Source organism: Carex rostrata, chromosome 6 (genome assembly GCF_964058835.1).
Source record: "Carex rostrata chromosome 6, lpCarRost1.2, whole genome shotgun sequence".
NCBI lineage: Eukaryota > Viridiplantae > Streptophyta > Magnoliopsida > Poales > Cyperaceae > Carex > Carex rostrata.
In genome coordinates this window covers 4093399-4165487 of record NC_135923.1, presented here as the reverse complement: position 1 = coordinate 4165487, position 72089 = coordinate 4093399, and the positions used below count along the sequence as shown (strand labels likewise).

Below are 72089 nucleotides of genomic sequence, written 5' to 3'. Positions count from 1 at the left end.
TTAAGAGCACTCAAGACACTGTCATTAAGCCGCTTAACCCTAGCTACTGACAGCAACACATTCACCATGAAATGGTTCAGAGCACCAGCATCTGACCGCACTGTTGCCACTATCTCCTGCCCAAGCAACAGATCCTGCTTAACTGCAAAATTTACATGCATCAAGACTGTTCCTTCAACCTGTCTGACAATCGATCCCGGCCCTCTTACATGGCCCCCAAAGAATTGCAAAATGCCACTAATCACAGCCCTCCTACAAACCCCCTTGGAAGCCAGAAGCAACAGCTGGTACACGAGAGATGGTAGATCCTGTATGTCAACCGAACTCATCCCAGTGAAGATTTTATTGAGAAAATCTGGTACAGACGGTGCAATATCTGGTGGCAACTCACGTAAAATTGAAGAGAATTTCAGAAGGAAGGAATTTGACCAATCAGAGGAGAGAATTGTATCCAGAAAGGGTGAGATGGTGGGGAAACCGTAATTGGAGATGGATAGCGATAGAAGAGGCGGGAGGAGGTCGAGAAGAGAAGATGTGTTTGGATCAGAGATGCAAGAGAGGTTGGAGGTAAGAAGGTCGAGTGAAGTAGGGAGGAGAGAGGGATCAAGGCGATGGAGGAGAGGAAGGAAGAGAGCAGTGACTTGTGGCAAGTGCGTAGAGGGGAAGGTAGGAGAGAGTAAGTAGAGGAGGGATGGTTGGATGAGAGAGGAGGGGAAGGGAGGAGGGGAACGGGCGAGGAGGGAGAGGAGGGAGGAGAGGAGAAGAGGAGAAGGGGAGGTTGAGAGGAGAGAAAGGAGGGGCGAGATAGGCAAAGGAGAGGGGAGAGTAGACAAGGGGTCTCGCGCGAGCGAGACGATTTCGTCGGCGGTGATGGTGGCGAGCATGGTGGTGGTTCGCCGGAGCGTGCCGAGTGGAAGAGTGTGGCCGTGTGGGGATGAGGAAGGCTTTTGGGCTTTTGGGGTTTGCGCGGGAAAATAAGAACGTAATATTGATTGGTTCTTTTTGCGTTATTATAATCTTCCTCTGAAAAACGAAAAATTACTTAACAATGAATAAAACTGAAGAGTGAGGCTATGGACCTATGGTAATGGTATGAAATTTTTTTAAGTTTGGATGAAACTAGAAATTGAATAAGAATAGATTTAATGTTTGAGAATAATAGTTAATTTAATTTTTGATTAGATTAGTATAATAGTGAGCTAACTTATATAAGACAAACAAATAATAGTAGGTTAGTGCTATTTTTGTTCCATTTAAACATCGAATAGCTCAAAAGAACAGTGTTATTCTTACTCCATCCAAACACAATAATCATAATAAAAAAAAATGAAATTTACTTGTTTTTTACAAAAATCATAAGTAACGAGTAGCGTATTCATAGGAGTACCACTACTCCATCTCACAATTTTTTATGGTATTATGTGGTATAAAATGGTAAAATTAACACGTATTGAATAGATTATTGGATACTTCCTTTTATATACTGAATAGACTACGCGGTACTTATAGATTTTTAAAATATCAACCAACTATGTTGGTTCAATAAAATTCATTTTTTTAATTATGGTTAAAAATAAAATTCTATGGTATGCATATTACATATCAGCTCGTATTATAAATTTTCTTTTTCTTTTCAAAACTCAAATAATCAACCCGAACTGTTAAATATGATTTTCATATAAATTCGGTTCGCCAATCGCCAATCGTCAATTGCCAATTGCCTCGCCGAATCTTATTGTACCTGTTCGGCAACCCTCCTTAAGCCTCCTTTACCTCTTAATCTTGATTAATCCCGCCGAACACACTCTCCTTAAACCGGATTTACATTCCTCCTTAGTTCTCAATTCTTAATCCACCCTCCCCCTTCCTTAAGAAAAAAGGCTCCTTAGAGCTTCCTTAGAAGGATTTTTAAGCCTTTTCTGGACGATTTTACCCTTAATTCGGAGCACTCCTTAAGGAGCTGTCCTTTTCTTTAATTTTTCTATTCTCTCTCTCTGAGAAAGCAGCTCAGAGCCCGAGGCAAAGAAATGAAAACGTTCTTCTATCTCCACCAAAATCGCCGGTTCTACAACGAAAAAATTGTGAATCTTGCGCTGTAGATAGCTTCGTTTCAAGATGCTCTTTCTATTGACATCCATCTTGATGGGTATTTTTCTTTGGTAAGAAACGAGTTAAGCTGACGACGGTACCGGTGAAAACGACTGAGATGGTGGCGGTTGAAATTGTTGAGATGGTTGATAAGAATGGTCTCTATTTCTCTGATGAGTTTTTATTCACCTCCACATGCATTATTGCAAGCTGCTCAGGTGGTTTGTTCTCTTGCCGATGCTTGCCATGTCTGGCATGCTTGCTATTCTGAGACCGCATGAAGGTGAGCCTCTGCCTTCATTTTCAAGAAGTGCCCACTAATTTTTTTTAGGTGTAATATAGGCTTCCTGATTCGGTGGAGGTTTAGAAGAATGTTCTAATTTTTTTATAGAAGGATGTTTATGATAAATTGATTTTTTTTTCTGTTGAATATAGGGCTTTTCTGTTCTAATTTCTGAATTTTTCCTAATTCAGTGAGCTTTGTTGAGTTGTACATTTCGTTTATGAATATGATAGAATTGATGCTTAATTTCTCAATCTGTCCAATTATTTGATGCCTTTACTGATGAGGTAGAGAGTAAGCGATTGATATCCACTTTGATGTTAAAGGGTTATTGGAGGAGACCGGTACATGGTACCGGGGGATGAGAGTCCCCTTTTTTCTTTCCTTTTTTTTTTCTCTACGCTTTGTTTTTTGACATCTATTGTACCCGGTTTTTTATTCATAAAGTTAAATGCATTGGCTAAAAAAATCAAGCATGTACCACAGGTATGAACCAGTTCATAACTTCACCGTACCAACAATAATGGTTATGGTTTTTTATGTTTATTTTTGAGATGTACTAACACAATTTTGATAGCAACAATTCAAAAAAAAAGAAAAAAAAAATGAATGATTAATTAAAGAAGATGCCTTATGCAACAATGTGTTTTTGCTTATCTCAATCAAGTATGGCTAGTTACTGATGAAGTATGAATTTGCTAAGTATTATTTGTAAGCTGTTGTAGAGGATAAAAATTATTTGTGACTTTAGATGACAAAAATATGTGAGAGGGTATTTAGGTCATTACATAGTATAACATATATTTTACTCTTGCTAAATCTTCATTCTTAATCTTACCAATTTACCGAACAAGAACTCCTTAGCAAGGATTAAACTTTTAATCCTCACCTCCGTAAGGGGGTTGCCGAACAGCCCCATTGAGTTATTGTTTAGCATCCAATCATCTCCCCTCCACCTTACAAAAACAAAAACAAAAAAGGGCGGGGAGATCAAACCAAATTCGTATCCTCTTCATTAACTCAAATTTTGAGTTTAAGATCCGGACTGTCCGATTTAAATCCGCACTAATATTAAAGAGTCCCGCACGTTATAAGCATGAGCCGGATTGACCCGGACCTGAATTCTAATTGCACAGTCTGAAAATTAACTTAAACGGTACATTATTGCAGAGGATGCAGATTCGATCAAAACCCAAACACTTTAATTTGCCATTGTTTTCAATTGAATAAGGGAGATTCAGGATTACTGGTAAGGACAGGTGTTAGAAAATTTTATAAATTTTATAAATATATTCAATATTATTTGTTTTGAGATTTTAGTAACAGTATTGATTTCTTGTGCTGTAGGATAAAAGGTTGGCCACCTTTTGCTTCTTGTTAATCCCCGTATGTGCTTTTATTACAATATCTCCTCTCTTATACTAAGTATGTTGGGTGTCCTTATTCTGCAACGGCTGTGATTGATTGATCTAAATTCAGATCAAATCTGAGCCCTCCAATCAAATAATCTGTCTATTTTTGATTGAATGTATTTGATTTAGGTATATAAATCTAAATTTAGTTAAAACTATATTGCCACATAAAAGACCACAATCTCCTCTCCTATATTAAGTATGTTGGGTGTCTTTATTTTGCAACGGCTATGATTAATTGATTTAAATTCTGATTGAATCTGAACCATCCAATCAAATAATTTGTCTACTTTTGATTAAATGTATTTGATTTAGGTGTAGAAGTCTAAATTTAGTTAAAACTATACCCGCCACATAAAAGACCACAAGATATTTTACAATTAAAATTTAATAAACTGAACGGTCTTATACCATTGAGCTAACTGGTCCCTATAATTATGTACAATTGATTCAGAAACTTTTATCATTTCAAATGTATTGACTTAATAAAAACAATATGTTTATAGATTAAAAAAAATCTATTCTCGCCATTTTTTTTCTCTATGAATAATTAAACACAAACTAAATGGTTGAATATTTGAAGATTAAATCATTTGTAATAATAACATGTGTAAGGCTACGAGCAACTCAAGAGAATTTTTTTAGTTGCATGGAAAAGGCAAAGAAAAAGTAAAAAAGCAATGTATCTCAATCAAATTGTTATGAATTAAGTATTTATGAATGTCCATATTACAACTCTCTTGAGCAATTACTTGAAAACTTCTCTTTAAAGAAGTATGTTTCTCTCCAACATTTATCAATAGAGTTAATATTAGATGATTTGTAATTTACATTTTCTAGCCTATAAATAGAGGCTTTGTATGAATGTATTTGACACAACAAAAGCATATGAATAAAGCATAGCCATCTTTATACATTCTCAATATCTTGTTTATTATTCTTTTACTTTATTTTATAACACGTTATCAGCACGAGAGCTCTACTAATTGAAGATTCAAGGTAACATTTTGATATTTTAATTATTTACCTTTGTACTATATTTTGTTAATATTTTATTTTTATCATGCTAATCAATTGGCCCGAAGCCATCCGCTAATAATAAATTCTCAATTTCAATTGGCTCGAAGCCATTTTAGTAATTTTATCAATTGACCCGAAGCTCAATTATAAATTAAATTATTGAAAATGTACATTTAAACAAATGACCCGAAGCTCAATTTTAACCAAATATACATTTTAAATCTAATAACAGAATTAGCTCTAGAGGAATTAAACATTGTTGAATGGTTCAAACCTTTACATTTTTTTTAAAAACTTTCTCTGTTTCTTTTTACTTTATATTACGTTAATATGATTATTTAAGTCTGTTCATTAGATAAGCCTAAGGGACCTATCTAACAAATTGAAACATAACAGAAACGTTGAATGATTAATATTGTATAAATTTAAGCATCACCTTTATTCTCTCTTATTTTATTTTATTTATTTTTTTAATTATTTATTCTTCCCGAAGAAGATTTCAAAAGACATTAAGAAATTCTTCATGTAGAAGATTTCCAAAAATTTTATATAATGTCAAAACTTATATGATGCTGATGTTATTTTTTTTTTTTTGATAATAATCTTCCTGAAGAAGATTTCAAGAAATATAATTTGTTCAAGAATATTTTAAGAAATTTCCTGAAAAAAATTTAAATAAAATTAATGTGATGTTCATATATATTTTTTTAAAATTTAATCTTCCTGAAGAAGATTTCTATAAATATTTTGAGTATATTTCTTGTCTTCTTATAGTTGAAGAAAATAATATGATGAACAAACTATTAGATATGAACGTGGTAATGAAGAAAAAAAATACATCATTCCACTAGAAGTGGAAAAATAAATGAACAAAAAGAATTACCACTAGAAGTGGAAAAATAATGAACAAAATGAATTACCACTAGAAGTGAAAAAATAATAAAGAAAATATACATCTTTCCACCGGAAGTGGAGAAATAATTAGAAAGAGAAAAATGGACATGACAACAAATATGAGAATTCATGCTATCATTGTGGTGATAAATATTATTGGCCACGTACTTGTCGTACGCCCAAATATTTTGTTAACTTATATCAACCATCAATAATAATAAAGAAAAAAAAATCGAGACAAATTTTATTGGTGAAGATGATCTCGATCTTATTCAAATTGATGTTGCTTATTTGAATGTTGTTTATTCTTCTTAATGAATTTATTAATGAGAGGAATTTGATTTTAGATTTTGCATCGATAGATTTTTTTTTAAATCAACATAACCAGAAGAGTATACCTACTCTATAAGCTTTAAATAATTAACATTATTTTGCCTAAAAAAAAAAGAAAATTTAATTGTTACGCCTTGATTTTAAATAGTCTCAATAAATAAGAGGTTTCCAAATATGTAATAGATATTACGTATTACATAATCTAATTATTATATGCTTTAATTAATTACATGACCTGATATGTACTGAATTAGACCTCGACTCAAACTCAATAATGTTTCTCTTCCCAATAGAATTTGCAAATAAAATTATTCAATTGATTAATGATGATAGTACTAAATAAACTAAAAAAAGAATGTATATATATTGTTGAAGTAATGTTAATGGTACTTCTGACATATTTGTAATTGTTGTTATCATTTTTGTTAATGTGGTGGTATTTTTTATTTGAGAATATTGCAAATGTTATTAATAAAATAAATTGATTGAAAGCTCCGGAAGAGTGATCTTGTTGTTACATGGAGGAATACAAATTTATATTGATGATGTATTATATTCTTATAAGTCTCAAAGGAATTTGTTAAGTTTTAATAATATCCGCCGAAATGGATATCATATTGAGACAACTAATGAAAAAAAAATATTGAAACACATATATTAGTGCAATTGAAACACATGTTATTGTAAACCAGAAGTTTACATACAAGAATATGTTTATAGTTTGGCATGACCGGTTGGACCATTCCGGATCAATAGTGATGCGAAAAATAATAGATAATTATTATGAACATTCATCAAAGAACTAGAAGATTCTTTAATCTGGTGATTTTTTTTTGTATTGGTTTTATTTCTAGAACATATACAATATGATATTTGTGAAACATTATATCCACCATGTGAATTATTTGAATATTTTATGATTTTAATTGATGCATCAACAAGATAGTCACATGTATGTTTATTATCAAATCGCAACCTGGCGTTTGCGAGATTACTTGCTCAATAGATTTGATTAAAGAGCATAATTTTATGATTATTCAATTATGAAAATACGTCTAGACAATATCGAAATTAATGTTGAACATCCTGTAAATGTTCGTATATAAAAAGAAGATATGATATTTTATATACAATAAAACTAATTCGCATCATGCCAACTAGCTATTATAAAGCTTCCCCTTATAATTGGTTTTTGGTCACATACCTAATATTTCTCATATAATAATATTTGAATGTGCGGTATATGTTATAATTGCTCCACCACAACGCACTAAAATGGGATATCAAAAAAAGTTGGAAATTTATATTGAATTTGAATCTCCATATATAATAGAGTATCTAGACCATTGATGGGAGATTTATTCATGGCTAATTTTGCCGATTGTGATTTTGATAAATAAAAAAAAAATTTCCAACCTTAGGAGGAGAAAACTATCAGCTGGAAAAAAATACATTAGTATGAATTATCATTGTCTTATTTTGATCCTCGTACTAAAGAATGTGAACTAAATGTTCAAAAGATAATTCATTTGCAAAGGTTAGTGAATCAATTGCCAGACACATTCACAGGCTCAAAGAAAGTGACCAAATCACATGTACCAGCTGCTAATGCTCCAATTAAAGTCGGTATCCCTGTTGGATAGACAAATTATAACACGCATGAAGCGTGAAAAAGCAATCGGTTCCAAAGATTAAAAATATAAAAATCCTCGAAAAAGAAAAGGAGCAAAGAATGAAAATGGTCAAGTCGAGGATATGATAATTTCAAATAAAACTCGAGAAGAGAATAAAATTATAAGTAATATTGGAGTTCCAGCAGAAACTCAGGTATCTGAAATTCATGAAAATGAAGAGATCTCTATAAATTATATCATGAATGGAATAAGATGGAACCGATATGAAATTGATATCAATAATATTTTTGTATATAATATAGCGCTAAACATCATAAATATTGAGGATCATGACTAGAAGTCTATTAAAGAATGTCGACAAAGAAATGATTGGCCAAAATAGAAAGGTGCAATTGGGGTAGAGTTAAACTCTCTTGAAAAATAAAAAGTTTTTGGACCTGTAGTCCTTGTACCTCAAGGTATAAAACCAGTAGGATATAAATGAATATTTATGAGAAAATAAAATGAGAAAGGTGAAATTTTGAGATATACTCACCTGTGGTGGATGCAACAACTTTTTGATATATAATTAGTCTGGCAGTCCTTGAAGGACTTAATTTGCACCTAATGGATATTGTTACAGCCTATTTAAATGGCTTGCTTGATAATGATATTTATATGAAAATCTCTGAAAGAATTAAGATGCTTGAAGCATGTAATTTAGGTTATCGAGAACATTATTCAGTTAAATTGAATAAATATTTATATCGATTAAAGCAATATGGACGCATATGCTATAATCATTTAAGTGAATATTTATTGAAATATGGATATAAGAATGATACGACCTGTCCATGTATTTTCTTAAAAAGATATAGAAATGATTTTGTTATAATTGCAGTTTATGTTGACGATCTAAGTATCATTGGAACTCTTGAAGAGCTTCCAAAAGAATAAATTATTTAAAGGAAGAATTTGAGATGAAAGATCTTGGAAGAACAAAATTTTGCATTGGATTGCAAATTGAACATTTAAAAAATGATATTTTTATGCATCAAGAAAATTATATTGCAAGAGTGCTGAAATAATTTTATATGGATAAATAACATTCATTAAGTACTCTAATGGTTGTAAGATCATTAGATATGAATAAAGATCATTTAGACCTCGAGAAAATGATGAATAACTATTTGGTCCTGAAGTACCATATCTTAATACAATATGAGCACTTATCTTGATGGACATACAATACATGATATATCATTTGATGTAAATTTAGCAAGATATAGTTCTTCTCCCACGCGAAGATATTGGGATATAATTAAACATATACTTCGCAACCTATGAGAAAATTTAGCAATACACAAAAACAAGCCGAGTATGTATTTGGTTAAGATCTGTGATTCAACACATTTGTCAGACATGCAGCTTGTCTTTTAGAGAAATGATCCTGGCGATCATATATGAATATAATATTGTGTGTATTGCTAAATGAATAGAATGATATATTAAATAAGATAGAACAAAACATATTTTATCAAAATTCTTTTTCACACATGATCTCCAAAATAATAATGTTATTAATGTTCAGCAAATCCGCTCAAGTGAAAAATCCAGCAGATTTATTCACTAAGGCACTCCCTACTGCAATATTCGAAAAACTAGTTCGTAATATTGAAGTTCGCCAAATTAAAGATCTTGACTGATGCTGTCATGAGGGGGAGTTAATATGCACTATATTTTCCTTAACCATGGTTTTTCCCACTGGGTTTTTTTGGTAAGGCTGTAGTTGCGTATTTAGAAGAATATTGTACTCTTTTTCCTTCACTAGGTTTTTATCCCATAGGGTTTTTCCTAGTAAGGTTTTAATGAGGCATATTCTTATGTAATGGACATCCAAGGGGGAGTGTTATGAATTAAGTATTTATGGATGTCCATATTACAACTCTCTTGAGCAATTACTTGAAAACTTCTCTTTAAAGAAGTATGTTTCTCTCCAACATTTATCAATAGAGTTAATATTAGATGATTTGTAATTTACATTTTCTAGCCTATAAATAGAGGCTTTGTATGAATGTATTTGACACAACAAAAGCATATGAATAAAGCATAGCCATCTTTATACATTCTCAATATCTTGTTTATTATTCTTTTACTTTATTTTATAACACAAATATATATATTTGCGGCCATTTTTATTAATAACCCAAAAAAAAAAGTTTTTTACAAAAATAACCTCAAAATCTAATTTTTTTCAAATATAACCAAACCGCCAGGGTTGCTGGCGGTCCACTTCTATAGCGGACCGCCACTATTCCTGGCGGTCCACTTTTTTTTTTTTTTTTTTTTTTTTCTTAATATTTTCATTTGTGAAGTTTTAGTTTTTTTTTGTTTAGGGTATTTGTCAAAAAATTAAAGACTTGGCCTTTATTAAAATTTTAAATTTCAAGTTCTGACAGCTTGTTGGTCTTTTTTTTTTCGGTTTTTATAATATATGTATAATATATACATATATACAAACATACATACATACATACATACATATATACATACATACATATACACATACACATACACATACATATATACATATACAGTTTTTTTATGATGTATTTATTATGATTGCAGTTTTTTTATGATGTATTTTGGACTGTAGCTCTTTATTATGATTGCAGTTTTATTTTATATTTCATGTTGGTTTTTATGTTTTTTCTGCTTTACATCGAAATGGTCTTCTGAAATTACAACGTATCTTTCACGACGTCGGAATAATAAGTTCACAAATACAATTAAAGTTCAACGATACAACTGAAGTTCACAAATATTCATAACTTAGTTCACCTAAGCAAAATAATAAGTTCATCTTTCACGACGTCGGAATAGACCCAATAGACGAGAAGATTTTCTGGTGTCAGCTGCAGGAGCAGCAGTACTTGTAGACCCTTGGCTACTAGATGATTGGGTCGCAAGAGGTGGTTGTGTTCTACCAGTTGCTTCAGCAACAACTCTCGCATTTTCTCTTTCATTGTGTTCGTTTATGGCATCTGAACATAACAACAGAATTCAGTTATTAATATAATAAAATCATAAATTAATTCCGAAAAATGCTACATACCTGCCCTGCGCCTGTCAGAAACGGAACGGCGAGCCTGATTTCCCGATGGCCTCCTACCACCCATCTCGTCCATGGTCATTATAGCACGTTTGTGTCTCCTCCTCCCCTTCCTTATCCATCCTTCTGAAGGGAGTATTCTATCACCGACATACGCAGGCCACTCATGCTGGTTAGGATAAGAATGGAAAGATCCACCCCAAGTAGAAGCAAGGTAATCGGTACGATACATGTCAGCGACATAGTGATCCTCGCAGAAGTTTCTCACTCGGCATACTGCCATCACGTGACTACAAGGAATTCCAGATAGTTGGGGTCCTTGGCATGTACAGGTCACCTCTCTTGCCTCTCGGAATTGCACTACGTACTTGAAAGCCCTCTTCACAAACTCCATAGTGCCATCTGCTCTACGGCTGGAAGGAACGTACTCATTTGGATTGTGCACTTCGAATTCTGTACCATCATTACCCATCGGGATCACGGTCATAGTTGCACCTTTGTTCCTGTGTTTTCTTAGTTTCTCCTCCACCCTTATTGAAAATGACTGGTTCATCCTTATTAATTCTGCGGCCTTAGCACGCCGTTCCTGAAACCAGGTATTTAACTTGTAGAAAGTGTCTTCTACAACTGCAGCCACAGGCAACGTCCGGCTCTCCTTGAAGACTGCATTCAGCGATTCAGAACCGTTGGTGGTCATAATTCCCCAACGGTAACCTCCATCACGTGCTTGAAATATTTTCTCGTATGCTGGTGGCTCTTCGACATCTCTGGGGTTATTTTTGCCCACCTTCATTAAGTAGAGATTTGCTTTCGGCATATACTACATATAAATAAGGAAATAAAATAATATAAGTAAACAATTAAAATAAAAATATGTTAACAAAGTACAATAAGACATGTAAACAATCAACAAACACATACCTTTGCAAATTCTCTACTCATCTCTTCCACCCTTCTCGGCTTCTTCTTTTTGCAATTACGTCTGCCTTGCTAAGGTTCTCCGCAACGTGTTGCATACACAACCTGTGCACACACTCGCCAGTATGTGTTGACCAACCGTATTCTTCACGATCAAAAACATATTTTATTCCTTTGTGCTGGTCTGATATTACAGAGAAAAACTTTGTTGGCCCAACCACCCGTCTTCTTAAAAACTGCATAAAGAATCCCCAGTTCTCACCATCCTCTTTCCGAACAATTGCAAACGCCAAAGGCAACAACTGGTTCTCAGCATCATATGCACATGCTATCAGTAGCCTCCCCTCGTAACGGCCAGACATGAAGCATGCATCAATGCTGATAACGGGTCTGATGAATGGCACAGCTTGGATACAAGGACCAAAAGCCCATGCTATGCCCTTGAATTGTTGAACTCCCTCTATTAGTACTCCATTCTTGTCATAAATGGGGCCATGCCACCGCTGAAATACGGTGCCAGGATTTGTACTTGCCATAGCCTGGAGCAATGGTGTCAGATAGTTGTATGAATCCTTCCAACTACCGAATACTCTGCAAATCGCAAGTTCACGACCTCTCCACAACCTGTTATATTTTGGGATTACATGTATGTATTTGTGTCTGACGGCCATAGCCACCGCCTTGATGCTCATCGATGGATCCAACTTAATGTCTGCCTCAATTGCATCGGCAATTAGTGATGCTGTCAGGTTTGAATGGTCTGTCCTTGTGGACGCAGACTTGCATGTATGAGGTGGTTCACACTTTTTAATTATCCATGCTTCCCCCGAACCCGCAGGGGTTGCATAAAGGCGAAACTCGCAACAAGGGGCATTTTTGCATATCACAACCAATCTTTTTGATTCCCTTTTTTCTAATATACATTCCCAGTTGCCGTGAACGTGAGTCTCGTGAATTTTCTTTACAAGTTCATCTATGTTGGTATAGACTTGCCCTGGGGCAAGTTCACGATTGTATACAACACGAGGACCAAAGAAACTAATGTCAGCCTCTTCAAAAGCTGTGGTATCGTTGAATGTGGCGACAGGATGCCTATTCCCCCGACCCCTGATTGGGAATTTTTCTTCCCTGGACAAACCTGGTACATTTGCATCACCATCTGATAAGTCATCAGATTCCCAAATTCCTTGGTATTCATCTCCAGTTTCCATTTCTCTTTCCGGTATGGCATCAATAGCATCAACATCAATATTAGTATCATTTCGATTAACGGATAACTGTATCGGTACTGACTCTGGTATAGCTGGAAATGTAGGGATTATGGGTGCCTGTCTGGGTGGTGGTGGTGGTGGTACAACTTCAGTAAACTCACAGGAGTTTTGGTACCCCGGGTTGTCATAACAGGGACTGTGGTACCCCTGGTTGTCATGAGGGGAGTGGTGGTACCCCTGGCTGTCATGAGGGGAGTGGTGGTACCCCTGGCTGTCATAAGCCGAATTGTCATAACCTGAAGGTCCAACAGGGGGAGCCCTAGAAGGTCCAGCCCCAGCCGCACTAAAAGGTCTAGCCCCGGCCTGGGGAATCCTCCTGGAATATAAGTCTATCATCGCGACCCCCCTAGACTCAAATTGTTGGTACACAGCCTTCCACAACTCCTCATCTGTTATAGGAAAACTCACAAAGTAAGGTTTACCCGCCCCAGCCCGTTGTGTGTCAATTCGGGTAGCCAATTCTAAGTCATACCGGTTGGGGTTTACACCAGTCTTTTCGTATACTAGTTGCTTAAGTTCAATAAATGTGGTTCTTTCATTAACCTGCAAGCCGAATGAGGCATCTTTCGAGTAATACACGCCCTCTACACCCTTAGTTAGCTTACCGCCCACGTACAGTGCAACCAGCATTTTTTCCTTAACAAACTACATTTAAAAAAAAAATTCATAAGAATTACAGTATAATAGATTCATTATTTTTTGCAATTTAAAAGTTAATTATAATATTAATTAAAGACTAATTTATAGTATTTACATACTGCGGGTATAATAATTATTAATTAAAAATTAAACAGAAAATAATTAAATAAAAAATAAAATACCTGTAGCAATCGCCTCTAAATCGCCTAAAATCGCTTCAAAATCGCCAAAATCGCTCTCTCTTTCTTCTCTGTGGTTTAACAAATGAGACTGTGTGCTGGAGAGAGAGAGAGAGCGTGCTTATAAGACAGCTAGCGGACCGCCAGGGATACTGGCGGTCTGGTCCCTAGTGGACCGCCCAAGCTGTCAGAACTTGAAATTTAAAATTTTAATAAATGCCAAGTCCTTAATTTTTTGACAAATACCCTAAACAAAAAAAACTAAAACTTCACAAATGAAAATATTAAGAAAAAAAATCAGATCTCTCTAAAAAATTAAAAAAAAAAAAAAAAAAAAAGTAGACCGCCAGGAATAGTGGCGGTCCGCTATAGAAGTGGACCGCCAGCAACCCTGGCGGTTTGGTTATATTTGAAAAAAATTAGATTTTGAGGTTATTTTTGTAAAAAACTTTTTTTTGTGGGTTATTAATAAAAATGGCCGATATATTTGCTTGGAAGTTTTCTCAAAGAGACGAGATTCCAATTATCACTATCAATCGGCTTCAATTGCGATAATTAAGTTCATACGTCACTATTAAGCTGGTAATTTTATAAACGAATAAAACATATCCTGACCTTGTGTTATGAAATCAAATTTAAATTTTCAATTTTGTAATATCTCCGAAATCCAAAATGCATCAGAGATATTTTGAAAATTGGAGGTGATAGAGGGATCAAGTTACAACAATTTTTGAGTTATAATAAGTATTTTCTACATTTTCAAAGTTCAAATCGTCGATCCAAACTGTTAGATGTGATCTCTACAATAAAATGTGCTTGGAGACCAAATTTTATATTTTTTGAATTTTTTTTATTATTTATTAAGATGGGTACAAAAACTAGTTAAATTCAGACCATTGAATTTTGTACTCATCTTAATAAATAGTAAAAAAATTCCAAAAAATATAAAATTTAGTCTCCAAGCACATTTTATTGTAGAGATTACATCTAACGGTTTGGATCGACAATTTGGATTTTGAAAATGTAGAAAATATTTGTTGTAATTTGTTGTAACTCAAAAATTGTTGTAACTTGATCCCTCCTCATATATATATATATATATGCTGTTAGTAGATAATCATGCTGGAATTGAAAGGAATGGACAAAAATTAGTGAATGTTTGCCTTTAATTCATCTTTTATGTATTGATTAGTTGCTTTAATTAAAGATTACAGGCAGAGGGAATCGAATATACAGCGAGAAGTTCCCACTTCCCAGCATTTGCCTACTAGCTTAATTAGAATAATGTGCAATCAAAGTTTAGATTTTGGTGCTAGCTATATCCTGGAAAGGTAATATTTAACGATTGCTGTGCAAGCAAAGTTTATATTATTTAATCATATAATGCTCTTCATTTTATGTTTAAAAGGTAATGGAGGCAGTTTGGGGTAGGTACCTACACTATTACTAGTATTATGAAATACCACATATTGCATAGCTTTCAAAAGTAAATGGAGTGCTGACCTACATCTCCCTTGGTCTATCTTTGATATTGGTTGGCAAAAAGTTTCTATTCAAACTGTGCTCCACAAATCAAGAAGAAACTCATTGATTGCAAAGAGTTGGCGACAATAATCTTAGCCGCCATTTCTTTCGGCTCCTAGCGTCTCCAACTTTCCACTAATACTTCCGTTACACAAAACCTTTGATTGAGAAGGGGAGGCTGAGGCCGCACCGGCCTCTTCCACCGGCAAACCTAGCAGAAAAAAGAAAATAAATTAAAGATAATGCCCTCTTTCCTCCGGTTATTACCCAGTCGATGCTGAAGATTGTCGATGTCTACTACCGATGGAGATTGTTTATTTTATTTTGTCATTTTAGCTGTTAGATGTTAAGGTCTAGATGTTAATGTTCAGATGTTGATGTAGTTTGTTGTGGATGACGTTCTTAATGTAGAACGATATATGTAATTTATATTTAATTAATGAAAATTATACTTGATAATTGCTGAGGTTTCAAAAAAAAAAATCAAGAAGAAAAGGAGAGAAGAGACACAAAAGAGTTCACCTCCCTGCACTTTAAATTGGGAGTTGAACAAAGTTGCTAAGTTTATATACGCAACTTAATTATCTTTGCACTTTCTTATCGGAGGCAGAGGGAGTAAGAGTCAATAGAGGTCAATTGACCCCCATTTTTTTTTTTCAAATTTTTTTTATTTATACACAATTTTCTATATGATATAGAGTAAAATACTACGGATACGGTAAATTGACCCCCATTCACAATTGACCTCCATAATTAGAAAGTCTGACTCTGCCCCTGTTTGTCATGCTCTCTCTCAAAAAATTTAATTTTGAGAAAGTAATATCAATTGACCAGATTCGAAATCAAACTCTCGCTTCCCTCCTCTTCCTTTCTCTCCTCTCTTCCTTTCTCTGAACAAATGTTGTGGAACAAAGTCTTAAGATTTTGAGTTTCTAAATATCACATCTAAATAATTAAATAAATCATTATATATTTTACATAGAAAAATATATAGCATTCAATTACAAACACCGCACGTTTATGAAAAAGGGAGGGCTTTGAGTCCTTTCACACAAAAATAGTGTCTAAGATCTAAAGCAATCAATCCATCAATACATTTTCATAGTTCATAGGCATAGGCATAGCCACTAACAATTAGAAAGGTTTTGAAATAACTTTTAAATATTTAGGTCCATCTTTGCGCTCTGTTGGAACTTGGAAGGAGCCTTTTAAATAAAAAAGTACGAGGGCAAATCTTGAGGACTTGCGGTGATATCCAGCCTAGAGTATTAATTATACCCGACAAGGGTATACCCTACCCTACCCGCCCGTGCCTGAGCCTGGGTATGGGTCGGGTACTCGGGTACGCGGATACGGGCAAAAAAAGGACCGGACCGATTTTTTTGGACAAATACCCGACCATACCCGTACCCGACCTTACCCGTACCCGACTTTACCCTACCTGGATACCCGTCTACCCTTACCCGTACCCTTATACTCAACCCAATAATTCAAACCCCAAATTCAAATTCCCCCCCAAATTCAATTTAATTTCTGTTTTTAAAATTCTGTTTTTTAATTTCTGTTTTTTAAATTCTGTTTTTATTTCTGTTTTTTAATTTCTGTTTTTTAATTTCTGTTTTTAAAATTCTGTTTTTAATTTCTGTTTTGTAATTTCTGTTTTTAAAATTCTGTTTTAATTTCTGTTTTTTAATTTCTGTTTTTTTATTTATATTTATATTTTATTGTTTTAAAGTAAAAAAAAAAAAAAAAACAAAAAAAAAAAATAACAGGAAAAAAAAAATAGAAAAAAACAGCAAAAAAAAAAAAAAAACCCGTACCCGCCCTACCCGTACCCGGACCGCCCTACCCGTCAAGGGTACATGGGTACGGGTATAGGACGGGTAGGGTATGGTTTTTGAAAAAAATACCCGACATACCCGTACCCGTATACCCTAGTACCCGTCATACCCGTACCCGAGACGTACCCGTACCCGCCCGACCATTAATACACTATATCCAGGAAACTAATAACCTTTAAATTTTTTATAATTATATTTCATAATGCATGTAATCTAGTGTTTTATAAGAATATATACGTAAGACATATATATGTATGTATTATCCATAATAAAAAAAATAAAAAATTGATGATATTTGATCCATGTTTTTCCATTAATAAAACCACTTAATTTCTTTTAAAACAAATATCAATTGGGTTTACAGGAAAGGGCTACAAGATTACACAACGGGGCCCGTTACTGTCCGTTTTAAAAGCCCAGACAGACACGTTTTTTTCTTTTTCATATTTTTTATATATTTATATTGCTATGCTAACCCTAAGCAAAAATTGACCCTATAGATCTTAACATTTCTTATACTTTTACATTAAAGATTGTGCAATGTTTTCATTAAAGAAAATAATGGAATAAAAGGCCAGGAAACAAATAGGAGTGCAAACGGATTGGATAGTACGTGCTAATTAAAACCGTAGAACCATATTCGTAACAGCTTTATTTTTTTGGATACGGATACGGCTTGAATATTAGACAGATACCACTACAACAAAGTAGACACTTTTTGCGAGGGAAAAAACGCATTTATGACGGTAGTCCGTCGCAAAAAAAAAAAAAAAAACTGAACAATGAGGATAGTCCGTCGCAAAAAGTCACTTTTTTATCCTCGCGAAAAGTGTCTCATTCTTGTTGTGTACATACGGATACAGATTGAATATCAGATATTCGTAAATATATACATAAATATTTTAATAATATATATTAAACTATATGGTATATATCTACTATTCGGAATCGATACATATAATTAAAATTTAAAACTATATTCGTATCCGTATCTGTATCTGCACGGATATTCACAGATATTCATATATCGGATATCGATCCGTACTTAATTTTCGAATATGGATATTATCCGATACGTTTGCACCCCTATATAGCTAGAAGCAAGAATGAATCTGATTGTATCTGATCGACGTCGGTTAGTTGATTGATGACGGAAAATTTTGAGAAAAAGTGGAGAGAAGCAAAATAGAACATAGTTACATGAGTAACCATTTTATTCTCCAATTGAGATGATGTAGAAGTCTGAAGAGGTGATCTCTTGCTTTGTCTCTTTCTGCCTCACAGTTGTTTGTGATACAATCTAAGTGTTCCCATATGATCAATGCAATAAAAATATTTAAAAATTGTGAAAATCTTGGAGCATATCTTTAATTTTATCTATCTATGATTGATCTTGTTATCAACAATTAATAACCTGCGGCCGCTCAAGCTTTACGACAATCTCCATTGATGACATGACATAAAGGAAATAAATGTGTGTTAACTTCCCTTTCATTAGCTATAGCCTATAGCTATAGGTCGGCAACGTGTCATCAATTTAGAAGCTGACGTTATTCTAATTTCCAAACGTGATAAACTGGAATTAGAAAAGATTTTCATGAGAATTGTGTTTTTGTTTGGACATATATTTATATTTATATATAGAGTTAGGCTGGGTTGCTATGGATAGCATAGTGGTCTCTATGCTACGGCTCAATATTCGAGTTTTCAAAATCCAAACGGTCGATCCGAACCGTTCATCTTATTCTTCATATTAATATCTGCTTGGAGACCAAATTTTATAATTTTCTGAATTTTTTTACTATTTATTAAGCCACTTTGAAAATCGCTAATCCAACGGTTTTACTGTTTTGTGCAGCCACCGTTGGATCAACAATTTTGTAAAATACTTAATAAATAGTAAAAAAATTCATAAAAATGTAAAGTTTGGTCTCCAAGCAGATATTAATATGGAGAATAAGATGAACGGTTCGTATCGACCGTTTGGATTTTGAAAACTCGAATATTGAGCCGTAGCATAGAGGCCTCTATGCTATTCATAGCACCCAAGTCTTACTCTATATATATATGGCTATCTGGGACCGCCTTTTCTTTTCAGATTCTTTAAATTACTGGGCCACATGCATGTATTGATGTATATATGTGTGGCTTGTATTTGAACTTGTACCTAACACCTCACATCTAAATAAAGTTGCTAAGCTAATGGATAGAATTTGAAACGAATTATAGTGTAATTAATTTAAATACAAATTTATTAAAATTGTATAAAATTAATATATATGTATAGATCATGCATATTTAATAATAATTTGAGGATTAAAATGGGGATTAATAATCATTATTATCTTGACGGTCATATTGAATGTTACAATTATATATAATATTTTAAATAGTAAAATATAATTTCCAAAGTAAATAGGGTTAAAATGTGCCATTTTTTGTGGACACTATATCTAAACAGTCGTCATGAACCATCCAACATGATATCTATATTAAAAATGTGGATGGAGACCAAAATTTATATTTTTTTGAAAGTTTTTTCTATTTAATAATCACACAGAATTTCCCACCCAACTATTTTTTGATGAATGCAAAATTAGAAGATGAATTCTAGACCATTCTAAAACAATGATTTCAAATACATTTTAATACAAAATCATATTGAATATATAGTTCAAATTGACTGTTTGAACTTCAAGCTGTATCCTTGCAACTACACACGTACCCCACAAAAAATAAATGTATGTGTTTCCGGAAATGCCTTATTAATTAGATATTGAGGGAGTTGCATAGTAGAAGATATATAGCCGTGCATTTTTAAAACACTAAGGATGCGTGTCACCTTGACCAAACAATGTCTATATGGGTTGGCTGGTTTGGTCCTCGTATTATATATGCTGTTCATGATATTCATCAATGTTCTCAACTTTTGTACAAGCCAAGCATATATATACAAAATGGCTTACATCGACGAAAGTAAAAGAATAACATTCCTCTACTTCAACATTGTTCCAAATTCAACATTCAACAAAAAAATATTGAAAAAGTAAGACTCATTTGGATATTTTGCCATCTAAATTTGAAACGTGGACTCGTACTTTTGTTGGCATGGATATTTGAAACGTGTACTCGTACAACTTTTGTTGGCATAAGAAAATAGTTTGTAAATGAGGATCCGATTACCATAATTTTGAGTTACCACAACTTTTTTTTTACAATTTTAAAGTCCAAATTGTTGATTCAAACCGTTCAACATGATCTCTACAATAAAATGTGCTTGCAGATTAAATTTTACATTTGTTTGAATTTTTTTACTATTTATTAAGTATTTTACAAAAAATAGTCAAATTTAGACCATTGAATTTTGTACCATCTTAATAAATAGTAAAAAAAATTCAAAAAAATGTAAAATTTGATATCGAAGCACATTTTATTGTGGAGATCATGTTGAACAGTTTGGATCGACGAATTGAAATTTAAAAATGTAGAAAATAGTTGTGATAACTTTATGGTAACTCAAAATTGTGGTAAAATCGGATCCCTCCTCTTAATATTAAAGTATGTTCCAATTAAATTGTAGAAGAAAAAAAATATGGAAATATAAACTTTAATCAATATATACAGAGGAGGGATCCACTCGCAACATTTGTAAGTTACAACATCTTACAACAATTCGGTTTTGCGATTTTCAAAGTTCAAATAGTCGATCCAAACCGTTCAACATGTTCTCTATATTACAATAATTATGTTTGGATTTTATTTTTATTTTTTTATTATTTATTAAGTATTTTACAAAACTGTTGTTTTCAATGGTTCAAAATATATTGTCTAAAAACAACATTTTTTTTAAATACTTAATAAATAATAAACAAATTCAAAAAAAATGTAAAATTTTATCTACAAACACATTTTAATATAGAGATCACGTTAAACGGTTTGGATCGACTATTTGGACTTTGAAAATTACAAAATCGAATTGTTGTAAGATGTTGTAACTTACAAATGTTGTACATGGATCCCTCCTCGATCTGTTAGAGGAAATATAATTTAGTTATCATACTTTAGTGTTGAATTAAATCAACAAGTGAGATCGAGCTTATGAAAAAGTTAGAATTTCCAACATGAAAAATACCTCATTTGAGATTATTTTAAAAAGATCTAATCTTAAAAAAGAAAACCTTTTTGATTTTAACGAGATATAATATTAAATAAACTAAATCAATACATTAATGAAGAGAAATATTACATTATTTAAAAAATAACTAAGGATATATTCGTTCATCAACTGAAATAATTAATTAGTGTTGTGTCTATAAAAATTGTTGTGTGAATATCCGTTTATGCCTCTTATATTATGGCGTTGTTTAAAGACACAGATCGTACAATTCAATAAAGAATTAATTAATTAGTTTATGCCTACTATCTATTTCTTATATTAAGCACGTAAATGTCCTGATCCGCCAACGATTGATTGTGATTAAAAGATAAAATTTCATATTGAATATCAATGCTCTGATCAAATAGCTAGTCTGCTTTCTTTTGATTTTATGCATATTTTTATGTTTTTTTTACGTGTAGAAGTCTTATTTAGACACGTACTTGTCACACGTATTCACCACAAATTTTTTTAGTTTGCTTTCTTTTGATCATGATTTAGTTTTTAAATATTTTGATACGATTCTACGTACTGATACAAATCTGATACTGTTCAGATATTTTGATAATTTTATTCAAATCAAGATAATAAAGACATACTATTCTGATTCTATTCTAATAGAGACATATTATTCTTAGAGGTGCTATCGGGTCGGGTCGGGTCCGGGTACTATTATATTTGGACCCGGACCCTAAAAGTGTTCGGGTCCAAATTTCGATCCATATACTTATTTGTTTCAAATCGGGTCCGGTCCGGATCCGGATACCTATCTACCCGTAGATATTTCGGGTCCAGTCTTTCAGTTCCGGGTAGATAGATACCCATAACTTGTTTGTGGATTATCGGGTCCGGTTCGGATACGGGGCGGTTCCGGATCCAGAGCGGGTATAGGTCACAACTCCAAAGTATTTGAGAAATTATTTACATTTAAATATAATTATAATTTCTTAAACATCTCATATAATAAATCATTACAATATAAATTAAAAACTACTGCAAAATAAAAATTATACTATTAATCATGTTTATAAATAATAAAATATATCATGCTACATAGCAAAATAAAAATAATAACTCTAAATTATTAGTTGGTTGTTGGTTGTTTGGAGTACTCATGGTGTGACAAAAAATATTGAATTCAGTTTTTTGTTAATAGCTTTTGAGTTCAGGAGGATGGAGGAGATATAATTTTTAGAAAGTAAAATATTAGAGATGATGATTTTCTTTTCTATAATTCAAAAAAATCTATGAATTGAATGTAATAGAAGAAAAAAGGTATAAAATAAGCTGGTTACGGAAGAATAAATTTGACAATCATGTGTATAATATAGAACAAAAATTAAAGAGCGTAATTAAAGGGCTAGTTAAGGATGTAATTAAAGGGTAGTGTAAAACAGTAGTATAAATTTGGTTAAGTTTTATCAAATTATAGCTCAGGTGAAATATATTATCTAACACAAAAACTTGATACAGAGTTATTAATATATATTTTATCGGGTATTTATACGGGTATCGGGTCGGGTCCGGTTATGGATCGGATAATTAAATGATACCCATATCCTACCCATTACAATATCGGTTCCGGTTCGGATCTGGGTCGGATATTAAATTATTAATTTTGTACCCATACCTATAATTTAATCGGTTATATTTTTTAAACCATACCCTATCCAAATTAATCGGATCCGGGTCAGTTCTGGGTCGGATCCGGTTCGGTTCCGGATCGGATCCGAGTAATCGGGTAAAAGTAGCACCTCTAATTATTCTCATAGATTAATAAGGACATACTATATATTCTTTTTTTTTGAAGATACTATATATTCTTATACGATTCTACTGATATTCTAATCAGAAACGACATCCTCTAATATAAAGAGAGGGTATTAAATCTGATCCACGTATAAATTAGAAAAATATTCTGGTCCTTTGAGCCATCATATCTAAATACGTCTTTCAAGTAGTTTAACAGAAAAAATCCTTCCAATGTTATATAACTTTCATTTTTAGTGCTAATATTCAAACATATAAAGCTATGTTTATAACATTTTAAAATATTACTCACAAGCATTTAAATATCTATCTAAAAGCATTTCTAGATAGTTTTAATTTTTAACTACTTTTTTCTTCAAACAAAAAAAGAAAATGTTCTTTTCACCCACTATTTTATTTTTATTTTTTCTTTGATCAATCTAATATATTTTTCCGACGATCTGCGATGAATTTTACAAATCTAAAAATATGAATGTTTTATATTTGATTTTATTTTTCAAATAAGACCCATGAAGAAATATTTTTGAGTAATTTTGAATTTTTTTTAAAGTAAAACTCATGGGCACTTTAAATTTTGAAGTTTTTAAATCTCAGTCTACAACCATTAAAATTTTGAAGGCTTTGTGCATGAGGTTTATATGATTTGTACATGAGCTTTGTACGAGCTTTGTATATGTAGTGTTATTGTTGAGGTTTATACGCTTTGAAGTTTTATTGTTGAGATTTAAATTTTTTGTGCATGAAGTTTATACGCTTTATTCTAGAGATTTTTGAAGTGTTATTAACGAGGTTTATACACTTGTACATGAGGTTTAAAGTGGTAAAAAAAAATGACACAAATATAACTCGAAAGTTATTCTTCATAGATCTCATTTGAAAGAGAAAAATAAGTAAAAAAACATTCGTATTTTTAGATTCGCAAAATTCATCATGGATCGTCGGAAAAATGGACGTGAATAATTAGAGAAAAGAAAAAAAAGTGGGTGAAAATAATCTTTTCCCTTTTGGCTTAAAGACAAAAATAGTTAAGAGTTAAAACTATCTAAATTTAGAATTTAAATGATTTCAGATAGAGGTTTAAATGCTTGCGAGTAATATTTTAAAGAATAATTATTTCAATCCCCACACTCCAGTACCCGCATTGTACCCCCATCTCTTAAACAAATTTTAACTTCCCATAAACTAACTTAACTAACTAGTTTAATTAAATTTATTCACAACACTGTGATCTTTCAAATTTAATTAAATTCATGGGTATAAATACTTAGAAGATAATAAATTAATACTTGCAAATTAGGATATTAATACTTGCATGTCTAACTTGATATAACTATATAGAGGGACCACTCAAACTACATGGGAGAAGAATCATACACGTTTTTAGAGGTGAGTTTTTTTTCAATATCTTCCGCATTTCTCACGTATTCTACGCAATTTTATCTTTCAAATGAGATCCATGATGACGTACTTTCAAGCTCGTCATCACACAAGTATTTATACCTTGTCATTTAAGTATTTATACCTAGTATTTTTCACATATGACACTGCTGACATTTAAAAGTATTAATATCAAGTACTACAAGTATTTATACCTATGCACAGAAGTATTTATACCTATGTGGTCAACTATTTTTGTTAGAGAAAGGTTGACACAGGGATGATTAAGGAAATGTGATGCGGAGATGCGGGGTCCACGATTAGGGATAAAATACTTACAAGTATAGGTATAAATACTTGCACGATGAGGTATAAATACTTGCACAATGAGGTATAAATACTTGTGTGACGATGAATCCAAAAGTACGTCATTATGGATCTCATTTGAAAGATAAAATTGCGTAGAATACGTGAGAAATGCGGAAGATATTGAAAAAAAACTCACCTCTAAAAACGTGTATGATTCTTCTCCCATGTAGTTTGAGTGGTCCCTCTATATAGTTATATCAAGTTAGACATGCAAGTATTAATATCTTAATTTGCAAGTATTAATTTATTATCTTCTAAGTATTTATACCCATGAATTTAATTCAATTTGAAAGATCACAGTGTTGTGAATAAATTTAATTAAACTAGTTAGTTAAGTTAGTTTATGGGAAGTTAAAATTTGTTTAAGAGATGGGGGTACAATGCGGGTACTGGAGTGTGGGGATTGAAATAATTATTCTTTAAAATATTACTCGCAAGCATTTAAACCTCTATCTGAAATCATTTAAATTCTAAATTTAGATAGTTTTAATTCTTAACTATTTTTGTCTTTAAGCCAAAAGGGAAAAGATTATTTTCACCCACTTTTTTTTCTTTTCTCTAATTATTCACGTCCATTTTTCCGACGATCCATGATGAATTTTGCGAATCTAAAAATACGAATGTTTTTTTACTTATTTTTCTCTTTCAAATGAGATCTATAAAGAATAACTTTCGAGTTATATTTGTGTCATTTTTTTTACCACTTTAAACCTCATGTACAAGTGTATAAACCTCGTTAATAACACTTCAAAAATCTCTAGAATAAAGCGTATAAACTTCATGCACAAAAAATTTAAATCTCAACAATAAAACTTCAAAGCGTATAAACCTCAACAATAACACTGCATATACAAAGCTCGTACAAAGCTCATGTACAAATCATATAAACCTCATGCACAAAGCCTTCAAAATTTTAATGGTTGTAGACTGAGATTTAAAAACTTCAAAATTTAAAGTGCCCATGAGTTTTACTTTAAAAAAAATTCAAAATTACTCAAAAATATTTCTTCATGGGTCTTATTTGAAAAATAAAATCAAATAGAAAACATTCATATTTTTAGATTTGTAAAATTCATCGCAGATCGTCGGAAAAATATATTAGATTGATCAAAGAAAAAATAAAAATAAAATAGTGGGTGAAAAGAACATTTTCTTTTTTTGTTTGAAGAAAAAAGTAGTTAAAAATTAAAACTATCTAGAAATGCTTTTAGATAGATATTTAAATGCTTGTGAGTAATATTTTAAAATGTTATAAACATAGCTTTATATGTTTGAATATTAGCACTAAAAATGAAAGTTATATAACATTGGAAGGATTTTTTCTGTTAAACTACTTGAAAGACGTATTTAGATATGATGGCTCAAAGGACCAGAATATTTTTCTAATTTATACGTGGATCAGATTTAATACCCTCTCTTTATATTAGAGGATGTCGTTTCTGATTAGAATATCAGTAGAATCGTATAAGAATATATAGTATCTTCAAAAAAAAAAGAATATATAGTATGTCCTTATTAATCTATGAGAATAATTAGAGGTGCTACTTTTACCCGATTACCCGGATCCGATCCGGAACCGAACCGGATCCGACCCAGAACTGACCCGGATCCGATTAATTTGGATAGGGTATGGTTTAAAAAATATAACCGATTAAATTATAGGTATGGGTACAAAATTAATAATTTAATATCCGACCCGGATCCGAACCGGAACCGATATTGTAATGGGTAGGATATGGGTATCATTTAATTATCCGATCCATAACCGGACCCGACCCGATACCCGTATAAATACCCGATAAAATATATATTAATAACTCTGTATCAAGTTTTTGTGTTAGATAATATATTTCACCTGAGCTATAATTTGATAAAACTTAACCAAATTTATACTACTGTTTTACACTACCCTTTAATTACATCCTTAACTAGCCCTTTAATTACGCCCTTTAATTTTTGTTCTATATTATACACATGATTGTCAAATTTATTCTTCCGTAACCAGCTTATTTTATACCTTTTTTCTTCTATTACATTCAATTCATAGATTTTTTTGAATTATAGAAAAAAAAATCATCATCTCTAATATTTTACTTTCTAAAAATTATATCTCCTCCATCCTCCTGAACTCAAAAGCTATTAACAAAAAACTGAATTCAATATTTTTTGTCACACCATGAGTACTCCAAACAACCAACAACCAACTAATAATTTAGAGATTATTTTTATTTTGCTATGTAGCATGATATATTTTATTATTTATAAACATGATTAATAGTATAATTTTTATTTTGCAGTAGTTTTTAATTTATATTGTAATGATTTTTTATATGAGATGTTTAAGAAATTATAATTATATTTAAATGTAAATAATTTCTCAAATACTTTGGAGTTGTGACCTATACCCGCTCTGAATCCGGAACCGCCCCGTATCCGAACCGGACCCGATAATCCACAAACAAGTTATGGGTATCTATCTACCCGGAACTGAAAGACTGGACCCGAAATATCTACGGGTAGATAGGTATCCGGATCCGGACCGGACCCGATTTGAAACAAATAAGTATATGAATCGAAATTTGGACCCGAACACTTTTAGGGTCCGGGTCCAAATATAATAGTACCCGGACCCGACCTGACCCGATAGCACCTCTAAGAATAATATGTCTCTATTAGAATAGAATCAGAATAGTATGTCTTTATTATCTTGATTTGAATAAAATTATCAAAATATCTGAACAGTATCAGATTTGTATCAGTACGTAGAATATCAAAATATTTAAAAACTAAATCATGATCAAAAGAAAGCAAACTAAAAAAATTTGTGGTGAATACGTGTGACAAGTACGTGTCTAAATAAGACTTCTACACGTAAAAAAAACATAAAAATATGCATAAAATCAAAAGAAAGCAGACTAGCTATTTGATCAGAGCATTGATATTTAATATGAAATTTTATCTTTTAATCACAATCAATCGTTGGCGGATCAGGACATTTACGTGCTTAATATAAGAAATAGATAGTAGGCATAAACTAATTAATTAATTCTTTATTGAATTGTACGATCTGTGTCTTTAAACAACGCCATAATATAAGAGGCATAAACGGATATTCACACAACAATTTTTATAGACACAACACTAATTAATTATTTCAGTTGATGAACGAATATATCCTTAGTTATTTTTTAAATAATGTAATATTTCTCTTCATTAATGTATTGATTTAGTTTATTTAATATTATATCTCGTTAAAATCAAAAAGGTTTTCTTTTTTAAGATTATCAGGCTCCTATAAATTAATCACAATATTGTAAAAAATGGAATTACCATCTTGAAATAAATAGCAGCGAGTGGATCAAAACATAAGCAGATTTTAGTATTATAAATAATTGATTGATAATGTCTTTATTTATTTATTTTTTATATTATATAAAAAATGTTATTTATTATTTAATAATTTTATTTAAGTAAATATGATTTTATTCTTTATTTTTGATATACAAATGCAAATAAATTCTACAAAGAGAAAAATAACCCTTCTAACAATAACAAGAACTATAATATGACAACAACAAAAAGCTAGTATTATGCTCGTGCTTTGCAAAGGGTCATATTATAAGAAAACAAAATAAATCTCATACAAAATGACATATTTTCATAAGACAATTTAGACTAAATGACATCTACATGTAAATAACATTCCTTAATTGTCATATTAAATGATATTTAAATGACATACATTTGACATATTTTCATGAAAAAAAACCTCATATAAAATGACATGTTAAATGATAAATAACATTCCTTAAATGATATTAGACAAATATAAATAAATCAAGACATAACCAATCATTTATCAATCAATTCAAATTTCTTTAAATGATATTTAAAATATAGAAAGAAATCATGACCAATCAGAAAGATACAATTTGCATATGGTGAGTACGTGTCTAAATAGATTTAGATTTCGACATGTAAAACAACATAAAAAAAGATGCATAGAATTATAATATTTAATCGAAAAACTGATATTAAATCTGAAATTTCATTTTTTAATCAGGGTTGTTGGTGGATCAGGACATGTGCTTAATATAAAAATGGAGATAAACAACTTATTTTAATGGTTTTTTTCTTGTTTTCTCGTTAAGGAACATAAAAAATTTGTTATATGCTAGTAAAAAGAAAGCTCATAAGTATATTATTAAAGAATAAATTTTACATTTACACGAAAATATGTTGATCTATTTTTGAATAATTATTATTTTCATTGATCTAATTTTTATTATGAAAATATATCATTTTGTATGAATTTTTTTTTCTTATAATATGTTCCGCTACAAGCCTACAACGCACAAACATAATATTAATATTATATTAATTATGATGGGAGACGATAATGATATTTTCTCATAATTGACGGGCTCATTAAAAGCAATATACGTACTTCCATCTAACAAATAAGTTTTGATTATACCTATTAATTATATAAGATATTGAGAGGCTGTCGATTTGCCTTTTTATAAATTTTTGGTTGAGTTATAAAATTCTCGATGCCTGTGTATACCAACATAATTGAGAATAATTTGCCTTTTTATATTGCATATAAAATATATTAAAACTTTGATGTTTGTGAGACTATCTGAAAATAAAATTATGCAAACAATATGAAAAAAAAATCACATAGTAGTTATAAAATTCACAAAATTGACAAATAGTACTTGAATGAAAGGTATTTTTTATTTTTTGGAAAATGAAATTGATATTTATTATCATACTCGCCCAAAAATTTATTAAAATGAATGGAGATCTCCATTCCTAAAAATGGAGAGGATCGTATAATAAAGATTTTTGTTTGAGATACATAATAAAATATTCCCTCTCTCTTTCTGAGTGCAACGTGTCCAAATTCCAGAAATATTCTACCAATTGAGCCAAATTAATCCAAAACTTGCCGCTTTTAGTTATTTTGATTCTGAACGACCGCAAAATAAAATTTGAAGTGCTCTTCAAACCAAAGAAAAAGAGATTTTGGGTACAAAAGTCTAGTGGAGAAGGTCACACCGACAGTGCCTAAACGGTCCTACATGTTGTCAAGTCGATCTTGATGCTTCTGTGGCACATCCTACGGCTCATATGTTGCTTTCATTCTCTCTTGTTCTCTATTTATAGTCCCTGTTGCTGGTCCCTTAATTCACTAGTAAGTGATAACCTGACATTATATCTCTTCCAAAATGACTGATGTCAGCTTCATTGTGGGCATTGTGGGTAAGTGTCATTAAAATTTAGAATGATTGAAGATTAATTGTAACTTTATATTCTTTTATTATATTTGTGATTGTATTGAATTATATAGTTAATTAATTTCTCTTTATTTCTTTTGGGCAGGAAATGTTATATCCATCCTTGTATTTGCCTCCCCAATGTGAGTTTTCTTTTAGCAATTTTGGTAATCAGTACCAGTGTAATACAAGCAAGATTCATATATGCTTTTATGATATTGTTCTATAGTACTGTTTCTGAACTATCATAATTAAGTTTATAAACATGCTAGCCTGGTGTAGTACTGGTACAAAAGCTACCCCCTGATAAAACATGCATGAATAAGGAAATCCAATTGACATTCAGACTTGGAATAAAAATCATATATGGTTAATGATATTTTTTTTTCTTTCATATTCATGATTGAATGCCATAAAATTTATATATGGTTATATATATATGTAGTGGTACATTTTGGAGAATAGTGAAGGAAAAATCAACACAAGACTTCGCATGGCTTCCTTATGTGACTACACTATTGAGCACATCTCTTTGGTCATTTTATGGTATTCTCAAGCCTGACGGCCTTCTTATTGTTACCGTTAATGGTGCCGGGGCAGTTCTACAGGCTATCTACGTCATTCTCTACCTCACCTATGCACCAAAACGAACCAAGGTTAGCTCTCTTTTTTCTTTCTGTATCTATGTGAGAATGCGCATGTGCGCACGTTCGTGCGCATAATTGCATGAAAAGTGGGTCCAAATCATATATAATTGTGGAAGCAGCAAAAGAAAGGTATATATATAGATTTAGGAAAAAGTTCCAGTACCAAATTGGCATGTAATAAAGTAGTAAAAGAACTTATTGCATTGTGGCACGAGCTGAACGTATATATTTGAGGATTGCGCTAACAAATCACCGGTAATCTAGTTAGCAAATATGCTAATATGGAATTATTTTGTGAAATAACTCAGTTGAAGATGGTAATATTGGTGGCAGCAGTTAATATTGCGTTTATGGCATTGGTGGTCTTGGTTGCGCTTCTTGGGTTGCATGGAAGCATCCGTTTGCTTGTCGTAGGCGTGTTATGTGTGGTATTGACAATTGGGATGTATGCTGCTCCTATGGTAGCCATGGTTAGAATTATGAAACTCTAGTCTTTTTTTTTTTTTCCAATTATTCATCAGTCGATATACTCATAACATTTCGGGGGCTTTCCTTTTTTTTCATTTGGTTTTATTAATCTATTTTTATTGTTATTATTATTATTATTATTTTTTATTATTTTTTATGTACTTTTAAATATTTTGCTTGTTGGGGGTAGAGGGGGTGTTGCGGGGTCCTTTTCTTAAGTTTGTGTTTCTGAAACAGATTTCTAAAAAGTATCAGTAGGAGCTATCGCTTGCAAACTATGCATGCATGTATGTATGTATGTATATGCATCTAAACACATCAGCTGCTTAATTAACTTGGTTTGTTACTATTGGCAAAAAAAGTAACCAACTGGTTGTTGAAATAATAGTGTGTAGGTCATATTACATCAACACACGCGTGGTTACTCTATGAACGGTTGAATTCTCGAGGGCTCAGTTTCGAAGCATATATATGAGCATATGTCTACACTTCTAGCACAATGGAAGATTTTAGATTGAGAATTTTCTATTTTCTGTAATTATGTTCCTTTCATTTTTTGGTGGGGTTGTTAAGGGTATGTGTGTGTCAGTGTGTGGAGTGGTTGGGAAGCGGTGTTAGTGATGTGTTGATAGTAATGTATTTGCTTAGACTAAAATTATTGATTGGTAATTAATATTTAATTATTGATGTGCAGACTGCAGTTATTAAGACAAGAAGTGTTGAATACATGCCATTCTCACTTTCCTTCTTTCTGTTCCTCAATGGTGGAATTTGGAGCGTATATGCCCTTTTGGTGAAAGATTTCTTTATAGGGGTTAGTCTTATGTTATTTTTACATTTGGTTAAGTTTCAGTGTGTGAAAAGAACCAGTAAAGATTTTAAGAGAGCAGTTTTGGCTTCATGCAGCGCATAAACCATATGCAGAGGCATTTGATTCTATAGTCCGTGTGCTGTATGAAGCCAAAAATGCTTTGTTAAAATATTAACCCGAAAATAAAAAAGTAACAGGATTGGATGTATTTTCAGCCCAAATTCTAGCCTAGTGACAGTACCTATAACTAAAACGCTTTCATTTCTTAAAAAATGATTTAAATTTGCTCCAAATAAATGTCAGTACTCATATTCTTCAATATTTACACAGGTACCAAATGCTCTTGGTTTTGCTTTAGGAACTACCCAATTGATCGTATACTTGGTATACCGGCGAATGACACCGCTAACAAAGGATGAACCGATAGATGAAGAGCAAGGCTCGTCTCATCACATCGGAAAATTGGAGATGGTTCCAAAGGGAAACTTGATAAAAGGCTCAAGCCTTCCGAAACAGTCTTTGCCGCGACAAAACAGCGCTGTTAAGCTCATAAAGGCTTTATCCATGCCACCCTTGGAGTTGCACAATCTTTGGAAAGAACAAGATAGTGCTCAAGAAAATGGAGCCAAAAATACATCCTTAAAATAGTGTAGTTGTTTATCAAACACACTTGTTAATTAATTTTTCTTATCAGATGTTTGATATATTTTGTTCTTGCTTAAATATATTTGGAAAACTTTTGATAAATCCAAAATGTGGTGTAAATATTTTGCTGCAATTTAAATAGAAGGTAAAATTTTGCAAAGAGTGAGGATATGCTAACAATAGCATGCATATATTACGCAGTGGTCCATACTATGAACTCAAAACAATTAATCTGAATCGCTTAAAATAATCTCTATTTAATAATGCACTTGTAGATCAAATTTTATACTTTTAGAATTTTTTTACTATTTTTTTAACTAGACAGAAACTCGATTTAAAATTCTGGATTATCCGAAACCATTAATTTTTTATCTATCTAAACAGTCATAAAGAAAAATCCGAAAAATATAAAATTTGATTTGCAAGTATATTTTCATATCAAGATCATGTTTATTGGTTCGAATTGACTGTTTGGACTTTGAAAATAAAAATATAGATTCATCGCATATTTATCGGTTTGAATCGACTGTTTGGACTTTGAAAATAAAAATATAGATCCATAGCACGGATTGATAGGTAATATGCATATTACTATAGCCTCACTCATTTTGCAAATTCAAACTTTGCTATCATAGTTTGGTAGCTCTAATATCTCAAAACATTGAAGGTTGTAATGAGATGTAAGTCTCAATTTTCAGTGCCTTCTTTTTTCCATTACCGTTTCCATAGATTATTTGCTTCCTCCGTTAATGGAATAATTTTACACTTTTATCAGTTTATTCGGATATCATTAATTTATCACAATCGCTGAATTAAACGCATGGATTGTCCCAATCCAAGATTTATCTGGAATATATGCTTGTCTGCTCTCGTACATAGAATGTTCTTAAAATTATAAATTGACTTTAATTAATATGCATCATATATAGTTCTCACCTAGGCAAGTAACATGAATGCAAGCTAGATATTAGTCTCTTTTACCTTTAATTCTCTATCACCAATCTCAATGGGGCAACACAATCTCTTTTTATTTATCTTAAATTCATTATCCCCTCCTGTTCTCTCTCGTATTGCTACTTGTTCTTTTATATAACTGTATAGTGTAAATAGTTATGTACACAAGATGTGTACCAGTTGTTTGGTATCATTCAAGATGAAACCTCTACACCTCCAAACAAGTGTCCCCAAGATGCAATCCCTTTTTATTTCTCTTAAATTCATTACCTAGCTATCCTCTTATCTCTCATATATCTAGCCACTTGTTCTTTTAAATAACTGTATACAGAATATACGTAACAGTTGTTCGGTACCATTCTTCCGAAAATACTCGAATTTATTTATGAAATTGTATAAATTACCCGCTTTAGTATTAAAAAAAAACTTATTCAATTATATCTTTATTAAAGAGTTCTGGTACATCCAACATCTTTTAGATATTTTTCATGAGAGTTAAACCTGCGTCTACGGAGATACGACGTTCACATCACTGCGCTAAGCCCGCGTTTCCTTTATACAACACACAAGTGTCCTAAGATGCAACCTTAAAGTAATGGCTAACCATGGCCTTGGCCAAAAGAACCAGAAAAAGGAGCTTTTGGACAGGATATGTACCAGAAAAGCAGATCCAGTACATGGTATAGGTGGTGTGAATTCCAGTTTTAATGTTTTAAACCGACTGAAATCTACATCTGATGCCACAATTAATTGGCGGTCGTAATCTAATGAACATCTTCGATATATAAACACATAAATAACACTTATTTTGAATAGAACATAGAAACAAACAAATAATTCAAATAATCCAATAAACAACCTCAAACAGTTTAAGAATCAACTTTAAACAATTTCAGTCGTGAAGATTAAAGCTGCCCGCTTGACCGGAATTCATATCGTAATCTGGACTGTCCAATACAGATTGGCACGAATATTAAAGCTACCCGCTCCATATTAACCCGTCCCGTGAATTTTGATCAGGCCCGCATTCATTAGCCGGCCTTAAAATTTGCTTCACTGCAATTGATACAGACTCCTTGTCACCGAAATCAAGTTTCTGTGTTCTTGGTCACCTCTTGACTGGATTTGATAATTGGAAAATTTTATTGATGCACCTTAGATTTTTCTAAATGTTTTTTATTAAAGGGTTAATCAAGCATTTCAGCCATAAAATTTTGTTGCAACCATTGCTTAAACTGCTGATGGATTTTAGTTAGAAATTTGATGCATTTCTTTTGGGTCAGGGTTCATGTCTGAATCTGAACTGGTGCACCACATACTAGACTATTTCAGAATTTTTTTCTAAGATTTCCTTATAAGCATGTGGCAGTCAAGTTCTCACATAAAATTTGCTTTTGAACTTTTGATATACAGATTTGTTATGAAACCTAATTTTATAGATTTTTTAAGAATTTTTCGAAGCAGCGAAGAGCAGGGAACTGCCAAGCGGGGTCCACATTGTCAGCCGCATTTGACTGTGGGGACCACACAGACACGCAGCCAGGGAAAATGAAGGAAAGAGAAACTGGAGAGGAAGAAATGGAGACGATCAGCTGAGATAACCCAGCTAGACTATCCCAAATTCCCAATTCTGTCTTAAAATGCACCTAATTTTAAAACTTTTGAGGCCTGAAAGTACTTTTAGAATTTCCCTTTGTCAGAGGAGCTAATCGCAAAAGTTTAACGAGATGGGCTCTCTCCCATCTCAGCCCATGGAAATGAAATTTAAAATTTGTTGGGGGCCCTCCTTAGTGTTTGGTTGTGAATTTGGAATAAGGAATTTGAAATTTAAATTAATATATGCTTTTTGGGGGCGTTGATTTGCGGGCTGGACTTAGAAGTCTCTAATTAATCCAAGAAATGAATAAGGCTATTCATTGATGAAATTAGGTAATTCATTAAGAATTGCTTAACAATAAGGGCTAATAAAATTTGTGGGTTGAATAAACAGATTACGAACTAAAGCAGTAATAAAGGATCATAATTATATGATCCAAATAATAATCAGAATAGCTACAAATCAGTTCGAATTTTGCCTTGCTGCTTTTTCTTCTAGCTAAGACATGATCGCTAGCTTTGTTATTATCATGTCAATTAATAAGAAACTCATAAATTAATTAGTAATGTAACTGATTCCTGGTTCGAAAATAATTTCCTTTTTCACAATAACATTAATTTATGCAAACGATACAGTACAATTTCAGAACAGTACTGGTGACTGTTACTGACAAACAACATGAATATAAGATACAGAATTGCCTGGTCTTGAGATGCACGTATTCAGAATACGCCAATTATTCTTCCAGTTCTGTTGAGAATGATAGAACAAAACAACCACCTTACAGGTCAATTTGACCTACAATAATTAAGTGGTTTTTTGTTTTTATCAGAACTGGTTTACATACTGTACGTATATATATATATAATATTATATGCATGTCGGTTCTTAATTTCAAGTGATAGTTTGCTGCACGGTGAAGTTTCCTGTGACAAGGTTGGTGACGCCAAGAATGCTGGTGAAAATGCCTTCCAACTGAGCCACGAGGTTTCCAGCAGAGGAAAGGCTGGCATTACATGTGACCAGTGGGGTGGCCACGAAGACATTGCAGCCGAGCAAATTAGACAGAAGAGTAATCGGCAACACAGTGTCGATTGTAAATGCTCCTTTGGCATCTGTTGTTGTACTGCCAACCACATTGTTATTGCACCTCATTTGCACAGTAGCATCTGCAAATTAATACAAGGAAAGATGAAGTTATTCAATTGATATCTGTTTGACTATTTAATTTGCATACGTACCCAAGGAGCATGAATATGCACAGTAAATATGCAAATTGCTTTGAAAGTTGATATATAGTGTTGCTTTTCTCATTATGGTCAGTGCAGTTATCTGATCAGTGTGCAGTTATCTCGTTATGGTCAGTACCTAGGGCTATTTTGTAAGTTAACTGTTTCAGTTAAATGAAACAGCCAACCAAGTCTTTAATAATAAAAAGTGTGTGTGTGTGTGTGTGTGTATGTGTGTGTGTGTGTGTGTGTGTGTGTGTGTGCAAATATTAGGGGGAAAAACAGTTGTTAATTTGACATTTTTATTATGACAATCTTACTTGGAAACACAGAATTGGTTGACAAATTGATGGAATTTCCCACGCCACATGGCACCACGCCCCTGACATCAACCCTACCGGTCAAAATCCCCCCAATGATGCCGCCGAGTTGAGCATGAGCTAGTGGCGGAACAACTCCGGCGAGTACCAGCATCGTGGATAGAACATATATCTTTACAGCCATTGCTATTCTTCCCAAGATGCTACTCAGAAGTCTTTAGGTGAGATAGTTATAACTTGTTACTCTGAGTCTGTGATTTGTTTTGCACTTGATGGTGCTTGAATGAATTGGTACTGAATTTATAGGCCAACGGCATGCAAGTTGGCGCCATTTTTTTATACACAAAAAATACCACTCGTGCCTGGATATTTCATGCGCATGCGCTTTGATGTACACTTCCTACATAGGCTGGTCCATTGGCCCATAATAGCCTTTTCTGTAGATAATGCTTTTGTCAATGTCTGCGCTTGATATGGAACTTTCCATATATAGATAACATCAATATTTAAATATTAGAAATTAATGGGAATGAGAAATGAAATGGAGGGGACAATTTTGGCAAGGCTATCATTATATTGATTCATAGATTCTGGAGTAAATTATGCGCTTTGATTAATTTACACTGCCTACATTGGCGTAATATAAATTGAATGACATCAAATTTAATATATTTTATAACGTTTTACTAATTTTTTTAATCGGTAAAAAAATCATTTGATAGTATAAAAAAGTAGTTATTTTTTACATGTAAATTAAGTTAGTGATTTTTTACATATTAAAAAAATTAGTGATTTTTTAACTTCTTCGTATAAGTAATTTTAGGGTGTGCTCCAGATGGGAGAAATCCTTTAATAAAGGAAAGGAAGGTGACACACTCTCAGTCCGGAGCTACCCGCAACGTTCACTCGCTCCAAAAATGAGAATATCAGAGAGGAGAGCAAGAGAAACGGCACTGTGTCAAAGGGAACTCAACGTACAAAAGCTCCGAAATCCCCCTCCCCCGATTCGGGGTGTAGAGGGAGTAACACGTGCTCATCTTTCTTCCTTCGCCTCCCGTCCTCTTCCTCTACGCGAGTGGTTTTCAAAGCATGCCCTTAGTTGACTGTGCTTTATCAAACCATACTCAAATAAACTAAACATTAAACCAATACAAAAATGATAACATTATTATCAAGTTGAATTATAAGAATGACAACAATGATTGTAACTAAGTATTGATAAATCCGTTCTCAAGACAAATTCTATTTTTTTTTTAAAAGGCTGATGTTTAAATATTTAAATTGACTTAATTGAAACAACACTTGAAGATTGAATACCTCCTTAATTTACTTCTAGCTAGCTGATAAATAAATTATATAAACTTATGGTTCCATTTTCTACTTAACTCTACAATTTCATTGAACCACATAATTGGAGGCTGATGTTCAAAAAAAAAATTCAATAAAGTTGGAGGTCAAAGTCATCTGTTTAATATCTACAAAGGATGATACTTTCTGGGTTCGAACATGCAACCTCTTATACGGAGAACATTGTTCTTGTCACTAGATCAAAAACCAGTTCTTCAAAATCAATAACAAAAATTATAAATACGTAAAATTGATTAAGTTCCATAGTTTCTTAGTCATTGGCCTAACAGATAAAGAAACTTTATAAATGTGATTAGACTTCCTCATTAAAAAATATGTTTGATGTGTCTAACAAATAAAGAAACTTTATAAATGTACGAGCCAAAGAACTTGCCTCTGGTCTAGTGATAAATGCACATTGCTCCCATGTGGGAGATTATGGATTTGAAATCCACAAAGTGGGAGAAATCTTCTATAATATACATATGAGTTTGAAAGTGTGTTGGATGACTTGACCTCCAATCCATAATTTCAAAAAAAATAAATGTATGAGCCGATCTTTTGTAGTTTAATTATCTTTCTAAGAATCAAGGTTCTAAATAGCGATTATCGTGTCATAGTGGAAATGCTAAAAAAAAGCTATCGCGAATAGCGTAGCTTTAGCGAAAGCTATGCTCTGTTTGTTTAAAAAATTATATTTTATATTTCTACTAATTATCAACATTATCTAAAGTCTCATAAAACAATAAGTAATGCAAAATTGATTAAGGAATTATAATATTCATATTGAACCAGTATAAAGTTCAAATTGCCATTAAAAATATTCCTAATAATATTATAAACTATCTATCTTTTTCCATTCAAAATAACGTAAGCATCATGACATAAACTGTATTTTTTTCTATTAAAAAATCCTAAGCATCATGAAATAAACTATCTATCTTTTTTTTTAATTTAAAAGCAAAATCAATCTGAATCTTGAAAAAAAAATGATCTTTAAAATAAATTTTTAGTTTGGGCCTTTAATTAAAGGCCTATGTAGCATAGCGTGTGCTATAGGGCATAGGGTGTAGTGCAAATAGCGGACCGTTATTACCGCAATAGCGATCGTAGCTGAAATAGCACATTTTTATCCTATAGCTTAAAGTTCAAGGTCCGAAAACGCTATTGCGTCGCTATAGCGCACTATTTAGAACACTGCTAAGAATTATGATTCTTTTAACTATCATGCTTCAAAAAAGATATTATTAGGAGCAAAATTTGAAAAATAATCCTAATTAATGTAAGGATAATTCTAGCTTATATCCATTTTTACGGTTTATCTACCTCTTATGATTTTTATATTTGTAAAAATACAATTTAAATAAAAAAAATTGTAGATGTGTTCTCCATGTTCTTTTATCAAAGGTTTAAATAGTGTTTATCGCATCATAGTGAAACGGTTAAAAAAAGGTGCTATGCCTATATAGTGCTGCTATAGTGCAAAATAACGCATTATAATGCCGATAATGCCATAACTTTTATGGTCCGAAACGCTATAGTGCGTTATTTAGAACCTTGTTTTTGATACATGTATATCACATTTGAGTCAATTTAATTTGGTTGGTTCTTCATCATAATAAATTGTAAATAAAGAGTTAACACTTCTAATTGTTTGATGGTATACTAATTAAATAACTTTCAAATCGATCTAAGTTTGTACGTATATATCATATTTAAATAACTAGAAACGCATTTATAAGTTTATTGTTATTAATTTAATTATTTTTAAATATACATATATAACATAAGAGTTGAATACATTACAAACGTTGAATTTGCACTAGAATTATTAATTCCTAATTTAAAAAATCACTGGTGGCCAGTGAGGATACGTTTATTGAAGGAGATGGGAATGGTCCAGCCTGATCACTATAACATAATGTTGTTTGTAATAATGCATATGCATTTGCGCATGGGACCAATTGCCCGATTTGTAACGACTTTCAATTCAAGTCGAGAGCGATTCCTTCCCTTGATTCTTTCTTACTGTTGTGTTCAATTTAGTATGGCAAATTATTTACTGAAATTAACAAATTATGGGCTCAACCTGTTATCTCTTTTTCCATCTCTATCTCTCCTTATTTTTCTCTTCTTTAGCATAATTTCTGCAGATTCGAATTCCAACAAGTATATTAATCATGCGCACATGTAATCATAAAAAAAAGTCATAATTAGATATTTTCCACATTTTTGTGATCTCATATGTACGTCATCATGAAAAAATATATATATATTTCAAGGTCAGTAACTCGGAACTCACTGGCAATTTCATTGATTAGAAAAAAAGTATTTACAATCGAACTAAACCTGTAACTAATTAAAAAATTCCTATACTAGTATCCCTGTTTGTATACTTCTCCCTTTCTACAAGTTTCTATACTAGTTCATATACATACTACAAAAGACTGATACTTTTTGCAAAAGTAATAAGTGATTTTTCGCGACGGAGTACCGTCATAAATGCGTTTTTTCTCTCGCAAAAAGTGCATATCATGTTGTGTGCTGCTCCCCAGTCCCCACTGGCTTGGAGGATGAGGTTCACCACTACCCTTCGCTGATGTGTACAAATCCTCTTGTTGCACTAAGACCACAGTGCCCAACATCCAGATGTCCAGATTGGGGCTCACTGTCTCCAGCATTTCGTGACGTATACCGGTTCCTCTTTGCATCTCCGCAACGCATAGCTCTCATCATCGCCTCTTCGATCCACCACTCTCTCCCCTCTCTCTTTCTAAATTCTGACAGCAGCAGCCAGACAATATATTGAAATAAATAATAAAAGTCTTTACATCCCGTTACCCACACACACATTGTTAAACAAATCTCGTACCAGTAAACGGTACCAGCACACCCTGGTACCAGTAGAACTGCGTACAACAGTTCATCAAAACAACTACATAGCAGCATCCTACAAACGTCCATACACTACCAGTATCTCCTTGACAATAGCAGCGCAAGTTGTTAGTATGCAAAATAAAAGGAAAGACTCTTCATTTGACCCTCCCAGTTCTTAAATCGAGTGTTTTTAAATGCGTACACGTACATATGTATATGTAACCTATTGTTACGTTCAAAATCTCATACAGTCACATATTTGCGAATTTATATATATAGCTACATACTACTTCATGCGAACCATATATGGAATTTACAGACGCATAATACTTTGAAAATAATAAATGCATTAAACTTGACTCATCAAGTTTTGGAGCTGGCAGAAAGCTGAAACATATTCATGGCACAATTTGAAAGCCAAACGTGGTGCAGCTGTGTCAAATAAAATATGAATTTAAAGCTTCTGAAGTCTATTTTATATTGGTTTGGTCACATATAGTCATGTTTGATCTCATGCCGCATCATTTTTTTTTCAAAGGATGGCACGTGAGTCACAGCATGTGATCGATATACGTTTCGTTCGTGTTATAACGGAACCGTACTATTTCGTGACAGGTCTTGATTACAACGTGATTCTTATATTCTCTTCATCTTCTTCGTTGTGATTAAAAATGAATAAATACAATTTGAGTCTCATTAATTAGTTGTAAATTTTTATTATGATAGTTTTCTAGCTACCATCATAACTATTAATTTATCATATCTTCAAGTTGGTCTGGTTAACGTTTTGTAAAAAAAAAATATATGAAATAACAAAAAGTTACTTTATCAATGAAATTCACAATAATAAATACTGTATTTAAGCTTATTAATTTCTATATTTGAAATAAAAGAACACCACAGTAAAATACTAAAATTCACAAAATTCAACATATGAAAAGTAGGTCACTTTTTGTTAGATTTTACTTGTAAAAAGTTTGTGATATTTACAATTGTATGACATGCAATGATGTAAATATCTTAGTTTAGGCCGCTTTCTCTGCGGATTCGTATCCTCCCTGGTACCTGGCTGAATCTGACCGAAATGGACGATTCAGAGCCGGTGATTACTCGCGATGGCGCAGGGAGCAATATTATTTGTTTTTTGAGATCCGTGTCAATTTAAAAATCTACCGAGAGTAAATCTGGGCCGTCTATTTTGGTCAGATTCAGCCCGGTACCTGGGAGGATACGGATTATAGATTCTCTGCAAACAAAATCAACATATTTGTGGCCCTTTAAAAAAACGGTTTCATGATTTCATCTCATGTTCTTTCCTCCTCTCAAAGAAGTATGAAAATTGGAAAAAGGAATAAAGATAATTATTTTAGAGTATAAACTATAAAGTATAAAAAGGACATATCTGGATTATGCTCACTTTTCAAAATTGTATGATGGCATGCACGCACATTATAATTAGTATAGTGCACTCGTTTCTCACGGGATGGATGGTGCATGCTTATTGCTTACATATCTAACAAACAATTATTTGTTTGCATTTGCACTATGCGCCTCTAAACGACACCGAAGTCGACACCTCATACACACAAAGGCATCTTTTGGTTTCAGATACTTATGCGTTGCAAATATTTGTGTACAATTAATTAATGTTACAAATCAATATATGTATTTAGTATTTACCCGTTCAACATTAATTTAAAAAGGTTTTAAGCAGAGACAAGAGTTTTTTAGACAAGAGATCAAATATATAAAAAATTTCTATTACAAATAGAGATCAATGTTATACTATCTTTAATATTTTACTTTAAATTATAATAAAAAATAAAGTATAATTACAAAAGAAAAATTGAAATGAATGGAGTTTAATTGACCCTCATTTGTACATAATGGGAACTCGCCTCTAGTTTTAAGAATTATTCTTTAATTCAGTGAAAAAAGACAACCCATCCTATATGTACGTGAGAAGTCACAAATTCAAAATTCGAATAATTTTTTTTTCTATAGACTTTAAAATTTAGAAAACTAAATTTCCATCTTTCTCTAAGAAAACTTAAAAAGACTTTATAGACATATAAAGTTTGTTTATTTTGAGATCCACAAATCAAAAAATTATAATCAGTATCAAAACTTGGAACATCAAAATTTTATACATACCTGATTGCATAGACAATGAAACAGACTGATAATTTAAATTGTGTTATAGATGCTATTCATCTGATTTGCACAAGGAACGCAGACTCCAGAAGTCTTGGCTCAAAACATTTCTCTTGAAACCTATTAGTAGAAACCTATTAGTAGGGGTGTCGATGATACTCTTTTATTTGTTTACCTGATTCGTATCGTATCTGAAAAAACGACTATGGATAAAAATAAAAAATTCGTTAGCTTATCGGATACGGGTATCGTATCCAAAAGTCTTGGCTCAAAAAAAATATATAGTGTACCGGTGTCAACAAAAAAGGGTGTAAGTGGATCCCTCCTCTTGTTTTATACATAGCGTATAATATTGGTATGTAAAACAAACCGATATTTTTGTTTTCAGAATCCAAATAGTCGATTTGAACCATTCGAAATGATTTCTTTACAGAATTGTAGTTGCAGAATATTTTCTATATTATTTAGATTTTTTTAGTACATTTTTAGTATGTAAAAAGTCACTATTTAATTCAAGTGATTTTTTACTATATCCAAACAAGTTGGTAAAAACGTTATAAAATATATAAAATTTGATGTCATTTACTGTGGGCGGTGTAAATCAAAGCGCATAATTTACGCCATAATATATAGATTAAAATAATGATAGGCTTAGCCACTGACCTTCAAAAAAATATAAAAATAATGATAAGCTTGCATGCCAGAATTGTCCAAACATGTCACTTTTCATTCACATTAATCTTACTATATTTGAATTAAGATGTTGTATATATATGGAAAGTTCCATATCAAGCGCAGATAACAATAAAAACTTTATCAACAGCGAAGGCTATTGTGGACCCGTGGAGCAGCCTTTGTAGACAATGTACATGCCTTTGTAGACAATGTACATGAAAGCGCATGCGCATGGATGATATTTTTGATCTAGCAAGCGTGAATAAACAATTGACGCCAACTTGCATGCATGCCGTTGGCCTATAAATTCAGTGCCAATTCAAGCAGCATCAAGTGCAAAACAAGTCAGAGTTACAAGTTATAACTAATCTCACTTAAAGACTTCTGAGTAGCATCTTTCGGCAGAGAAATAATGGCTGTAAAGATATATGTTGTATTGACGATGCTGGTATTCGCCGGAGTTGTTCCGCCACTAGCTCATGCTCAACTTGGCAACATCTTTGGACTTTTGACCGGTTTGCTTAGCGTCACCGGCGTCGTGCCATGTAGCGTGGGCAATTCCATCAATTTGTCAACTACAGGGTTTGCAAGTAAGCTAGATTGTCATAATCAAAATGTTTTAATTATGAACTATATAATTCTAACGTACATCTAATTTTATGATACAGCTATTTGACATCCTGAACACTGTCAAATTGAGAACTGTTTTTCACCGTAAAATTTGCATATGTATATTAGTATGACTGATCAGATAACAGGTCAGATAATCATTCCAGCACACATTATTTCTATTTGTCCACACTAATCAGATAACTGCACTGAACCATAATGAGAAAAGCAACCCTATCAACTTTCAAAGCAATTTTCATATATATATACTCTGCATTAAATCATCATGCTCCTTGGGTACGTTGCAAATTAAATAGGCAAACAGATATGAAGTGAATCACTTTCTCTTTAATTTCTTATATTAATTTGCAGATGCTACTGTGCAACTGAGGTGCGGTAACAATGTGGTTGGCAGTACAACAACAGATAACAATGGAGCGTTTTCAATCGTCACTGCATTGCCGACCACTCTTCTTTCTTTACTCAGCAGCTGCAAGCTTGTCGTGGTCACCCCGCTGGTCAATTGTAATGTCGGCCTTCCCTCCACTGGAAACCTTTTGGCTCCAATTGTAAGCACTCTCAGCAGCATTCTTGGCCTCACCAACGCTGTTGCAGGAACCTTCAGCCTGCAGCAAATTATCACTTGAAATTAAGAACCGACATGCATATAATATATATATACGTAAAGTATGTAAACCAGTTCTGATAAAAACAGAAAACCACTTAATTATTGTAGGTCCAAATTGACCTGTAAGGTGGTTGTTTTGTTCTATCATTCTCAACAGAACTGGAAGAATAATTGGCGTATTCTGAATACGTGCATCTCAAGACCAGGCAATTCTGTATCTTATATTCATGTTGTTGTAACAGTCACCAGTACTGTTGTGAAATTGGACATGATAATAAATATTATTGTGAAAAAGGAAATTATTTTCGAACCACGAATCAGTTACATTACTAATTAATTTATGAGTTTCTTAATTGACATGATAATAACAAAGCTAGCAATCATGTCTTAGCAAGAAGAAAAAGCAATAAGGCACCTTAATAATTCACTTGACGAGGTTTATCTATTGGTTTAAACTAAACTAATATTTTTAAATTATAGCCAAATGTCACGTGCTTGCTGAGTTCAGAACGGTAAAACAGATTAATACGAGCGGGCAAAATCAGAACTGATCTGTATCTTTTCTGATTATTATTTGGATCATATAATTATTATCTTTTATTATTGCTTTAGTTAGTAATCTGTTTATTCAACCAACAAATTTTATTAGCCCTTATTGTTAAGCAATTCTTAATGAATTACCTAATTTCATCAATGAATAGCCTTATTCATTTATTGGATTAATTAGTAGATTCCCTTGTATTGAAAATCACTTATATTAATTGAAAGTCATGAAAGCGACTACTTCTGGTGAAGAAAAAAGATTAAACATTTTCATTAAAAGGTGTAAAATCTGAATGTACCCCAGTTTATTTTACGCATCATAAATGAAGACAAACATAATCAAACCATTTAAAATGGAAATGAACAAATCTGAAAATCTGAATATTCAATGGAAGAATTTTGAGGAAATTGGTTATCTGTACCTTTTGTCTTTTATATATGTTGATAAAAATCTTCTTAATTAATGGGAGAACTCTTTGAACACCTATTGTGCTTGAGAGGAAGAAGATAGGCTTGCTTGATCTATTTTATATGTGGTGAAATTCCTTCTCTTCCTGTCTTTTTATTTTTATTTTTTCTATCTTGGCCTAACTTGGGAAACCATTAATGACATGGGGTACAATAGTGATTCAAAACCTAACTTCATTCATTCCCCGATTGGAATATATAGTGAGTTCATATTACATAGAGAACCCTAAATATTCTCTAATTACTCTTTTACCAAAACACCCTTGATACAATATTAATTCTCAACACTCCCCCTCAAGATGGGCGAAAGATATTTACTAAGCCCATCTTGTCACATAATCTAGAAAGACCTAAAGAGCTAAGACCCTTTGTGAGACAATCTGCAACTTGATCCTCAGTTGGAACGTGGCTTATCTTCAGTATTCCACTATTTAGCTTTTCCTTGATGAAAAACCTATCGATTTCAATGTGCTTGGTTCTATCATGCTGCACCGGATTATTGGCAATACTGATCACCGACTTGTTGTCGCACCATAGCTTCATGTGAATCCCTTGATCCATTTTCAACTCCACCAGAAGAGCCTTCAACCATAACAACTCAGAAACTCCCAATGCCATTGCCCTGTACTCAGCCTCAGTTGTAGACCGCGCCACTACCGATTGCTTTTTGCTCTTCCAAGAGACCAAATTACCTCCTACAAAGATGCAATATCCTGAGGTAGATCTCCTATCATCGGCACAGCTAGCCCAATCGGAATCACAATAGCCCTTAATGCCTAGATGACCATTATTCTTGAATAACAACCCCTTTCCTGGAGCACTCTTCAAATATCTCAGAATTTGATAAACTACATCCATATGGCCCTTCCTTGGGTCATGCATGTAGCGACTCACCACGCTTACTGCAAACGAGATATCGGGACGAGTATGACTTAGATAGATCAACCGACCTACTAGCCTCTGATATCTCTCCCGATCAATTGGCTCTCCAGCATCTGCACTTAACTTGTGCCTCTGATCAATTGGAGTAACTGCAGGCTTACATCCCAGCATGCCTGTTTCTGTGAGCAAGTCTAACACATACTTCCTCTGAGATAGCACAATCCCCTCTGCTCCACGAGACACCTCAATCCCAAGGAAGTATCTGAGCAAACCCAAGTCCTTTACCTCAAATTCTTTGCCCAATCTCACCTTCAGCTGAGCAATCTCTCCCTCATCATCCCCAGTGACAATCATATCGTCAACATACACAGCAAGCATAGTAATATGACCACCATGTTGTCGAAAAAACACGGTGTGGTCAGCATTGATCTGCTGATATCCCATTCCTATCATAGCTCTCCTGAACCTGTCAAACCAAGCTCGAGGAGACTGTTTCAATCCATACAGGGACTTCCTCAGTCTACATACCTTGCCCACTGTTCTGTTTGTACTGAAGCTTGGGGGTATCTCCATATAAACCTCTTCCAGCAGATCCCCATGAAGAAATGCATTCTTCACATCGAGTTGGTGTAACTTCCATCCACCATTAACAGCAAGAGATACAAGCATCCTGACTGTGCTCATCTTCGCCACTGGTGCAAATGTCTCATCATAGTCGATGCCGTATGTCTGACTGTATCCTTTCGCCACCAGTCGCGCCTTATAACGATCAATTTTCCCTTCTGGAGTCTGCTTTACTGTGAAGACCCATTTGCACCCGACTGCCTTTTTGCCTGTTGGTAACGGTACTATTTGCCACGTCTTATTCTTATCGAGGGCACTGAGTTCCTCCTGCATGGCAGCCTTCCACTTTGGATCCTCTTTGGCTACCTGCCAACACTTAGGTATAGAAACCATATCCAGGGATGCAATGAATGCTCCATACATAGGTGATATGTTAGAGTATGAGACAAATTGAGCAATATCATGTGAAAAACCGTATCGATCAGGGGGGTTTCCCGCATTGCTGCGAGAACTCTTTCTCACTTCTGTGTCAGAGGAAGAGTGAGGAATCATATCACCTGAGTCAGATGTAGGTGCTTCAAGAGTTGGGGTAGACCGGGACAATGGACTTTGCGGAACTTCAAGGATTTCTGGTTCAGGCACCTGACCTTCATTCTGCTTCTTTCTCCTCTAATACACTCTCAACTCCCCCTGAGTTCTATTCCCTCCATTTCGGTTCTCATTTTCCAGCTCATCCTTAGCCGACTCATTTTCCGACTCATCCTCAGTCGACTCTTCTATAGAATATGGGTATTGGATCGATCCCACATTTACGAGCATTTCACTGCTACTATTCTCCCCCTCTCGCCTCATACCCCTAGTATCTGGCGAGTCATCAAAAGATGAGGTCACATCTGAGAAATACGGTTCTAATTCTCGGAAGGTAACATCCATGCTTACAAACGACCTCCTTTCTACTGGACTCCAGCAAATATATCCTTTCTGAGTGGCAGAATAGCCCACAAAAACACACTTCACAGCTCTGGGATCTAGCTTCCCCACTGTTGGTCTATTGTCTTTCACAAAGCACACACATCCAAAGACTTTTAAGGGAAAAATGCGCTCATTCTCTCCCTTCAACATTTTATATGGAGTTTGCCACTCTAACACTCTAGTGGGCATTCTGTTGATCAAATATGCGGCTGTCAAGACCGCTTGTCCCCACAAATGCTTTGGAACATGCATTGAAATCATCATGCATCGGGCTACCTCCAACAAATGTCTATTCTTCCTTTCTGCTACTCCATTTTGTGCTGGTGTATAAGGACATGTGGTCTGATGATGTATCCCATGAGCTGACAAATACTCCTCTACAGCCTTATTTGTATACTCCGTCCCATTATCAGACCTCAAACCTTTCACTACTGCACCATACTGGGTCTGAACTACCTGATGAAAATCTTTAAAACATGCAAGTACATCACTCTTGTTTTTCATCAAATATAACCACGTAACACAAGTATAACAATCAATGAAAGTCACAAAATATCGATAACCATTAATAGAAGTTGTGGAGCAAGGCCCCCATACATCTGAGTGAATTAAATCAAAAACACAAGTACTCCTATTACCAGAGCTTACATAAGAGCTCCTGGTATGCTTGCCAAATTCACATGCATCACATATAAGTTTGTGTTTGTCAGATTTCTCATACATAGACGGATACAAAATACTCAAAATACTAAGAGAAGAATGTCTCATGCGCTGATGGTACAGCAACAACTCATCCTCCACACTCATGCCAGATCCTCCAGCCCCTACTCTATCTACCATAGATGCCAGCGCTGTGTCTATCCCATCTCTGTCCAAGTACCATAGTCCACTACGCCAAGTTCCAGTCCCAAGTCTCCGTCCCGTTCCCTTCTCTTGAAAGGTCACCTTGGGAATATCAAAGGAAACAACACATTTTAGTTGGAGTATAATGGCACTAATGGATAACAAGTTTACTGGAAATGAAGGAGCATGCAACACATTAGCCAAGGGTATGGACTTTGTACACTTAACGATACCCTTGCCAACAACAGGTTGTGTAGTACCATCAGCAGTTTGGATGCTCTCTGGGGCTGCTAAGTGAGTATAAGTAGAAAACTCACGAGAAGCCCCCGTGACATGTTGAGATGCACCAGAATCTACTATCCATTCTGATGTTCCTGTGGTAGATATAGAAGCAAGTGCACGTGTATCAAGAGTACCTTTGTCTGACTGAGAATAAGTAGCAAAGTTACCCCTAAATGAAGAGGATGTGGAAGCTCCATCACTAGTGGCCTTCTTTCCATCATCACTAGCCAGTTTCTTCCTCCTTAACATCTCTAGGAGCTCATGGTCTTCCTCTGTGAAGCTCACACCAGTCTCTTCTTCTTCCTCAGTCATTGTCATATTTGCCCGGTATCCTCCAGATGGGCCACCTCTACCTCCTCGTCGGCCACCACGGCCGCGCCCACGTCCACCAGGCTGCCCTCGTCCACCAGCTTCCCTTTCTTTAAGTGGCTTTAAGCATGCCTTGCTCAAATGACCCACCTCACCACAGTTATAGCATCTTCGAGTTTCACCATAACTCCTAGAGAGACTAGGATTCGTGGCTGCCAAGGCTGATCGCGCACCTGGACTTCCAGCGGCATCAGAGTGTAGTGTTCTGCAACTCTCCTCTTGTATCATAGTTGCAATTGCCTCCTCAAGTGGAGGAATTTTCGGTTGAGCCAGAAGAACTGCCCTCCTCTGATCAAATGCTGGGTTAAGGTTCTGTAGGAACTGCATAGTTCTCTCTTGTGCGGAGATTTCCCTGCTCTTGCATTCAGGATCCTTGAACCCTGTCATAGGTGAGAAGTGGTCATAGTCAGTCCATAACCGCTCCAGATGCACAGCATACTCCTGAATAGTCCTATCTCCCTGGACCACAGAGTTTATCTCTCGCTTTATCTGAAACACTCTCATATTGTTCCCCGTCCCAGAATACGTCCTTTGCAGTTTAGCCCATATATCCTTCACACTCTGAATGCCATCCACTGAATTGGCAATCGATTGATCCATAGAGTTGAGCAACCAGGTATACAGTGACATGTGTGTGGTTTTCCATATCTTCCACTCAGCAGTGTTTTTCGCAGGCTCCTCCTTCTCTCCTGTCAGGTAACCCTCAAGGTCTCTCCCTGCCAGGGCACCTGTGATCCGTCGTGACCAATTCAAATACGTGGTTGGTCCATTCAGTTTCATATCCACTGAAAGAAGGTCCAATTTCGGCGATTGCTGCTGTGTCACTGGCGCTGACACTGATGCAGCCGATGCACCTTTCTCTGCCTGCTTCATCCATTTCACCAACACCTTCATATCATCCTCACCCATTCTTTTGAACACTTCTTCCATCCTTTCAATCTGTGCTTACCGTCACAGTAGTAGCACAAGTTACAATCCTTCTCACAACTCACAAAACAACAAAATCCATTGCTGAAACTACTATTCACCCGTTACTGTAGATCGCGGGTACTGTATACTGTAGCACGCGGATCCGTTACTGTAGCGCGCGGATTCTCTTCGTCAGATCCCTCCAGTTCCAGTCCATTCCATGGGACTGAATCAGTCCATCAGATCTCTCCTACCATGTGGGATTGGGGGGAAAACAAACCCCCCACAAAGGCGACAGAGGGAGTACCTTCTGCTGAGAGTTGGCGGACTGAAGAGAGAAGCGGAAGTTGGCGGACTGAAGAGAGAAGAGCGGAAGCGGCCTTCTTTTTTTTCCGCGTGACCTAGATCGAACAGAGCGGGCTGAGAAGAGATAGGCGGTTTGAGCTCTGATACCAAATAGTGATTCAAAACCTAACTTCATTCATTCCCCAATTGGAATATATAGTGAGTTCATATTACATAGAGAATCCTAACTATTCTCTAATTACTCTTTTACCAAAACACCCTTGATACAATATTAATTCTCAACAGGTACTAATGTGACTTGTGCTGATTTTCATACCTTACTAATTTATTGTAGCCAGTTGGTACCAGTATCATTTTTTGTCTTCACTCATCCAGTACGGGGTACTGGTAAAGCAAAGTGCATACCAATACTGGTATACAATCGGTGTTACATGCGGTATGCTCGATCTTTGCTATAAATTAGATTTTATCACTATTGAAATACATCTTCTAATATTTTGTTTATAAAGAGCAAAAACATGTTTTGTTCGCTGTGTAGAGACATGGCTGCATGAGCTGTGATTGTTCAAGAAGTTCGTAACTTAGTTTATAATATATAGTTTTTGTTCCATATGTAAATTAATATTTACATGATATGTACAATTTTTGTTATGTACGTTGTAAATTAATACTTACATATATATTGTTTTTGTTTCAGTTTTGTATTGGTTTTCCATATATAAACTAACATTTGTATGATATATACTTTTTGGCTACTGTTATATCAGCAACAATACATACAAGTTTCCAAATCACCATGGCTTCTTGACTTCTGGAAATAATATCATAGCAAAATTGGTAAACAGGTCAATACCGGAAGAAAGCAGAGCATTGATTCTCATCTCGCAATTCGTCCTTTGGAGAGAATGGTGTGCTCAATTGTTTAGAGAGCAATATAAAACAATCAACGATTCAACTGAAGAAGTTAGATCTCAATGGCACTTTCTGAATAATGAAGAATGAAGAATAAAAATTTCTTACTCAAAAAAAAAAAAAATTATCTCAACTTTGTTGCTGAAGCAACGCGATGCTTTTTTTGCTAGTTTTGACATTAAGGACCGTTTGTAAAAGTTCATAATTTCTGAGGCCTGTAAGTAAGCTTTTACAATTTCCCTTTGTCAGAGGAGATATGACGCCGAAGTTTTAAGGAAATGGACTCTCCCCCCTCGGCCCATTGATTTGATAAAGATTCAATCGATCATATCCTCCAGCCAACTCCCTCTCCTGTTATTTCAACCCTGGCCCGCTTGTCATTGTATCCTTCCACTAATGTCTCTGTTGCTACTTTAATTCTCTGGGACCCAGCTGCAGTGGCTTGAGCGCTCAACTCCGTTACTGTCTGATCCCGTTTCCTTCCATCTTCTTCAATTGTTCCAACGGCCAGTCCCAAATAGAATTCAAGCTGTTGTAAAATTTGAATTAATATTTGCATTGGGTGGAGTTGATTTGCGGGCTAGACTAAGAAGTCTCTAATTAAACCAATATATGACTAAGGCAATTCATTGATGAAATTAATTAGAAAATTCATTAATTAATTCAGAATTGCTTAACAATAAGGACTAATAAAATTTGTAGCTTGAATAAACGGATTACGGACCAAAGCGAGAATAAAGGATGATAATTATATGATCCAAATTTCAAATTATCCCTAATATATCTTACCAGTAACGACTCTGCAGAGTGATCTTGGTTAACTGACTAGTTATTTTGCATGTTTGCCTAGAACTTTTCTATTAGACCTATATATCTTGTTATAGACTGTAATCCCCTTTAGTAGCTTATGCTTTTAGTTTCATAATATTAAGATACCAGCTATTTGGTACCGACTTTTATAAGGACGGTATCATTCCGTAATAAAATCGGTGGTCATACCACTATTATAAAAAAAATTATCCAAATATTAATCTGAACATATACAAATCAGTTCGAATTTTGCCCTCTCTAGCATTGATCTGTTTTACCGATCCGAACCCAGTAAGCTGTATCACGTCGGTCGGTCGGTCAATTTGTAGAGGTCAATATGTGCACCAAAATGTGATCAATTGGCCTGACATCGGTGCTAAATACAGTCAGCACATGGCTTGCACCAGTACAAAGCGAATACTGTTACCAGCAATTGTGTATAGCTCGTGACAGAATCATGTCAATTATTTTTGTTTCTGTTTCTGCATATATTTGTTTACTTTAAACCAATAGGTACTGGTAAACCTCGTCAAGTGGATTATATATTAAGGTGCTTTTTCATCTTGCTAAGACTTGATTAGCTTCGTTATAATCATGTCAATTATTTTTCTTTCTGTTTTTACATATCAAGCAACACATTTAATTAGTAATATAATCAAGGTCCTGAAATAATTTCCATTTTCACGATAAAATTCATGCAAACGATATAGTACAATATCACAAGTTCACAACACTGGTGACTGTTACAACAACAAAAAATATAAGATGTACAATTGCTGGTCTTGAGATGCATGTATTTAGTATAGGCCAATTATTCTTCCAGTTCTCTTGAGATTGATAGAACAAAACAGCCACCATACAGGTCAATTTGACCTACAATAATTAAGTGGTTTCTGTTTTCATCAGAACTGGTTTACATACTTTACGTATATATATATGTATATTATATGCATGTCGGTTCTTAATTTCAATTGATAATTTGCTGCAAATTGAAGTTTCCTGCAACAAGGTTGGTGAGGCCAAGAATGCTGCTGACAGCGCTTACAACTGGAGCCAAAAGGTTTCCAGTGGAGGGAAGGCCGACATTACATTTGACCAGCGGGGTAACCACGACAAGCTTGCAGCTGCTGAGCAAAGAAAGAAGACCAGTCGGCAGTGCAGTGACGATTGAAAACGCTCCATTTTTATCTGTTGTTGTACTGCCAACCACGTTGTTACCGCACCTCAGTTGCACAGTAGCATCTGCAAATTAATATAAGAAATTAGGAAGTCATTCACTTCATATCTGTTTGCCTATTTAATTTGCAACGTACCCAAGGAGCATGATTTAATGCAGATTATATATGCAAATTGCTTTGAAAGTTGATAGGATTGATTTTCTCATTATGGTTCAGTGCAGTTATCTGATCAGTGTGGATAAATAGAAATAATGTGTGCTGGATGCCTGGAACGATTATCTGACCAGTTATCTGATCAGTTATACTAATATTCATATGCAAATCTTAGGGTGAAAAACAGTTTTTAATTTGACAGCTTTCAGGCTGTCAGATAGCTGTATCATAAAATTAGATGTACATTAGAATTATATATATAGTTGATAATTAAAACATTTTGATTATGACAATCTAGCTTACTTGCAAACCCTGTAGTTGACAAATTGATGGAATTGCCCACACTACATGGCACGATGCCGGTGACGCTAAGCAAACCGGTCAAAAGTCCCACGATGTTGCCGAGGCCAAGTTGAGCATGAGCTAGTGGGGGAACAACTCCGGCGAATACCAGCATCGTCAATACAACATATATCTTTACAGCCATTATTACTCTTCCCAAGATGCTACTCAGAAGTCTTTAAGTGAGCTTAGTTTTAACTTGTTACTCTGATTTGTTTTGCACTTGATGCTGCTTGAATTGGAACTGAATTTATAGGCCAACGGCATGCAAGTTGGCGCCAATAATTGTTTATTCACTCTCGCTTTCATGTACATTGTCTCTGTATGCATAATAGCATTTGCTGTTGATAATGTTTTTATTATTATGTGCGCTTGATATGGAACTTTACTTATACAACATCATAATTCAAATATGGTACATTAATGTGAATGAGAAATGACATGGTTGGACAATTCTGGCAAGCCTATCAATTTTTTTTTAAAGGTCAGTGGCTAAGCCTATCATTATTTTAATCTATATATTGTTGCGTAAATTATGCGCTTTGATTTACACTGCCCACATGGGTGTAAATGGCATCAAATTATATATATTTTATAACGTTTTTACCAACTTGTTTGGATATATAGGTAAAAAATCACTTAAATTAAAGAGTGATGCTTCTATGGACATAAGGACCTATTTGTAAAATGAATATATTTTTATTTTTAAAGTTCAAACAGTCGATCCGAACCGTTCATCTTGTTCTCCATATTAATATGTGTTTGGAGACCAAATTTTACATTTTTCTGAATTTTTTTACTATTTATTAAGATGGGTACAAAAAATATCAAATTCAGACCATTGAATTTTGTACCCATATAATAAATAGTAAAAAAATTCAGAAAAAATATAAACTTTGGTCTCCAAGTACATATTAATATGGAGAACAAGATGAACGGTTTGGATCGACGGTTTGAACTTTGAAAATAAAAATATATTCATTTTACAAATAGGTCCTTATGTCCATAGAAGTCTTTGCCTAAATTAAATAGTGATTTTTTACATACTAAAGTGTACTAACAAATCTAAATAATATAACAGATGTTCTGCTAGTAAAATTTTATAAAGAAATCATTTTCAACATTTCAAATTGACTATTCGGATTCTGAAAACAAAAATATCAATTTGTTTTACATATCAATATACTCTATGCATAAAACAATAGTCTCACTCATTCAAATAAACGGATTCGTATCCTCTCAGGTATTGGATAGGATTATCCTCATTTTACGGTTTAAGATTAAATTTCGGCTGGTTTGAAATTCGGGCTATAATAGGAGGTAGTATTTTTGGACTTTGAAATTTGTGCCAAGTTAAAAAAAAAACGGTACAGATCTACTAATAGTAAAAGATTCCCTTATCAGGTATTGGAGAGATGAATTCCAAATAAACAGGATAGTAACACAAGTAATGTAAATTGATTAGTAGCAAAATTGTTTGATTCGGTCAAAATCGGTTCAAAGTCCCTTCACAATTTATGCTTTTTTGATCTCTTCGTAAAGTATTTTCTTTTTTAGTTGATAGTGCTTGATCAAGCCATATTCAAATAAAGTAAATATTAAACCAATATAAAAAGAGGAGGGTCCAAGTCTCTCTATTTTTTGTGCCTTCATCTATGTTACTCCGATATGCGAGTTTAGGCCCCGTATCCGTATCACGCGCGTATCGGATACGGATACGCACCCGATACGGCTCCAATACGCCAGCTGGCGTATCGGCTTACGTGGCGTATCTTTACTCAGCCGATACGGTTGCCGATACTCCGTTGACACTCCCAGATACGGCTAGACACTTGCAGATACGGCTGGATACAGCCACACATGATCCCAGCGCCAGTAGACCGCGCGCCGCACCCGTGCACTTTTTTTTTTTTTCTACTGAAGGCAGGATTCGAACCCAGTTGGGTTCTGTTGGTGCCAAAATTCTTGCCACTACACTAGAGTTCACATGTGTTATCATTTAGATAATTATAGTATTTAACTAGTTTTCTCTACAAATTTGTTTTAAATTATAATTATACAAATATAATAAATAAAATAATAAATATATATATATATATATATATATATATATATATATATATAGTAAGGCTTGGGTGCTATGGATAACATAGTGGCCTACGGTGCTACGGCTTAATATTCGAGTTTTTAAAATCCTAACGGTCGATCCGAACCATTCATCTTGTTCTCCATATTAATAAGTGCTTGGAGACAAAATTTCATATTTTTTGGAATTTTTTTACTATTTATTAAGAGGGTTTGAAAGTTGCTGTTTTTATTAAAATTCTGCACCATAAAAAAACAGCGACTTTCAAACCCTCTTAATAAATAGTAAAAAAATTCCAAAAAATATAAAATTTTGTCTCCAAGCACATTTTAATATAGATTAAACATCTAACGGTTTGGATCGGCCGTTTGAACTTCGGAAATTGGAGAACCCAATCGTTTGTTCCTGAGCCCAGGAACAAACGATTTGAGCTTAGCCACTCTCTCTCTCTCTCTCTCTCTCTCTCTCTCTATATATATATATATATATATATATATTAATAGCCGTATCGTATCCTTTATTTTTGAAAATTACCATATCGCCGTATTCGTATCGTATCCGATACAATACCCGTATCCGTATCTATGCAACATAGGCCTTCATCATGTCTCCATTTTTTAAAAATTTAATAACTCAAAATTTCAATCTTAAAATTTAAAATAAAACCATTAACTTTAATAACTCAAAATTTAAATCTTAAAATTTAGGGTAAATTTCGCTATAGGTCACTGAACTTTGTTATTTGTCACGAATTGGTCACTCAAGTTTGATTTGTCCATTTTGAGTCACTCAACTTTGTTATTTGTCTCAATCAAGTCCCTCTACACTTTTCCATCCAAAATTTTAACGGAATATTCCTATTCCGTCCAAAAAATTAACGGAATATACTCATTTCATCCAAAATATTAACGGAATGAGCATATTCCATCCAAAATACTAACGGAATTAGCATATTCCGTTAAAATTTTGGATGGAAAAAATAGAGGGACTTAATTGAGACAAATAACGAAGTTGAGTGACTCAAAAGGGACAAATCAAACTTGAGTGACCAATTCGTGACAAATAATAAAGTTTAGTGACCTACAGTGAAATTTACCCTAAAATTTAAAATAAAACCATTAAATATGAATTACATCATTTCATTAACACTTTAGAAAAGCATCTCGTGTGCACTTTTTCTCCACAAAAGTCTCCATGCCACTATCTCGGTGTGCCACAAAAGGCCCAAGTGATCACATTTTGCGTGTTTATTACTCTTGAGCAGCGAATTAATATCTAAGGCTGTACCGTGTTTGTATCTGAATTGTCAAATTACCTTGTTATACAACTATGTATTACAAATTAATTATAAATAAATATGGTGTCGGATCATAAACTCCATGTCTAAAGAAAAACAAAAAACATGTTGTTATTGTATATAAGAGGAGATATTACTTTCACGTTTCCAAAATAAAGCACCAAAAAATAGAGGAGATATTACTTTCATAAAAAAATTAGATCTAGTGATTTTCTAATTGTCTAAAAAAATAACAAGAAAGTACCAAAAAATATATAATTTGGTCTCCAAGTATATTTTTATATGATAATAATGTTGAGCAGTTCGAATCGACTATTTAAATTTTGAAAATAGAGATATCAATTCAATGTACGGAACAATCCGCGCATTGCAAAGTATCATAGCCTCACTTAGGGGTGTTCATCAATTCGGTTCGGTTGAAACCGAACCGAACTTGGCAAACCAAAGTTATATTTCGGTTTTAAAAATAGAACTGAACCGAACCATATTAGCATTGCAACCGAATCGAACTGAACCGAACCAAAGTTTTATTTCGGTTTGTTTGGTTTGTTCAGTTCAAACCGAAATAAATTAGTTTTTTTTATTTAAAACAATTGATTTATAATAAACCAAAGTATATTAAGAAATAAATCGGGTAGTAAGAAATAAACTAAGATATTAAGAAATAAACCGAAGTATTTAAAGCAATTGATTAAGAAATAAACCGGGGCGGTTCGGATCAAATTCATAATATATAAAAGTCTGGTCGGTTCGGTTATTTCGGTTTTGAAATTTTCCAAACAGAACCGAACCAAAGTTATAATTCAGCTTTAAAAAGCAAACCGAACCGAACCGAACCATTAAACTGAAAAAATCGAACCGTTTGATCCGAACTAATTCGGTTCGGTTCAAAACCGAATAAATCGGACCCAATGAACACCCCTAGCCTCACTCATGAGTAGTGTATTGAAAAAACCCAGAGCTCTAGGTCCGACCCGACCTAACCGTGGATCGGATCTGGACCGACCCGATCCTTGCTAGATCCCCATATCGGACCAGACTAATCCAAGGAACGGGTCTAGCAAGGGTTTGGGTCAGATTTTTCACTATACCGACCCAAACCCATCCCGCACTAACCCGAGACCCGTCTAGATCCGGACCAGACTAAATCAAGATCCGCCTAGACCCGGACCGGACTAAACAGAAACATATCTATTTCGACAAGAAACAATCCACTATTTAAAAAAAAAAGATCCGAACCGGACCAGACTGACCCATGTGAATTTGGACTATAGGTCTAGCACGAATTTGGACCAATTCCTCCAAATTAAACCCACCAAACCCGACCTGTAGATCCGTGCAACCCCCGGACAGTAGAATCTATGGACTGGCTAGGTCCGAACCGAACCGACCCGACCCGTTTTCAATTCACTACTCATGAGATATTTAGAGTGACATGTAATTAAAAGTATCAGATCGCTTTATCTGTAAGAAACCCCCCCCCCCCCCCCCCCCCCCCCCCCCCCCTATAGAGCGAGTCTGCATCGTCTGCATTAACTGAAAAGAACGTTTTTTTGAGTTAATGCATATTGGCCGTCTGATTGTAAACGAAGTCAATCCAATATCTATCTATAATATAGAGGGGTTTAATATTAGTGCAGATTAAACTATGTAGATCTTAAAACTAATAGGACGGTCGATTAACTCAAAAGATTCCCTTTTAGTACTGAATCTTTTAGTTAACGCAGATGATACTAATTCCTACAGAGCAAACTACATATCAGAAAAATCAACATTTGTGACCCACCAAAAGAGCGGTTTCATGATTTCATCGCATATTCTTTCATCCTGTCAAAGAAGTATGAAAATTGGAAAATTGGAAAAAAGAATAAAGATAATAAAGAATAAAGTATAAAAAGGACATATCTGGATATTTTCACTTTTCAAAATTGTATGATGGTACGCACATTAGTATAGTGCACTCGTTTCTCACGGGATGGATAGTGCATGCTTATTGCTTACATATCTAACAAACAATTATTGGTTTGCATTTGCACTATGCGCCCCTAAACGACACCGAAGTCGGCAGTTCATAATTAATGCACAGAAAGTCATCTTTTGGTTTCAGATATTTCTGTTGCACATATTTTTGTACATTTAATGTTACAAATTAATGACTTTTATAGACGGAGTTGGATTATGGTATTCTTAAATAATTAAATTCATTCTTTGATGATCATAATTTCATATAATCGGATTAATTTTAAATGAGAAATTTTAAAATTGTTGACATGGATCAAGTTTACAAGTGTTACATGCAATTTATAAATGAGGAGAGCTCAAATGATCCATTATTTCATGTCTCAATCGTGCCTCAACATCTTTATTTTTGATTTCAAAGTCTAAACAGAAGATCTGAACCGTTCAACATGTTATCCACGTTAAAATGTATTTCAAGATTAAATTTTACATTTTTTGAAATTTTTGTACAATTTTTTAAGATTGGTACAAAATCAATGTTTTTCAGAAAATTGTGAACCATCCAAAAACATTGATTTTGTACTATCTTAAACAATAGTAAAAAAAAGTTCCAAATAATATATAATTTGATCTCAAAATACATTTTAATGTGGATATCATGTTGAACGATTCAAATCTTTTGTTGAATTTTGAAATCAAAGATAAAGATATTAGAATACGATTGGAGCATGAAACATTGGGGCATCTGAGCCCTTCTCTTTATAAATTTATACATTAATTTAATATAAAATTAAGCAGTCATAAATAAAAGATTTATAAGTACGTCAAGTTTATTTATATATTTTTCTCATCATTTTTAACCAATTAACAAACTTTATACTACATTAATTCAAAATTTAATAAATTGTGTATGCATATGCATCACTCATAAGTAGATCGATTTTTACAGTTTGAATTTATCGTTGGGAACCAATTTAATAAATATTGAAGTTGTGCTCTATAATGAATTTGATGAATTTAAGAACATCCTAGGACCGATTTTTTTATAAATACCCAAAAGAAATATAAAATTACGAAAAATACCCAATCCGGTTAACCAATAACCGGATTTGGGAAAAACTTCCGGTTAACCATTAATCGGTTACCCATTAACCATTCAAAACAATATATCCGGTTAATGGTTAACCGGAAAGTTGTTGGTTTTTTTTTCTAAACAGAAAATTAAAAAAAAAAATTGTATTGAAATATTAGAAATGTTGAATATATTTCTTTGAAAATAGATGAAATGCAATATAATTTGATTTATTAGAAATACTGCAACAAAATAACCGGATCAATATTTTTCAGGCCGGATTTTTCGCGGCTGTAAGAAAAATTAATATATTTCTTTATGTGTTATTGGAAAAAAAATAAAATTGCTTAGATTATGAGTTATTGATCCCGGTTCAAAAGTCACTTCTATGTAATCCAGAAAATATTGTGATCCTTCTAGGACATTTAATTTATGAAAAGTTGTATCTATTTTTGAAAAAAAAAATATAAACTTTAAGTTATTTAATAATTGTTATTAAAAAAGAATTATCAAAATAGATACAACTTTTTATAAATTAAATGTCTAGAAGGATTACAATATTTTCTGGATTACATAGAAGTGACTTTTGAACTGGGATCAATAACTCAGAATTTAAGCAATTTTATTTTTTTCCAATAACACATAAAGAAATATATTAATTTTTCTTACAGCCGCGAAAAACCCGGCCTGAAAAATATTGATCCGGTTATTTGTTGCAGTCTTTCTAATAAATCAAATTATATTGTATTTCATCTATTTTCAAAGAAATATATTCAACATTTCTAATATTTCAATACAAAAAAAATATATATAAAATTTTCTGTTTTTAAAAAAAAAAAAAAAAAAAAAAAACCCAACAACTTTCCGGTTAACCATTAACCGGATATATTGTTTTGAATGGTTAATGGTTAACCGGAAGTTTTTCCCAAATCCGGTTATTGGTTAACCGGATTGGGTATTTTTCGAATTTCAATTAGACAGTGGGTAGATTTCGTAATTTTATATTTCTTTTGATTATTTATAAAAAAATCGGTCCTAGGACTTGTTCAGATGTCTCAATTCCCATGAAAATGGATCGGATCTGAAGCTAATTGGGATTTAATTTAATTTCATGACCCGTTCGAATGTAATTTGTATGAAATAGGATTAGGGTTTTTCTCCAATCTTCTTTTCCCATTTTAATATAAATTGATAGGAAAAAAAATATCAAGGTGGAACTCATTATTTTTTTTTCCCCCACGGTGAATGCTGCTTCACTGTTCTTCCTTCTATTTAATCTGTTTTTAATTACAGCTTAAATTATTTTATTGTTATAAAAAAATAATTTATTTTTTTTTATAAACAACCATAATTTTAAGTATAACAATATTATAAATCATAGTTCTAAAGCTATAGGTTTTTCGGACCTTAAAAGCCACAGTGCTATTAACCACTTTTCTTTTATCAAAGTTCTAAATAACTCTAAAAAGGTACAGTTGTGGTTTAGCTTTTTTGGACTTTAAAAGCAATGATATAATAATTGCTATTTAGAGTCTTATTATAAATGCATAAATTTGTATTTTAAAGCAAATTAAGCATTATAAATTTATAATAATCAATTTGTGAATTTAAATTTGTAATTGATTTTTCATTAATTAATTAGAAAACAAGTTTACGAGCAAAAGTCTCGTTATGAAGTAATAATTAATATGTATTGTTTTGTTATTATTTAATCATATTATTTAATTATAGTAATAATTATTAATAAGAATAATTATTTTGCTATCAAGCATTATAGAAAGAATATTAAAATTTTCCACAATTATTTTTACTGTATAACTTAACGTACATTTTAGTAAATTTTCATAGTCATTTCCATGCTTAGTACTCATGAATATAAATTTCCGTAAATAAATTTGTGAATTTTTGTATCCGTAAAATCTCATTCCGAACAATCTTGTGACATCCTAATTAACAAGTTCTACTCTTATAGACATATAAAGATTTGTTTATTATGAGATCCACCAGCCAAAAATTTATAATCTGTATCAAAACTTGAACTTCAAAATTTTATGGATGCTTGATTTGCATAGACAATAAAACAGACTAATTATTTTAAAGTTGTTGTGTGTTAATAGGCTAGTGCTATTCATCTGATTTTCACACAACTTTTTTTGCGTGTATCCTGTTAGCAAAGCTGGTTTCCACCTTTGTGTTTATCTAACACTCATTGGCTTCCATTTCACGCATACACAATGCACTCTCATGTTCAGGGACAGATTCAGAATTTTTGTGAGAGGGATAAAAAATATCGAATTAAATTTAAATAGTTAATTAGATTTAAACTCATTAACTAATTAGATATTCTAATTCGATAAAAAAAATAATACTTTAATATATTCTTTTCAATACTCGAACTTGTAATTTCTGATTCTCTAACCTATAATTCTAATTACCAATTTTAATTCAAAAAAAAAATTAATTCTAAATTTAATCTTAATTACAAATCAAATATTTAGAAGAGGGCAAAGAAAAATTCAAAGGAGCAAAAGTCGATCGAAACGTTTCGATTTCTACTAAAACTCAAAATACAGGAGGGGCAGCTGCCCCCTCCCCTTAAGGGAAGAGGGGGTTGTCCGATGGACATCGGACCACTTTTGTGTTCAATGAGTTCTCTCACCATCAGATCTGCTTTAGGATTCAGGTGTACGGATTTTAAAGCAGACGCGAAATTGTGGGCGCGAATTCTAAAGCAGATCTGACGGTGAAGAGAACCCATCGAACACAAAAGTAGTCCGATGGACGTCGGACGCCCCCCTCTCCCCCCCTAAGACCATGAGGGTCCGCCCCTGCCCATATCTATTTCTCATGGATTTGATCCCGAGGCAAAGGTATTTTTGTACTTCTCCTCGTCTCTAGTATGTTTTTTTATTTAAATCGTCAGATCAATGTCGAAATTTACATAACTGTTTAAATCTATTAGATTTAAATTGTTCATACGAATCTCAACATAAAGCAATGATTTAGAATTGGTTTTGAATAAATATTTGTCGAAAGTTTTCTGAAGAAAATTCAATTCCACTTTCTTTTTTAAAAGTGAAATGGAGGTCTTTAATTTTTTTTAAATTTTATTCTTATTGTTTAAAAGAAATTTCTTCGTCCGAATTTAAAGCCGCATCTTCTACACCAAAATAAATACCTTTGCCCCTTAACCAAACACAGATACTGATATCCGCACAACATAATTTGTTAATGACACAATATTATTTCAATTTTTTATTTGATACACAAATTTACCCTTTAATTACCACCTCTCAAACATTTGATTATCTTTCCTTAATTATTTTGCAATATTAATTTTATTAAGAGATAATCCAACGTAGGAAACAAATATCTTCTACAATTAATGGTCCTAGTAGATCAGTTATTTTTTTTAATAGAGGCATAATTATTCTTTTGGCTATCTAAGTTTAGATGAAAAGCAATTAGTAAAAGAAATTTACCTTTTCGTAATTTTATTGGAAATTTAGAGTATATCAATTTTTTTTTTTTATATCATGACAAGCCTCTTTTTTTTATTTACAAGTTCATTATATATATGGCAATTACAAACATCAAAATAATGCACTAAGTATATATTAAAAGTTTTTCAGCAACAAAACAATCAACTAAGCTAAAAGCAACAAATTAAGTCATCTGTAAAACAAAAGTTTTTCATAATCAAATACCAAAATATTTTGTTTAAATTTTTGCTTTCATTTAATTTCAAGGAAATTAAAGAAAAACAAATAATCTTTAATTGCTACTCTAGCTAGTGATTTCAGTTTATAATTACTAATTTTATGAAAAAACATGCTAAAGCGAAATACATATAAGTTTGAAATTTTCTCTTATAAACAAATGCGGACAAGTATGAATTTTCTTTTTTTTTTTCAAAAGATTCTGAAAAAGTACTTGCTAATTAAAGAAGCAAAATAAATTAAAATAAGGAAAATAGATGATGCTTATTTTTGAATTGTGTTGTGTTGATAACAATAATTTGTGTCAATACCCACCAAACACTAATTCTTTCAGTTCTATTAATTTATTACGACTCGGTCAAGTTAATGTTACCTTTTTATGGTAGTGTTGATATCTTAACTGACACAATATTTTAAATAAAAAGTATCTAATGACAAACAAACATGATTTTTTTAATTTATAGAAACTGTATACAAATAAACAAAATAATAGATAGATTGATTTGAGATTTTGGGCACATAGAAGAATTTTTTTTTTTTTTTTTTTTTTTTGCAGTTCCTTAAGTTTTGAAATATAATTTTTTGTGGCATATTTTAAAGAAATAAAAAAGAAAATGATTTCTTTAGACATAATCAAAAATAAATTTCAGTTTCTTCTATGAGATCAAAACTCCCATACAATATTCCATACACTATCCAATATTATTTTGACCCGAAATATTTTAGTTAACATTTAAATAAGAAAAAAAAAATACCCACAAGTTCACATGCCAATATAGCATTCCTTAATTAAAAACACAATTTGACTAATGAATTATTGAAACTACAAAAATTACAATTTGAATAAAAATTAAAATTTCGTCCACATTACAAATCGTGCACAGAATGTTATCAGGTTCCGGATGATTAAAAATGTATGATTTTTAAAAAAGGAAATTTTAATAACCTATTGAGAATTTCTAATATTTTTAGCATTTCTTTCTATTGTTGATTGGCTCGTTCAATGTCCCATTTTCCTCTCTTCCATAATTAATGTCCATCCACGTAATTAAATTTATCGTCTACAATAAGTCTCGGTTCAAAATACCTAAGTCATTTATAGAGTGGGAATAATGACACGGTGGAGCTAGTTTCGTTATGGAATAATACGGTTACGGTATGGAACAATACGGAATAGTACGGGACGTTACAGAATGGTATGGCACGTGTGTCAGTTAATTGCCGTAATTTGTGTCCCGTACTGTGATCATTCATGTGTTGTGATCATCTTTTGAAATTTTGTACGACACAACACATGAAAGATCTGATCACGGCACATGGTCACGCGAGTCACATATAATTAGGACAGTTAAATTTTGATCAAATAATGAATTTTAAATAAACTAACTTAAATTGTGATCACATGATCATGTGAATCACATTCGAGTACAGTACATTAGGGCACGGCATGACTCACGTGCTGTGATCACCCCTCGATATTTTAATCACAACAGAACACGATAAGTAAAAAATCAACTTAGACAAGCTCCGGCACAAAATGAAAATCACGCGTGTTAGTCATAGCACGGCACGACGCGTTTTCTTCTACTAATCATTCGCACTTATTAAGATACATATAGAATAATGTACTCCATGTTTTATTAATCGCGTATCATTACAAAAAGCTTCATAATCACGTAGGCATGAATTTCCCTTTCTTTAATTACAAGAATTAATTAGAAGCAAAATATAAAGTTATATAATAAGAGATAAAATTGGATTAAAAACAATGCAGATGTACCGCGTAGACATGAATTTTCTTTATAAGACTTCTAGGAATATAAATAGAGTAGATTGTAAACAAAAAAAATATGAACAATAGTATTTTGAAATTTTGATTATATTAAAAAGACTGCAATAAATAAAATAATCAAAAATCAAAATTTGAATCGGAATTAATGGCTCAGATTCAAATATATATTTTGCAACAACAATATGATAGAAATGTTGATGACAAAAAATCTAGCTTGAAAAATATTTGAATACGAGCTATCAATCTCAGTTCAAACTTTGGATACGGATCCTTTATCGCAGTCTTTCTAGTACATCCAGATTCTAAGATACTCTATCTATTTTTCTAAAAGTCTTATTTTCTTAAGATTTGAATGTAATATAAGAACTGCGATAAATGATCAAGATCCAGAATTTGAACTAGGATCGATAGCTCGGATCGAAATATTGTTATATTTTTTCTAATCACACACGCAATAATATGATGAAAATATTAATCATAAAACATCTGTCTTAAAAATTATTTGAATCTAAACCATTAATTCAGAACCAAACTTTAAGTTCAAATCATTTATCGCAGTCATTCTAACAAAAATATCAGATTCCTCTCACTTCATCGCAAAATATTAGATTCCTATCACTTCAAAATAACCAACCTTGAATCACTGACATTGCATTGCGAGCGGTAATAACTAAATCCTACCGCTGATCATAACAACGGTAGTTAAGGGCGGATCCATAAAGGCTCAGAGGTAGACAAGTCCTAAATTTGATAAAAATATATTAACCCAGTGCAATTTTTCTCTGTGGCTACTTCCCACACAAAATTGTGCCTACCACTGACTCAGTCGAAACAAATAACAAGGCTCATACAATGCAGAGAAGAGAACTGCTGGAGCAAATAAGAGAACACGTATCCTCTGCATTAACTCAAAAGGAAACTTTTGAGTTAATAAATTTCGGTCGTCTGCTTTTAAGCGAAATCAATCTGATCGTCTGATTTTATCACAGAAGTTCTTTAATATTAGTGATGATCTAGTTTGCATGATTTTTAAAGCGCATCGGATGGTCCAGATGCATTAACTCAAAAGATTCTATTTTGAGTTAACGCAGAGGATACGAATTCCAAATAGGCGGCTTCTTCGCTGAGTATTCGATTTCGTTTTCCTCAAGAGTAGCAGCTACCATGACACAACTCTTTGAAGAAACTATTTATATACGAACAAAATTGGCATCTCTTCCTAAATTTGTGGGCTCGTTGATTGATTGATTGGATTCTATGTAGATGGGGCTTCACCACTTAGGACCCGTTCGGCAGCCCAATAGGGAATAGGAATGGGTATGAGAATCAAAAATTTTGAATTGAATTTTACTGTTCACCGTGGGAATAAAAACTTAGCTTTGAGCAAATTTTTTTTTCCCACAGTGAACAGTTGTTCACCGAACGGGCCCTTACTGAAAACGTAAGGTTTTCAGGGTTTTTTTTTGTTTTCATGATACTCCTGTTCTTGGATTGCAAGAGAATTTTCTATTGTTTTGCATTTACCTTTCAAAATCTTCTATTGTGCAATATTCATAGAAAGTCAGCCGTTTAACTATTCAGTATCCGATTAGTGTTCTAATCTGACAAAAATTCTGAATCCGCACCTGACGGTAGTGTTATAATTAATATGAATTTTAAATATCTCATGTTATATTTGGATTTTGTATCTTTTTTTTTATATTATGGATACAAAAATCGGCCATTTTGTATTTTTCCTACGAAGTTTTGATTTATTTTTTTTAATTTCCAAAACGATCCTAAAACAGTCTTGATTAATAATCATATTTATAATGTTATACTTTAAACCTATTTAAAACTTTTATGGTTTCGTCACGCTACAACGTAAGAAACAAAAAAACAAGTTTATTTTGTCTTGAATTGAATTTTTAATCAGCCGCATAATTATGTAACCTTTAAGTACCAAAGTACATGAATCCATACGGGCCCATACCCGTTTTTTCCGTTTAGAGGAAGATGTACCAGAGCACCTTTTTTTTCTTTGGGATAATTTCACGTATACCCCTCAAAAACTTCACAATTAAGTATTTTTCCTCTAAATTTTGAAATTGCATATTTTTCTCTAAACTTCAAAAACTCGCATATTTACCTATTTTATTGTCTTTTATATTAAAACACATTCTAAATTTATAAAATACATATTTTATTATTTTATTAAAAAGCACAAAACGCCTATCTGACTCCAATTTGAATATGAAATTTCCTCTACCATTCGAATTGCTTTAAGATCTGTGCACCCTAAATTAGCACGAACCTTGAAGCGAGCACACACGAATATTGAGGCATTGTGCTAAGATCTTAATGCGATGCTGGCAAATCAAAATTGCTTTGAAATCCGTGTGGACTAGATTAGCACAAATCTTAAAACAAACACGCAATAATTTTATTGCGATGTGTGCTGATTGGACAGTAGAGGAATCCTTCATATTCAAATTTGAGTTCAATGGGGTGTTTTATACTTTTAATGAAGTAAAATAGATATTTTATAAATTTAGAACGAGTTTTAATATAAAAGACAATAAAATTAGTAAATATGTGAGTTTTTGAGGTTTAGAGAGAAAATATGTAATTTTAAAATTTAGAGCGGAAAATACCAAAATTTGTAAGTTTTTGAAGGGTATACTTGAAATTCCCCTTTGTCTTTTGTACTTTTGAAACCCAATGTATCAGGAATTCGTATCCTCTGCATTAACTCAAAAAGGAATATTTTGAGTTAATACATTTGAACCGTCCGATCAGCTTTTATATTCGTGTGAGTTAGATCCACACAAATATTAAAGACCCCCATGTTATAGGCATAGGCCGGATGAACTCCGTTTTCAATCAGACGGTCAATATACATTAACTGTATGAGACTATCAGAGCACCTGCCATTCAGGTGCATGCACTCCTATTCCCCGTACAAAATTAAACACGCACGCGGCACCAACCAGTTCAGCCTTTATCATCCACAAGTGTTAATGTGTTATGAGCTTAGATGGCGTCTTCTTAGTTCCTATTGGTTTGTACCGAAGGCATATTTTGGATGTATATGAATCTTGTAAGTTGTGATGATAAGATAAAGATACGAAGTATCTGGCAGGCCAGCTCACGCGTGAAACTGTTTTGTAAACCAGAACATGGGTTTACAAAACCAGGTATACGAATTTGTCTGTACCGGTGTACCCTGTTTACTCCAACTTGAATTTGGTCACAATCTGTAGCATTATTAATTAGCATGGGTTCAAATTGGTGTTGTCTATGATCTGGATAAATTTGATTTTAAATTTCCAGGAATTTAATTTAAATTAAAATCATTTCAGATTTGAAATGTTTTGAATCTCATATCTTGTCTTGTCATTTGAAGAGACTATTTTGAATCTCATAAAGCATCATCACCTCATCATTGTTAATTATTTCTATCGACTCCGTTTCTGTTCAAGTGCAACAATTATGATATTTTGTACTATAAAAATTATGAATGAAACCAAATATTAAAGAGCCACCTCGACTCGATCAATTCGAAGAACCATGATTAATTCATTCAGTATATTCCGCTTGCAACTAAAATCTGAGTCGACACGAACCGACTTAATAAAAACAAAAAACCGTAATTGATAGAATGTAGTCGGCAAGTAAAACACCAAATTCTCATCCCCCGTATATAAAAAGGAACAGTTCACAGCATGTATTCATATTCATAAACCCAATCCACTTCTTTCCTGCTCCCCCACTGAATAGTTGGTCCCACCAAGGCACCAACTATGCCCGACCGCACTCCAACGCCTACTCCCATTCCCACACTCACCGCTCCATCACCACTCCCCCGAAACGGATTTAACCGAAACGACGACGATCGCCCCAATCCCCAGCGCGAGCAATTCGCCAAATTCTTTGAATCCTCCCTCGCCGAACAATCCCACGATCTCTATGCTCTCCGCGCCGTTGCCACCGCATCTCAACCCCCCGACGAATCCTCTCTCGCTCAACTCATCTCTCGCGTCGTCTCTCATTACGAACACTACTATGAGACCAAAGCGGCGTGGGCACAGAGAGATATCAACCCCATGTTCTCCCCTTCTTGGACCTCTACGACTGAGAACATTTTCATGTGGATCGGCGGGTGGCGTCCTTCTGCTGCTTTCCATTTGTTGCATTCTAAGTCTGGGATGCAGCTCGAGGCTCGGCTTGATGAGGTAATACGTGGAGGAACTGTTAAGGATCTCGGCGATGTTTCGGCCACACAGCTACAGGCTCTCGATCGGTTTGCATGCATATGCTTATGTTCTACTTTTAGCATTTTTTTCCCCGAATTTTGATTCTTTAATGTGGCAATAGTTTAAGTTCTTAATTATATATATCGATCATGGATGTAGGTTGCAGAGAGAAACAGTGAAAGCTGAGAGGGTGATATCGGAGGAAGCAGCGGAAGCACAGGAGGCACTGGCAGCAGCGGAGGTGTTGCAGTTGGTGTCGTCAGGAGATCGGGGTAACATGGAATCGAAGATGGCTGGGTTGAAGGAACGGATGACGGCGGTGCTAGCAAGAGCCGATCGGCTGAGAATTGATACGATAAGGGGCATTACTGATATACTGAACTCGATTCAGGCCGTGCATTTTCTAATCGCTGCAGCTGAGATGTTTCTCGGTGTGCATGAGTATGGGAAGGAGAAGGATCAACTTGCGGCTCAATGGGAGGCTTGATTCATGCATGTCTGCTCTTTTTTTTTTTCTTTTTTTTTTTAAGTTAAAAAGTTATGCATGGTTGCTCTTGAATTTTAAAATGTTGTTTGTTTTTTTTTGGAACAAAAGAGTTTCGGTCGGTGTTAATTGTGGCGTGGCTTTGGAGAATAGAATAGTAGTTGTTGTTTTGAATTTTAGATATATCATATATATATATATACTTGGTTCTTATAACTTGGCTTGTGTACTAGCGTGAGTTATAATTTTTTATAAGGTTGGAAGCCAAATAGGGGTGTCAACGGTTTTGGATGTATTTTCATGCCTCTATTAGATATAAATTGTCTTTATACGTACTACTATATGTTCTTATCCGTTATAAATTATTTTAATCGTATTTTTTAATCCTACTTTTTTCTAGTTATAACTGTTAGATAGTAAAACAGTAATAAGTAAATAACTTATTATTAAATAATGGATAATGCTAATATATGATTATTTTTATTATTTAGTAAATAAAATATTAAAACATATATATTCATTTCATATATGTGTACTTTATTAAAAGAAAAAAATTCTGATTATGCTAAAAAACAAGTAAACTAATTAAAATATTTTTTTAATACATATTAATTTATAAAATATTTACTTTTTTTTATAATTACTCCATCAAATAATAAGTAGGAAATATATTTTATCTGTATTTTTATCTAATAAGTTTACAAAAGAAATCTTATCTATACTTACCTTATCAAGTACAGTACAGTACAGATCGGATAAATATATAAACGAGTGTCATTGACACTCCTAATGCCAATGGCTCCAACGTATATATTTATTAAGAAAAAAGTTATTTATAAAGCTTTGAGCCATACTTACCTTATCTGCACC

At 33.3% G+C, this 72089-nt stretch overlaps 5 protein-coding genes across 7 annotated transcripts in view; 3 read left to right on the top strand and 2 right to left on the bottom strand.

Moving 5' to 3' along the window:
• LOC144556201 (fanconi anemia group I-like protein) overlaps positions 1-927 on the bottom strand; it is a 7690-nt gene extending 6763 nt beyond the window's left edge. Inside the window, exon 1 of the mRNA XM_078304705.1 lies at positions 1-927. This exon is cut by the window's left edge and continues 42 nt beyond it. Coding sequence (XP_078160831.1) covers positions 1-884 — 884 coding nt within the window. The 5' untranslated portion in view covers positions 885-927.
• Positions 928-29927: 29000 nt separating this feature from the next.
• LOC144555912 (bidirectional sugar transporter SWEET16-like) lies at positions 29928-32783 on the top strand. 2 transcript variants are annotated; one of them, XM_078304350.1, is made up of 6 exons: positions 29937-30067; positions 30188-30224; positions 30527-30737; positions 31037-31198; positions 31891-32010; positions 32338-32783. In XM_078304350.1, the coding sequence occupies exons 1-6, from the start codon at positions 30034-30036 to the stop codon at positions 32653-32655; spliced, it is 882 nt and encodes a 293-aa protein (XP_078160476.1). In that variant the 5' UTR covers positions 29937-30033; the 3' UTR covers positions 32656-32783. The 2 variants fall into 2 exon arrangements, with proteins under 2 accessions (XP_078160477.1, XP_078160476.1); XM_078304351.1 differs by lacking the exon at positions 31891-32010 and having other exon boundaries at positions 29928-30067.
• A 3013-nt stretch (positions 32784-35796) lies between these two features.
• On the bottom strand, positions 35797-54816 carry LOC144555972 (phylloplanin-like). Of its 2 annotated transcripts, XM_078304434.1 has the most exons (3): positions 54537-54816; positions 54126-54144; positions 35797-36353 (listed from the first exon to the last, which is right to left on the bottom strand). In XM_078304434.1, exons 1-3 carry the CDS (start codon positions 54718-54720, stop codon positions 36098-36100), a joined length of 459 nt encoding a protein of 152 aa, XP_078160560.1. In that variant the 5' UTR covers positions 54721-54816; the 3' UTR covers positions 35797-36097. The 2 variants fall into 2 exon arrangements, with proteins under 2 accessions (XP_078160560.1, XP_078160561.1); XM_078304435.1 differs by lacking the exons at positions 54126-54144; positions 54537-54816 and adding an exon at positions 36753-37009 and having other exon boundaries at positions 35797-36372.
• LOC144555545 (phylloplanin-like) lies at positions 44137-45341 on the top strand. The gene is made up of 2 exons (XM_078303924.1): positions 44137-44395; positions 44787-45341. Exons 1-2 carry the CDS (start codon positions 44218-44220, stop codon positions 45059-45061), a joined length of 453 nt encoding a protein of 150 aa, XP_078160050.1. The 5' UTR covers positions 44137-44217; the 3' UTR covers positions 45062-45341.
• Positions 54817-70254: 15438 nt separating the features above from the next.
• LOC144555534 (protein DOG1-like 3) lies at positions 70255-71263 on the top strand. The gene is made up of 2 exons (XM_078303912.1): positions 70255-70782; positions 70895-71263. The coding sequence occupies exons 1-2, from the start codon at positions 70283-70285 to the stop codon at positions 71220-71222; spliced, it is 828 nt and encodes a 275-aa protein (XP_078160038.1). The 5' UTR covers positions 70255-70282; the 3' UTR covers positions 71223-71263.
• Positions 71264-72089: the final 826 nt, after the last annotated feature.

What these genes read in the sequence shown, in the direction of transcription:
- LOC144555912 (XM_078304350.1), top strand. Translation starts at nt 30,034, where the DNA reads ATGACTGATGTCAGCTTCATTGTGGGCATTGTGG. An exon ending in CTGCTCCTATGGTAGCCATG is followed by an intron (nt 31,199 to 31,890) that starts GTTAGAATTATG and finishes ATTGATGTGCAG; the next exon opens with ACTGCAGTTATTAAGACAAG. An exon ending in TGAAAGATTTCTTTATAGGG is followed by an intron (nt 32,011 to 32,337) that starts GTTAGTCTTATG and finishes ATATTTACACAG; the next exon opens with GTACCAAATGCTCTTGGTTT.
- LOC144555545 (XM_078303924.1), top strand. Translation starts at nt 44,218, where the DNA reads ATGGCTGTAAAGATATATGTTGTATTGACGATGCTGGTATTCGCCGGA. An exon ending in GTCAACTACAGGGTTTGCAA is followed by an intron (nt 44,396 to 44,786) that starts GTAAGCTAGATT and finishes ATTAATTTGCAG; the next exon opens with ATGCTACTGTGCAACTGAGG.
- LOC144555972 (XM_078304434.1), bottom strand. Translation starts at nt 54,720, where the DNA reads ATGGCTGTAAAGATATATGTTGTATTGACGATGCTGGTATTCGCCGGA.
- LOC144555534 (XM_078303912.1), top strand. Translation starts at nt 70,283, where the DNA reads ATGCCCGACCGCACTCCAACGCCTACTCCCATTCCCACACTCACCGCT. An exon ending in CAGCTACAGGCTCTCGATCG is followed by an intron (nt 70,783 to 70,894) that starts GTTTGCATGCAT and finishes TCATGGATGTAG; the next exon opens with GTTGCAGAGAGAAACAGTGA.